This window comes from Magallana gigas, chromosome 1, assembly GCF_963853765.1.
Source record: "Magallana gigas chromosome 1, xbMagGiga1.1, whole genome shotgun sequence".
In the NCBI taxonomy this organism is placed as follows: domain Eukaryota; kingdom Metazoa; phylum Mollusca; class Bivalvia; order Ostreida; family Ostreidae; genus Magallana; species Magallana gigas.
Genome location: NC_088853.1, coordinates 31982091 through 32038937, shown reverse-complemented (window position 1 = coordinate 32038937; position 56847 = coordinate 31982091). Strand labels below are relative to the sequence as shown.

Genomic DNA, 56847 nt, shown 5'->3' with positions numbered 1-56847 from the left:
GCTATCGTAGATACAGACTAAACGGAAAACAAGAAATATACATGCAACAGAAATATCACGCGGCTGCTTACATCCCTTGTACTGTGTACATTTTAAATCCTTGTACAGGCTATACTTGCCGCTTGATCTCAGGAATTTCTTCTGAATTGTTCAATCCGCTGCGTATTTGGCAGATAATAAGAATGGGGTCCGAGGTATATTTACACAAAATTTCATTAGGATTGTGTGAAGGGCTCGGGAGTTAGAATTTTTTTCTACAGTACATGTCAAGCACGCCAATCGAAACTCAAATGTCCAAAAATTCATAACTCTCTTAAAAGTGAACGAATTGGTCTGGTAATTAGTACAGTAATCTAGAATGGTACTAGGTTGAAAATAAAGGTCCAAACTGAAAGATTCAGTCAAATCAGTCCAGAAAAACTTAATGATTTTGTGAACGGGGGGGGGGTGGATGCGTGTAGTGTGTAAATTTTATTTCCGTGTATAGGCTATAAGCGCCGTTTGATTCTTCTTAATTGTTCAATCCGCTGCATATTTGACAGACAATAAGAATGGGGTCCGAGGTTTATATTCACGAATTTTCATTAGAATTGAGTGAAGGACTCGGGAGTTAGATTTTTTTTGTACAGTACATGTCAAACACGACGATTGAAACTCAAATGGCAAAAAGTTCATAACTCTGTTAATAATAAACGAATTGGTCTGGTAATTAGTACAGTAATCTAGAATGATACTAAGTTTAACTTAAAGGTCCAAGATCAAAGATCAAGTAAAATCGGGTCAGAAAAACTAAATGATTTTATGAATGGGGGGGGGGGGGGGGTCGGTCAGTGACTTCTATATTAAATGGAGAATATTAAATTCTAAATATCACATATTACACAATTCTTAAACAAAATACATATGTTAGAACAATGTATAAGCGTTGTTTTAAAGATGTAACTTTTGATTTGTTTCAACATGTTAACTTTATTTCAGTATGAATACATAGCTATGGATCTCAATACTCAGATACGGGGAAAAGCGATATTATTGTAACTTCTTTTACTAAATCAAAACAGAAAAGAACAGAATCCATCATTTTAAAGATAAAAAAATCAGATCTAAGCACAAAAAGAGGGGGAAAGAAATTGGGCACTGGGGGCTCGAACCCGGGTCGCCTGGGCAATGTCAACGACTCTATCGACTGAGCTACTCGGACTCTCGCTTCAGGACTTTGATGCCTAATATCTCGAGAACGCGTTGATCGATTTTTAAACAAAATACATATTCTGAATCAGTAAAAGGGTCACTATAAGATGTAAAAATCTCAAAGAACAATATAAAAAAATAAAAAATTCGAAAAATTCTATTTTTCAAATTTCCTTCCGGTGACGACCAGAAGTGACGGCGGACATTCTCTTGACCGAGGTACATTAGAAAAACGGTAGATCTATCATATCTGAAAATTTCAGCCTTTTATCTTCACTCGTTTTTGAGAAACCCGACAGACAAAATTGACTTTTTAAAATCGTAAACGGACGATAACTTCTGACCGGAAGTGTTTTTTCAAAAAATAAAAATTATATATCAGCTTTAGATAAAAACACGTTTATATTGAAAATTTGGGCGTAATCGAGTCACAAATCTCCGAGAAATCGTCTGCACAAAATCGGTAAGAAAAAAAAAGAATAATAAGAATAAGACTAGAGCAAAGCTCGTTGCAAAGCAACGAGTGGGTCTTCCGTTAATGTCAAGAGTAAAGCTTGATGTTCCTGCAAGAAGCAGAGTGTTTAAATCAATAACGAGGAACTTAAAGTAAAAGATAAAAATAAATACGAATGATACTATGTACGAATTAACAAAATCCTTAACGATTCTAAGAACGAATTAACAAAAAAATAATTCCGAAGGTGTCAAAGTTCTTAACAAACTTCGAATTATTTTTGGTACGAGTTTGAACTTCACGCTATTTTTGAAACCAAAAACGCAGAATCAAAATTTCTGAAAAATCAATTTTTAAACCCCGATATCTGTTATAAATCGTCCGATTTAAAAACGGATTTAAGTTTTGTACTCATCATGAAAATTACCGTAGGTTACATATGTTTAATTTTTAATATTGAAAAACAATGAAAAACTAAAACAAGAGGCAAATTGGCCACATCGCTCACCTGAGGAACAATAGGTATGATAAAATCAGCTTAATGGAGTCACAATGCAAACAACCTGGACAATGTACATTAATACATGTAGATCCTGTATAAATAAAACCCATTTCCCCCCTATACAATATTCTTGTTTATAATCATTAGTTCCTTTTCTAAAAGGATGATTTTATATTGATTTTATAGTTATATCGCATGTTGAGTATTGCAGTTCTCAAAAAAAGATCCTTAACAATAGTTTATACATGGGATATAAACCTACATCAAACTCTGAACCTTCTTGTGAGGCCAAAGAACTGTCCTGGGGCCAAAGTCTTAACAATTATAAATAATCATCTGGCTGATTAGTTTCTGAGAAGAAGATTTTTAAATATTTACTCTATATATTCCAATGTTAAACTTTGACCCCCCCCCCCCCCCACCCATTGTGGCCCAAACCTATCCCCGGGGTCATGATTTTCACAACTTTGTATCTACAGTACCTGAGGATGCTTCCACATAAGTTTCAGCTTTCCTGGCTTATTAGTTTCTGAGAAAAAGATTTTTAAAGATTTTCTCTATATATTCCTATGTAAAAATCAATTCCCCCATTGTGACCCAAATACCACCTAGGACTATGATTTTAACAAACTTGAATCTACACTACCTGAGGATGCTTCCATTTTAATTTGTGCTTTTCTGGCCTAATAGTTTTTGAGAAGAAGATTTTCAAAGATTTTCTCTATATATTCCTATGTAAAACTTGATCCCCCTCTTATGGCCCCTCCCTACCCCCGGGAACATGATTTGAACAAACTTGAATCTACACTACCTGAGGATGCCTCCACACAAGTTAAAGCTTTTCAGGCCGAATAGTTTTTGAGAAGAAGATTTTTGAAAAATACCATCAAATTTTCAATAATTCTCAATTATCTCCCCTTTAAAGAGGGCGTGGCCCTTCATTTGAACAAACTTGAATCCCCTTCACCTAGTGGTGCTTAGTGCCAAATTTGGTTGAAATCTGCCCAGTGGTTCTTGAAAAGAAGATGAAAATATGAAAAGTTTACAACAACGACAAATTGTGATCAGAAAAGCTCACTTGAGCCTTTGGCTCAGGTGAGCTAAAAACAAAATAAAAGAAACATAATTGCATACTTTTATTGAAAAACAAATTTTCACAGCTAACAATTGTAAATTACTTTAAACAGCCATAATTTTGTTTGTTATAATTTCTTATCAAACACAAACCACAACAAGGCATGATGCTTTCTTAAAGTTCCATTACAGTAACTGTTCATGAATTATCCGATTTAATTTTTACTGGTAAATAGTCTGTAGAACACATTAAGGAATATGCATGTGGGTAGAGATGACAGGTTAACCTCAAGAGCTGAAAAGAATCAACAGGTAAAAACCATGTGGCCACCAATAGCTGAAATTAAAAAAATCAATAAGCTGTGTTAATACATGTACCGGTACTAATAATAGCTGTGTTTACATTAACATATGCATAGTATTTCTGAAAAAAAATACACTGACCATGAAATGTAATTAGTATGACATATCCCGATACGTGACATTAGATGGCACAGGACAGTTTTTGTGATACGTTGTATTGTATTGTATTTCATTGTAGCCTGGGGACGTGTGTCTTCGGAACCCTGTAACTAGAATTTCCTCAGTTCCCATTCAGCACAAATACCTTTAATTCACTTTTTATAAGGCCAAACACCAATTTCTGAAGAAAATTACTAGTCAAAACCTGTAAAATTTTCTACATACTGGTTTTTATGAGATTTTGACCCTTCCATATTTTGCTAATTTTTCATGATTTTTCAGCTTTTTAGACCTCCCCCAGCCAATTCCCTGCAAAGGGTTGACCTTCCGTACCATGTGCATGTTGCACCATCACATGTCAGAAACTTACCGGTGTATAGTTTATAATGCCCCATCCACCTACTTATTTACCCTCCCATCTGTAACTTGCATGTTCACTGTCTAAAGTCAACACAACAGTCATATTAGCCGCAGGTTTCACATTTTATTTCTGAATCTCATGTACCTAACATATGGGGCCTACATATTGAATATCAATTTCAACAAGAGACATCCGTCTAAGTAATGATAATCATTAAAAACCATTTCATGAATTTTAGCTACACTCATATGCCTTTAAGTACAGCAACTCTCAATTTTACAAAAATATTGACGGGTACTTTATCCGAAACTGTCCCTTGCTACCTTTAACTTACACTAACATTCTCTGAAAAGTCATCTTGTCTTAAACTTACAAAGCTTATGCTATTCTGAGAAAAAGTATACCTCATTTTGCCAATTCCATTAAGGATTAAGAAAAATATGGCAATTTAAGTGAACCCAGCATTTCCACTTTCCTCTATTTAACTCAGAATAGGGCTCTTCATAAATAAAGCATCTTTACATCATCTTATAGAGGTCAACTATTTTTAACCTCCCTAAATAAGAAACCTTATTCAAAACTACATACATATACATGATATTATCATGACAAAAGCATCACATCACTTAGAAATACCCTTACATGTATACCCTCCCCCTATTTTTTGATTTTCCTAAGAAGCATTAGTTTGAACACTTTAACCTTAATATTATGAAACTTGTGGCAATTCCCTTAAGTCATTTCTCACACATATTTAAAAACAACCATCACTGATATTGAAAATTGATATTTTCTTGGTAAATGGATGTAATGTAACATTTTTTTTCACAAAAAGACATGACGCCATACATGTGATTTCTTGTTTTCATGAAACAGTAAGCTTATAATCATATTCAGTGAATATTTTATTTATTCTTGTTTCTAGTCTCCTTTTAACCTTGCTAAAACAGTAAGACCTACCAGTGTGATGTCTGCTCTTCATTAAAATGAAATTCAAACACAACCGGGTACCTGGGGACGGATGAGAATTCCATGATAAATGTTCAAATTTTACATGTTTTCCTACATTTTTGATGCATATATACAATAAAAGGGTAAACATTTGTTGCTTCTTGATCATTTCGAGAGTAATTATCATAGCAGATGTTATTTCAAGGTCAAATGTACATTTACATATCCAACATGTAATGGTAATGGAGACAATTGGAAAGAGGGGGGCCATGGCTTTTTGAATTCTGTAAATATATCTAAAATATCACTTTTGGATAGGAAGGAGGAAAAACTTGAGTTTTTTGACATATTGTATACTTTGATAACTGCATTTGTCTACATGTGAATTTTATTTGAAAGAAAAATATGCTGTTTTAAAAAAATTAAGTTATATAAGTCAGGTTGCTTAATGTTATTTCATGAAATCAGACAGCAAAATTGCTGCAAATTTATTATTTAAATAATTCAATTGATCAAAACTCTTTTACTGTGCAGTATTAATTCTTATCTCGGTAATTAACTTAAGCCTTTTAATTGTCATAAGGATAGGAAATACCTACTTTCTAAGCCAATTTACTCTAGTGGTGGTCATTCTACACATTTAAAAGGCATTTACTTCCCTTGTATATTATAGCTAATAAATCATGTAATGACATATACAATGTATAACCAACAAAATCATCCATTTTCCCAAAATAGACTACTTTTGGTAAAAATCCACTCAAAATTACAGTTAAATGAGAAATCTGAAAATACCATGTAGTCTTGAAACTTACACTAACATTCTCGGAAAAGTCATCTTGTCTTAAACTTACAAAGCTTATGCTATTCTGAGAAAAAGTATACCTCATTTTGCCAAATCCATTAAGGATTAAGAAAAATATGGCAATTTAAGTGAACCCAGCATTTCCACTTTCTTCTATTTAACACAGATTTATAGGGCTCTCCATAAATAAAGCATCTTTACCTAATCTTTTAGAGGTCAACTGTTGTTCAACCTCCCTAAATAAGAAACCTTATTCAAAACTACATACATATACATGATATTATCATGACAAAAGCATCACATCACTTAGAAATACCCTTACATGTATACCATCCCCCTATTTTTTGATTTTCCTAAGAAGCATTAGTTTGAACACTTTAACCAAATATTATGAAATTTAAATGCTTCTATTCTGATCAATTGAATTTTTAAGCAGCGTGAAATTAAACCCATCGCAATTGATACTTTAGTAAAAATCATGAAAATTTAACACGGTGGAATTAAAACGACTTACAGTATTTCATCCAAACAGCCTCAAAGTATAATTTTCTGCTACAGTGTATACCATTTTTTTAAAATGAATTCTACTGGGTTTTTTTTGGCAAATAAATTTAGCGTTTTTATTTTTACTAAATTTTAGTTGCACAATGAAAAAATGAGGGATTGCATGATAATACATGCTCATTTTGAAATTTAAAGCATTGTTGATTTCTTTTCCTAGATAGAGATATGCACAAAATGATGTTGCTCTGTGATGCTTTGCCAAGATTAAAGGCATGAGAGAGAGAGAGAGAGAGAGAGAGAGAGAGAGAGAGAGAGAGAGAGAGAGAGAGAGAGAGCTGAGGCACATGTAGTAAAAATTATTACATACATTTGTCTTACTGTAAAAACTGTTTACCATGTAGATGTGTTCTGCATGTAAAGTTTACCTAAAATGAATCAATAAAATTCAATATATATAAAAGATAAACTAATCTCAAAGAATTTACAATGTTCTGTGAAATTATCAAATCTTGAGAAGAATGTTTTATAGATATCAGGGAACATTAACCTAAAATCTGAACTTAAAGTTCTTTTCATCTTGCACTCTGATTTACATGCTCTCTCACAGGCGATAATCATATATAACGGCGAGCCAGACAAAAGTTCTAATTTTAATTAGACTGAATATTTACCATGTCAAATATATTTATTTAATTAAGCACAAGACTGTCTGAGTTCTTTAATTCATTAATTAAGTGGAGGTGATATGGTAAAGATCTGCTATTTCCAAATATTTAGGGTAAAGTTATCATCATGCAAACATGCACTCTAATTACAACATTCTACTCTTGTGTGCCTTTGGACCCCCACCCCTTTTAATTGCACTGTTTTACAGTGTGTGGTGTGTTGTTCAATACAAAATAAGACATACATATACATAATAATAAATAGAAATTCAAACGAGTAGTGTGCAAAACATACACGTGAAAATACATTGGACAGATAATATCCCGAGATTTCTCTGACTCAAATGCCCGCTTTTATATTGTTACGCACGTCAAAAGCGAAGGTTAGAGTCAGAGGAATGTCGGATTAGATTGAAACGTGCACAAACACTTTGAAAAGAAAAAGTCAATACGACATATCCTGTATTGAAACATACCTTTATAATCTGTCATACGTTAGTTGAGCTGAAATTTCCACTATCGCCGTCTTGCAGGCCATTCTTCTGACACACCGCTATCAGCTGTTGTTCGCAGTCAAAACATGGCGAGTTGACATGGTGAATCGTACGATAATTATTTCGATTAAAACTAATCAGACTAATAAAAACTAACAACGTAATTATCGACCGAATTAACGAAATTGTTTCAATAAACACTCTGATTAACTATATAAAAAAGGAGCTCGGTTTTATGACCCGTACGAAATCTTTTCAGCAGGAGTTACTTTTAGTGTGAATTTTGCACTATTTTTTAAACCAATAACGAGGAATCAACATTTCCGGAAAAATCAATATTTAAACCCCGATATCTCCGCAATGCAGTATCCGATTTTAAAACGAATTGAAGTTTTGTATTTATCTTTGCAAACTATACAATATGCATATAATTTTATGTTTTTTATAAAGTTTTATGATCAGTACGAATTGTTACAGTAGAAGTTACTTTCAGTGTGAATTTTGCACTATTTTTGAAACCAAGAACGCGGCATCAAAATTTCCGAGAAAATCAGTTTTTAAACCCCGATATCTCTGTAATGCATCCTCCGAATTTTAAACAGTTTTCAGCATTAGACTCAACTTAAAAAGCTCTACAAAATACGTATACGTTTTTTGTTTGATCAAAAAATTCATTTTTTCACAAAATTTGATTCGCTTCCAGTTTCGACCGCAAGTGACAGATTTTTATTATATAGCTTCATTACAGAGGTAAATTGACCAAATCATAACAATTGAAAATTTCAAGCCTATATCTTAAAGCGTTTTTGAGAAAAGTCCCGGACAAAATGACTTTTCTTAAATTTTAAAAATGACGTCACGCCAAAACGGAAGTGATGTTGTCTTTAAAACTTTAACATCTTTGAGGGACGATAACTTGCTAAAATCTCTGGAAGTTTCATTGAAATCGGTTGAAAACTTTTTGAGTTATGAAGCAAAAAAGGAGTCAGAAAAAAAAGAAAAAGTATAATAATAACTAGAGCAAAGCTCGTTGCAAAGCAACGAGTGGGTCTTCCGTTAATATTGGAAGTAAAGCTGGAAGTTCCTGTATGAAGCAGAGCCCTTAAACCAATAACAAGAGTAACTAAAATAAAAAGATGAAAAAAATCGAATTATTCCTGGTACGACTTAACAAAATACGAATGATTTTACGTACGACTTAACAAAAACCTTTCTGATTTCAAGAACGACTTAACAAAAAAATCCGAATGTGTTCAAGTACGACTTAGCGATTATTTTTGGTACGAGTTAATTTTACTTTGAACATTACGCTATTTTTTAAACCAAGGACGCGGAATCAAAATTTCCGGAAAAATCAATTTTTAAACCCCGATATCTCTGTAATGCATCGTCCGATTTAAAAACGGATTTCAGATTCGTGTTCAGCACAACAAACTCTACAAACCTCGTAAACATTTTAAATTAAAACGGAAAATTCGAAAATTTTAAAACACTTCCGGTTTAGACCGGAAGTGACGGAAACTAATTTCCAGTCTTATGTCCAAATAAAAACGATCATTGCTTCAACACAGAAAATTCCAAGTCTTTATCTTGAACCGTTTTTGAAAAACGCCCTGGACAAAATTACTTTTCTAAAATTTAAAAATTAACGTAACGTAAAAACGGAAGTGACGTTGTAGTTGAAAATTTTGAAACTTTGAGGCACAATAATGCTTCATAATCCCTTAAAGTTTCATGTAAATCTGTTGAAAACCTTTTGAGATATTAAGCTTTGAAAAAGTCAGAAAAATAAAGAAAAAGAAAAATAATAATAATGAAAAAGAAACAATAGAATAACAAGAGGGTCTTCCGTTGAAAACGGAAGACCCTAATAAGAAAAAAAAGAAACCGTAGAAAAACAAAAGGGTCTTCCGTTGAAAACGGAAGACCCTAATAATAAAAAAAAACAATAGAATAACAAGAGGGTCTTCCGTTGGAAACGGAAGACCCTAATAAAAAGAAACTAGAGCAAAGCTCGTTGCAAAGCAACGAGTGGGTCTTCCGTTAATGTCGGAAGTAAAGCTGGAAGTTCCTGTAAAAAGCAGAGCTCTTAAACCAATAACAAGAGTAATTTAAAAAAAAGATGAAAAAATCGAATTATTCCTGGTACGACTTAACAAAATCCGAATGATTTAAAGTACGAATTAACAAAAACCTTTTTTGATTTTAAGAGCGACTTAACAAAAAAAATCCGAATGTGTTTAAGTACGACTTAACAATTTTTTTTGGTACGAGTTAACTTTACGATAAACATTATGCTATTTTTTAAACCAAGGATGCGGAATCAAAATTTCCGGAAAAATCAATTTTTAAACCCCGATATCTCTGTAATGCATCGTCCGATTTTTAAAAGATTTTCAGTGTTAGATTCAGCTTAATAAGCTCTACAAAACACATATTCATTTTTGATTAAATCAGAAAATTCATTTTTTCGAAAATTTTGTTTCACTTCCGGTTTCGACCGGAAGTGACAGATTTTCATTTCGAGCCTTATTACAGAGGTAAATCGACCAAATCATAACCATTAAAAATTTCAAGCCTCTATCTCAAAGCGTTTTTGAGAAAAGTCCGGGACAAAATGACTTTTTGAAATTTTTAAAAATGACGTCACGTCAAAACGGAGGTGACGTTCTCTTTAAAACTTTAACATTTTTGAGGGACGCCAACTTGCAAAAATCTCTGAAAATTTCATCAAAATCGGTTAAAAACTTTTTGAGTTATGAGGCAAAAAAGGAGTCAGAAGAAAAGAAAAAGAATAATAATAATAATAAAAAGAAACAATAGAATAACAAGAGGGTCTTCCGTTGGAAACGGAAGACCCTAATAAAAAGAAACCGAAGAAAAACAAAAGGGTCTTCCGTTGGAAAACGGAAGACCCTAACTAGAGCAAAGCTCGTTGCAAAGCAACGAGTGGGTTTTCCGCTAATGTCGAAAGCAACGCTAGAAGTACGTCTAAGAAGCAGAGTTCTTAATCTAGTAACAAAGAAACCTAAGTACAAAAAGATAAAAAAAATCGAATGATTCTTGGTACAACTTAACATGATCCGAATGTTTTTAAGTACGACTTAACCAAAAACCCTTAACCATTTCAAGAACGACTTAACAAAAATAACAATGTGTTTAAGTACGACTTAACAAATTTGACTTCATTTTAGGTACAAGTTTACTTTACCTTGAACTAACATCTTTTTTCTTAACCCAGAATGCAAAATTAAAATTTATGTAAAAAATCAATTTTGTTTAAAACATAATTCTGAGCAACTTTTCCTCTTCACTGCTTTTTAAAAGGTTGACCTTTCGTACTGTGTGCTCGTTGCGTCATTAATTGTCAGAAACTTATCGATGTAAAGTTTACTTTACTGTACTTCTGTGAATATTTTCTATGTAAAATTACTATGAACCAGACAACATTGAAATGGTGAACATTTCAAAGGGCCCCGCTTATGTTATTTCAGAGAATTCTGCTTTGACCTTGACCTATAACTTGAAATTTTTCCAGCTGGCATAGAACTTTTAATTCAATTTCATTCCCCCTAACATACATGCATTTTTGTTCAATCTGACCAAGATTAAGCATATTTGGAAAATAATCTACTATTTAAAACTAATTTTAAAAAGATCTGCTATGACCTTCACATTGACAGACTTGGTTCAAGGTCACTGCACGCCATTAACCAATAAACTCTGTAAAGGTAAAATATTAGCCAAATAGGGGCTAAAAGGAGAGTATATCTATGCTCTTAAAATATGGATTTTTGTGTGATCTGATATGACCTTGACTCTTCATCTACAAATATCATTCGAGGTCATTGCATATATTTTGAACAAAGGCATCATGTGGGTAAAGTATGAGGCTGAATGGAGCAAAGGGAGAGAAGATATACTCCGGACAAGGATTTTTAAAAATATAATTCTGATATGACCTTCACAGTTTCTTTTCACTGAAAATAGGTTCAAGGTCACTACACACCCTTTCACCCTTTACTCAAAAGCTCTGCTTATGTGAAGTCTGAGCCAAATAGGGGTTAGTAGAAATTATATATGCTCTCAAAAAAGGATTTTTGCATGATCCGATATGATCTTCACCCGTTACCTAGAAATTTCATGCAAGGTCACTGCACATCGTTTAACCATAGAGACACTCTGTGAGTATTAGCCAGATTGGACCAAAGGGAAAAAAGATATGCCCCAGACAAGGATTTCACTAGAAGGTGCCCGCATAAACATGCCTTTTTATCTAAAATAGTATCCATGCTATCTGCCCATGGTGAATAGTCATCAAAACCATTCATCAGCAGAATTTGATTTCCCTCCTTTTTAAGGTGGTATGGGACATCTGTCGATATTAATGTGGATTAAAGTACTATATAATTGAAAACTTTTCACCGGTTTAGAATTTTCAAATTTTACAATATTTAACCAAAAAATAGCTTTTAAAAATATTTGAAAAGGTAAAAATTGTAAAAACCCTAACGGGATTCGAACTCATGACTTACAGGTTCCTAGTAAACCCTCTAACCCACTGTGCTAAGGAGTTAGGTGACCATTTTTGAAAAGAAACTACATGTACTTATATAATTACACTTTATTTTATTGTTTATTTCGATAAACAATACATCACAACATGGAAGTGTCCCATATCACCTTAAACTCGGAACACCTCTGACCTAATTTCCCTAATAAGATCGCCGCATTAAATACAAAGTTTGATTTAACTCTAATTTGTTTATCATCAAGAAATTCTGCATCGCTGACAAATAAAGTTTTCTTCTGTATAATGAAATACCAATTAACTGACTATTCGGACAATAGCAAGTTTATTGTCCCATTCCACAGCAACTATTTCCCTTGGCTTTGCCTCATTAAATATTTGCTGTCTTGGGGGACAATAAACTTGCTATTGTCCTCATACCCAGTAAATACTAAATAGGCATATAATATCCCATAAACCTACATTTCATGTTATATAACCTCCCGTTTGTAACCTTCAATTTCACTGTAAAGTCAACATATCTGTCATAGCCGCAAGTTTCACAATTTATTTCTGCTTCTCATGTACTTAAAATTAGGGGCCTTAATATTGCTTACCAATTCCAACAAGAGACTTCCCTCTAACTATTGATAATCATTAAAATTCATTTCATGAATCTACGCAACAATGATAAACCTTCAAGTACAGTCACTCTCAATTTTACAAAAATATTGACGGTACTTTATCCGAAACTTTTCCTTGTATCTTTAACTTAGTACACTAACATTTTTATGAAAAGACAGTTTGTCTTAGAATAAGAAAGCTAATGCAATTCTGAGAAAAAGAATACCACATATTGCCAATTCCATTGAGGTTTAATAAAAATATGGCCATTTAAGTGAACCCACCATTTCCAATTTCCTTTAGTAAACACAGATTTACAGGGTTCTCCATAGTAAAACATCTTTATCTGACCTTCTAGAGGTCAACTTTTGTTCAACCACCTTTAAAAAGAAACCTTATTCAATACAACATATGCCTACATGATATAATCATGATAAAAGCTTCACATCACTTTGAAATACCCTTACATGTATACCCCCCACCCCCCAGTCTTTTGATTTTCATAAAAAGTCATGGTTTGAAATGTTTTACCTAATTTTATGAAACGTGTGGCAATTTCCTTGAGTCATTTCTCACACATATTTGAAAACAATCATCAATGATTCTAAAATGTGATCTTTATTTGTTTATTGTATGATTTGTACCATTTTAATTAACAAATAGACAGCTGCCCTGCTTGTGATTTCTTGTTATCATGAAAAAAGTAAGCTAACAATCATATTTAGTGAATATCTAATCTATTCTGATTTCTAGTCTTCTTCTAACCATGCTAAAACAGTAAGTTACAACCTACAAGTTAGACATCTGCCTTAAATTAGAATTAAATTCAAACACACCCAGGTAGCTGGAGACAGAGTTGATTTCAATGAAAAATGTTCAAATTTGACATATGTTTTTCTACTTTTTTATGCATATATACCTTAGAAAGGTAGAAATAGGTTGTTTCTTGTTCATTTCAAAAGTAATTATCATAGCAGATGTTATTTCAAAGTCAAATGTACATTTACATATCCTACATGTAATCTTAATGCAGACAATTAAATAGAGGGGGGGGGGGGGTTCAATTATGTAAACACATCTAAATATCTTTATGAAATAAAAAATAAAGGAAACATAATTGTATACTTTTATTGAAAAACAAATTTTCACAGCAATTATGAATTTCTTTAAACAGCCTTAATTTTGTTTTCATAATTTCTTATCAAACACAAACCACAACATGGCATGATGCTTTCTTCAAGTTCCATTATTGTTCATGCATTATCGGATTTAATTTGAATTACCAGTAAATAGTCTGTAGAACACAAGGAATATGCATGTGGATAGAGGTGACAGGTTAATCTCAGGAGCTGACCCACAAGAATCAACAGGTACCGGTAAAAGCCATGTGGTAACTAGAGTCTGTTTTGAGCTGAAATAAATAAAAAAAATAATTAGCTGTGTTTACATACATGTACTAGTAATAGCTATGTTTACATTAACATATGCATAGTATTTCTGTAAAAAATACACTGGCCATGCAGTGTAATAAGTATGACATATCCCAATACATGACATAACATTTAGGCAGTACAAGATCAAAAATTTGCATATCAAGTCATAATATTAAAAAATGTTCATAGGTATAAACACTTATCAAATTGAGAATCTTGAGAGAGAGAAGAGAGTTTATTACCGTACTTGTAGTGCAACAGTCAATATTTCAATTCGTAAATTACAAACGAATATTACCCACCGAACAGCGTCAAAGTACATGTACTGGTATTAGCTTCTGGTATACCATTTTTTATCAATTCTACTGTGTATTTTTTTTTTGCAAATAAATTTAGCGAGGGTTTTTGTTTATTTTCTTATAAATTACATGTTTTAAAAACAATACTACGTGTAATAAGCATAAAACATGTATGAGTAAACTTAATGAAGAATTTTTAATAGATTATTTTTCAAAGAATGTGGTACATTACATGTACCGGTATGTCAATCTTTATAAAACTAGCGTATATTTCGTGCGCCATAAATTGCAAGTTTTTTGTAAATATCATTTACTTGCATGACAGGTATATATGGTCTAACCAAAATTTTCTTCATAAAGCTACAGCTGTATGTACCACATATATGTTTTGTCACAAGTATACATTTTTAAAAAAAATACCCAAATTCCAACAGTTTAAATAAACTCAACTCATTCTCTGATAAGTTCATTGTGTTTTGTGCGTGCATATCTTATTTGTCTGCTGCAACAGCAGCCAATCAGCGGTAAGCTGAATCCACAAAAAAAAAGTTTGTGTTTTAGGAGCGGGTAAATTGTTTATGCGACACTGTCAAGAAAACCACACCAAATAATAACAAGAAACATGAATATTCACTTAAATGTATTCTGTTGTAAAGTAAAGGTTTTTAACACTTATTGCATCTTGCAAAACATGTGATGACCTTAATCATCTGTCATATATCTGATATACATGTATATGTAAAAGATGGGAGAAATAACGACGGAACAAAGTGGAATTCGAACCTGGCCCTCTGAATCTCTAGTCAAGTGCTCTACCAACTGAGCTACATGTATCTGGCACCAGTATTCAAACCAGTCTGACCGTCACATTCCTCCCCCTTAAATGATCTTCACCCTCGAAGATCATCCCTGGCAGGATCGAGTTAACCTGTTAGTTCCAGGGGTTGGTCACAACACCAATATTGTAACAGGATGGGAGAAATAATGAAGGACCAAACCGGGATTTGAACCTGGGCCCCCTGAATCTCTAGTCAGGTGCTCTACCAACTGAGCTATCTGGCACTGGTATTCAAACCGGTCTGATCGTCACATATATAAAGAATTATTTTAAACAATGTTGTTCAATAAAAAATAACACTCGCAACCTTCAGTTTTTGTCTGTAATTAATCAATATTGGCATGCGATCAGTTCTCGCCGAGTACCATTTCTCACCAGTGCATTGTTACGTCATTTTATCAACACATAAAATTATATACGAAAATATGATGTAACAGTGCACCAGCGAGAAATGGTCCTCAGCGAGAACTGCTCGCACGCCAGTACTGCCAGTAGTCAGATTAAAAAAAGAGAATAAAAAATTACATTTAAAACATTAACAAGGACAATTTAAGTACACATCATAACTGCTAAACAAGAAAAATTATGTGAACTGGTAGAATGGTAGGCATAGTTCTAACTTGTAACCTACATGTACAAGTACATGTACCGGGTACCCGTTGGTCTGCTAAACCTCTTTAATGATACAATGATCGGCATCATAAAAATATTAAAGTCATGTTTTAACTCTGAAGTCTGAAGTATACAATTTTATATACTTGAAGTTATGTCTACAGGGTATTCATGACTACATTTGGAGTCTCCTGCACAAGAATATATGATATGTTTCTAATTAGACCCTGCTTTGAATTTTGAGTTGAAAATTCACAATCTGTTATTTTTTTAAATAGATAAATTCAGTTTCCCTTTCCAGTCCCCCATGAACCTCGAGCGAGTCTAAACACGGTCCATGAAACATGTAAAAATTACACGTTAGTAAACAAACACCCACACCATAACAAAAACATCTAACAGTGTGCACGTACTTACATGTACATCTATACTATATACTAAATTTTAACCAGTTAACAAGAAACTTTAAAAGGAGTAAAAGCCTCACCTTCTTCAGTAACATCCACATAAATCACACACTTTAATGTCCATCTTTTCTCCTTTATTACTCGTAGCTTATCAACGGCTGATCGTCGACAGAAGTGTGGCTGTCAGAATTTCCTCGTAAACGATTCACACGAGAAAAATATCCTCCTTAAACAAATATGTAGTATTGTTCCCTGTGCATGTTCATATGTTTCACAGCAAATTGAAAATGCATGTGTACACTGAAAGAATACACAACTTCTCTTCTGCATTACGGCTCTCTCTTTTCTACAATGCCGTTCGTTACTGTAAATACACCGATCCATTTTATTTGTGGGTGTGTCGGGTTTGACCAATCAGATCACGTCATCTGATGCGGCGTATAAGGTCGGACATTGGTCGGACATCGCTACATGAAAATGGCGATTGTTTACGCATTGAAACTATAAATCTGGGTGTTATTTTTCGATTGAGTTAAATATAATGGTGAAGCACTGTTCGTATGGGACATGTAAATCGGATAGCAGGTATCCAGAGAAACTTATGGGAGCAAAATTCATCCCATTTCCGAAGCCAAAGTCTGATTTGGAGAAATGTTTACGATGGATATCATGCTGTCGAAGACCACATGCCCAGCTTAACGTTGACAAAATTACGAAGCATACATATGTGTGTTCTAAGGTAAGTACACGTTCATTTTATTTTCAAATTATAGAATAACCTCTCATCCAGTAATTCGATATCCTTTGAACATATTGAACACTGACTATACCCAGTAACGTTACATCACGTATGTACAACTTGAAAATGGCGTCGTTTTTGTTCCGACTTCTAAAATACCAAAATGCCCATACTGGCATAAACAAATTAGATTTTAACACTTGTTTATATGTCGGAATGCTTATAAAACAAATGCAATAAAATTTTAAACCTGTAGCTTTGTGCTGTGACAGAGAGTCAGACAGAGCGCATTACATATCATAGAATATACGGATTGTATTACTATTTTATTTTACACTGTTTCAGCATTTCATTTCATTGGATGGCCCTTCAGATGAATACCCAGATCCTTGTGATGCCCAGACTGGTGAACTGCACAGAGCAAGGCGAAAGATCATATACTTGTCTCAACAGTCAAAATCAGATGATTTAAACAGCAAGACCAGGTTTGCATCAAATAAAACATTTCAATAATCAGCTGATAAGTGTTGGGTTAAAGATGAACATATTTGTCTCTGGTCAGATAATATATTGCATAACTTTCTCTACATCTGTATTCTGTATTCTACATGTTCTATACCGGTCTTATAAAGAAGTTTTTTATCAATTTTTTTTTTCAGTAGTACCAGTACTGATGATTCACCAGACTCTCATGCAATGGAATGCTGTTTAACAACACAGACAACTTCAAATCCTGTCATAGATTCCTCATGCCAAACAGAAGAAGAATGTATGTATATTTGTCAATATCAGATTCTGCTTCTGTGATTTAGCTGGTTCCTTTTTATTAATTGAACACAGTAACACACTTTCATTTGTGAAATAATTCATTTCATAGCTGTAAAGTAACATTTGATGACTTAAACTATGCAGCAGGAATATTGTTCAATATTCTTGGTCTGTATTGAAGATAAAAATTAGCAAGCTTATCAAACATTTCTGTAATGAAGTCAACATTTTTGGTTATTTTTTCCACAAATAAATCTTTTCTTGTGTACACAACAAATATGCAGAAAGAAACACCTGTCACCATTAATTGTCCCTGAATTTGGAAATAATAATCATGATTCTTTTTCAATGTATATGAGTCTCCTAATATCTCAAGACAAAACTTTGGTAAGTTCACTGCCTCTGCGATGAGTAAATCTCTAGCTGAAAAGGGACATTTTATTTCCAATACCCCAGTCTGTCCTTCTATACACACTTTACCATCAGGCGAGGCAGCAAGAAATGAAAATCTTGGATTTACTACTAATCCACAGTCATGAATATGTACATTGTGGAATTTTTCCATATATTTCTGTTTAGCTATGTTTTCATTACATTTGCCGTAGGAAGTTGCTTCAGTAGTAAAATTTTTACTTTCAAATATGCTAGAAACAAAAGTGTCGGTGATTTCTTTTTTCCTTTTGAAGAAGTTTCAAAGTCAAAGATCAAAAACTTGTTTGAATTTTACACTGGATTAAGTTATAGTAGATTTCTCATGCTTCTTGTGTTTCTCTTTCCAAGTTGTGAAAATCCAATCATTTATGAAGACAAAAGAAAAGAAACACATATTGACAAGTTTCCTTTGTCACAGCAGTTGTTTATGTACCTTTGCAGACTAAGAAATGCTTTAAATGTGAAAGATTTAGCATTCAGATTCAATATTAAGGTTCAAACTGTGTCAACAGTAATTAATGGGGTAGCGAAGTACATGTATTTGAGATTAGGTTCCTTAAGTTATTGGCCCCATCGAAATACAATCATAGGAATCATGCCAGAATCTTACAAACATGATTTTCCAAACTGTTTAGCTATTCTTGACTGTACCGAGCTAAAAACTGAAAAACCTTCATCATTGAAACAACAAAGTCAGTGCTATTCAGACTACAAATCATCCAATACATTAAAAGCTCTTGTTGTTTGTGACCCAAGAGGGTCAATTTTATTTGTTTCGGATTTATTTTCTGGAAGTATTTCTGACAATGATATCATTGAACAATGTGGTTTTTATGATTATTTAAAACATTTGAAAGAAATGGAGTTTATTGCTAATAATGATGCCTTAATGGCTGACAAAGGGTTTCTAATTGAAAAAGAGTTGGCACTTTTAGATTTGCAGTTGAATATTCCACCCCTTGCATCTAGTGCTAGGCCATTTAGTGAAAGCGATGTAAACCTCACCAGAAAAATAGCTACTCATAGAATACACATTGAACGTGCCATCAATCAAATAAAGTGTTTTAAATTATTGAAAAGAAAAATTCCTGTGAGCATGTTTAATTGTATTAATGCACATTGGTTTGTAGCTGCGATGTTGACAAATTTCCAAGATACTTTAGTAAAGTTTTGAAAATGAATGTTCTTGTTTTTATTTAATTTAGTACATGCATGCAAACATTTCTGTGTCTTATACCTGATATGGAAGCATTGACCCCATCTGTACACCACCTAGTGTTGTCTCAATCAGCTGAACCTCCTCCTGAAGGAGGTAGGATAGTGGTGTTCCCACAGCTGCGGAATCTGTCTTTAGCTTTTTCACCTCCATAGCACCAATATCTGGTATTCTTAATTAATTTATATGCGGTGAGTTCATATATTCTAGTTTAGATTTATATTATTCAAACGTAACATGTCTCATGAAGACTTTATTATAAAAACCTTACAATAATTTGTCAGTACCTCATCTTTGGCATAATGCTTTGGATAGGCCTCTTTTTTCTTGGGGTCTGTTTAGGTTTAGAAAACACCATTGCAGAAAGTGGTTCTGGGCTGATTTTGGACCCCCGTGGTTTATGCCACTGCTGTGGCATACTAGTGCAGGCAAGTGCTGAAGGAACTTCAGTCATGCCAAGATTTTTGTAGTGAATTAAAGTGTATAGCATACCAATTGAATGGGAACAAGTACCGCTTACTCTGAAAAGAATATTTTTAAACACGTATGTGGAATATGTTACGATGGGTTTTTTTTAAAATAAACATCATAATCTTTCGATATAAGTACATACCCAGCTTTGCATGAGCAATGACTCTCTGTGATACTTGAAGTTGCGATCGTAATTGTCATGTTTATTTTGTGGGGAGCTTCACTTTTACGCATAGATCGAAAACATTTGGCGGCGATATCTATTGATTCATCACTGGACTTGTACAATTTTAACGCATGTACATAACTATTCATGAAATAATTATAACCTCTTTCTTTCGCTCTCTTGGAAATTGATGTATTCTTGAAATAATCGAGAGAAATGTCCGAAGGGATTGATGTTAAGTTTATTTCGCCCGCCATGTTTACTTTAGAATGTCCGACCCGGAAGCGTCGCTATGACGTAACTAAGGGGGGCGGAGCTTATCGATGCAAAATGGATCGGTGTATTCGGCGCGCGCGCGCGGGGGTTACAAACAGGGGCGCCCCGACAAATAGTTGCACATAGAACGTTTAAATAATGTGTGTTCATTGAATTCATAAATGATATAGATGAAAAAAATGAAATTGAATCACAACAATTTATCTAAGACGCAACACAACGTAATGCGGGCCTTAATGTGGCATTTGTTCGCTTGTGTGTCTATGTAGACATATTAACTCGTTCATGTACGATTCTCACATATTTGTTTTATGAAATTTGAAAAAAAATATAGCACAGAACTTGTTTAATTTGATACCAAATGACATTATTTAATATATTAACAATAACTAAATTAATTTTTTTTCATAAAATGATAACGATTTTTGCTATCAGAAAAATACGTGTATGAGCTGCTGACCCTTAATTATAGGGGCCAGCCCTTTTTTCTTAATTTTAAATGAAAGCTCTCGTTATTCTAAACAACTTTTGTTCTATATGTATTAACAAAATATTTTTAGTTTAAAGGTTATAATACAAAAAGCAACAAAATTTCAGCCCCGAAAAAATCTTAAACTTTGGCGACAAATAGCTCAAAAACTAACAAAGAAATTACCAAAATTTTCATGCCAGCAAAACTATAAAATGTTACCGACAATTTCGCCAAATTTCATGCATCTATCATCTGTAGTTCCCGAGATCAACTCTGGACAAAAGACCCCCCAATTTTCAATTAAAAGGCAATAACTCATCACCGGAAGTGAATTTTAAAAATTTGAAAAAAACGTCTAGAGATATTAATATCATCTACATACCCTGAAAGTTTCATAGCAATCAGACAAAAAATGTTCGAGAAATCTCGTGCACAAAATTTGCGGGAAAAAAAAAAAATAATAATAAGAAACAGTAGAATAACAGAAGGGTTTTCCGTTGAAAAACGGAAAACCCTAAAAAGTGAAAAAGAAACAATAGAATAATAGAAGGGTCTTCCGCTGAAGACGGAAGACCCTAATAATTGAAGAATGTTTTTGTGTAAATCTTAATGTACGAGTGTTTTCAAGTTGTTCTACAGTCCAACAACCCCTTTATGTTGAATATTTTAGGTAGAAAATTAAAAAAAAAAAAAAAAAAATGGAGAGAAAGAAATAGAGAGAAAGAAGAAATCTTGGCTCCGGCATAACAGTCATTTCAGCAAAGGTTCACGTCAAAACATGGCTGACGCGAAATAATTCCCGAATTTCTCTTTGAATTTGGGGCGTTTCCGCCCGGGAGAGGAGCTGAATTTTTGTATGAGATGAGGAACGATGTGTGAGATGTCTGACTACACAGGTTTGGTAACAGTGCGATGTCATTTGAAATATTGATGCGTGTTTTTGTCTGGAGGGGGGGGGGGGGGGGGGGTGAAAAGACCCGAGCTTGATTTTCGTCGTAAATAAATCGAAAGTAGAATTTTGAGGTGTGGATCTCGGATTCGGTTAACGACAATTAGGGGAAGTCAAGTCCTAAAACAATGACTGATGCATTTTACACATGTATTTCAGTGTTGAGATTTTTTTTCGTGTCGTTTATTATTGTGTTTGACTGTTTTATTTCAACAGGATTGATAAAATCATTATAAATGTAGAAATAACGAAATCAGAAACACGTAATTTTATTCGGTAAAAATTTGATGACAGTAATTTCCACAGTTCTAACATTCATAAGTAGTTCACACGCTATCGTAGATACAGACTAAACGGAAAACAAGAAATATACATGCAACAGAAATATCACGCGGCTGCTTACATCCCTTGTACTGTGTACATTTTAAATCCTTGTACAGGCTATACTTGCCGCTTGATCTCAGGAATTTCTTCTGAATTGTTCAATCCGCTGCGTATTTGGCAGATAATAAGAATGGGGTCCGAGGTATATTTACACAAAATTTCATTAGGATTGTGTGAAGGGCTCGGGAGTTAGAATTTTTTTCTACAGTACATGTCAAGCACGCCAATCGAAACTCAAATGTCCAAAAATTCATAACTCTCTTAAAAGTGAACGAATTGGTCTGGTAATTAGTACAGTAATCTAGAATGGTACTAGGTTGAAAATAAAGGTCCAAACTGAAAGATTCAGTCAAATCAGTCCAGAAAAACTTAATGATTTTGTGAACGGGGGGGGGGGGTGGATGCGTGTAGTGTGTAAATTTTATTTCCGTGTATAGGCTATAAGCGCCGTTTGATTCTTCTTAATTGTTCAATCCGCTGCATATTTGACAGACAATAAGAATGGGGTCCGAGGTTTATATTCACGAATTTTCATTAGAATTGAGTGAAGGACTCGGGAGTTAGATTTTTTTTGTACAGTACATGTCAAACACGACGATTGAAACTCAAATGGCAAAAAGTTCATAACTCTGTTAATAATAAACGAATTGGTCTGGTAATTAGTACAGTAATCTAGAATGATACTAAGTTGAACTTAAAGGTCCAAGATCAAAGATCAAGTAAAATCGGGTCAGAAAAACTAAATGATTTTATGAATGGGGGGGGGGGGGTCGGTCAGTGACTTCTATATTAAATGGAGAATATTAAATTCTAAATATCACATATTACACAATTCTTAAACAAAATACATATGTTAGAACAATGTATAAGCGTTGTTTTAAAGATGTAACTTTTGATTTGTTTCAACATGTTAACTTTATTTCAGTATGAATACATAGCTATGGATCTCAATACTCAGATACGGGGAAAAGCGATATTATTGTAACTTCTTTTACTAAATCAAAACAGAAAAGAACAGAATCCATCATTTTAAAGATAAAAAAATCAGATCTAAGCACAAAAAGAGGGGGAAAGAAATTGGGCACTGGGGGCTCGAACCCGGGTCGCCTGGGCAATGTCAACGACTCTATCGACTGAGCTACTCGGACTCTCGCTTCAGGACTTTGATGCCTAATATCTCGAGAACGCGTTGATCGATTTTTAAACAAAATACATATTCTGAATCAGTAAAAGGGTCACTATAAGATGTAAAAATCTCAAAGAACAATATAAAAAAATAAAAAATTCGAAAAATTCTATTTTTCAAATTTCCTTCCGGTGACGACCAGAAGTGACGGCGGACATTCTCTTGACCGAGGTACATTAGAAAAACGGTAGATCTATCATATCTGAAAATTTCAGCCTTTTATCTTCACTCGTTTTTGAGAAACCCGACAGACAAAATTGACTTTTTAAAATCGTAAACGGACGATAACTTCTGACCGGAAGTGTTTTTTCAAAAAATAAAAATTATATATCAGCTTTAGATAAAAACACGTTTATATTGAAAATTTGGGCGTAATCGAGTCACAAATCTCCGAGAAATCGTCTGCACAAAATCGGTAAGAAAAAAAAAGAATAATAAGAATAAGACTAGACACGATCTCGTTGCGAGCAACAAGGAGGTCTTCTGTTCGATTTTTAGAATGAAATATGACATCATCGACTTTGATTTTCGACAACAAAACATGTTATGGAAAAGGAGAGTGAAGTACTAATGCTTTATTGTATCGCTTTTTTTAAGTTCTCTTGCTTTTTTAAATACTTGCATTTTTTTCAATTAAGATAGAAAAGATCAAACTTGTTTACCTCTGGTCCCCCAAAAATCCTAATTGGGTAACGCAAGAGAAAATCATTATATTGTTGGGATATATAAACGTATTATACCTAATCTAGCTTTAATAACCTTTCACAAAATATCCCTCAATAAAGGGCTATAGATTAAAATTTTTAGAGCTCTTTGATCCCCTAATTTAAGAGGCAATCCCCTTTTCTTGGATTCAAATGAAAGGACATTTAATTCTGAACACATTTTGTCAGCAAGTGTTTAGAAAATGTGTGGCCCCTAAAAACCCTAAATTACGTAACACATGATTAAATCATTACATTGCTTGAATATATAACTATAAGATAAACACATTTGCACCTATAACATTTCACAAAATATTTCTCAGTAAAGGGCTACAGATTAAAGATTTTAGAGCCCTTTGGTTCCCTTTTATTAGGGGCCAGCGCCTTTTTCTTGATATGGAATGAAAGGTCATTAAATTCTAAACAAATGTTGTTTAACACATGTTTAGTAATTCGTTACCGTTTTAAAGATAGATGAGAAAAAAGGTTTTAGGGGCCGGTCCCTTATCTCCTTTTAGGGGCCGTTCAACGAAATTTTGACGGTTGCAATTTGTTGAGAATATCATTTTGAACAACTTTTCTTTTATACTGCATTACAAAATATTTTTCCTTTCTCAGATAAGGGTGATCAAATTTTTTGACTTTTGGCCCCTAAAAACCCTAATTACGTAACACATGATAAAATCATTACATTGCTTGAATACAGAACTGTGAGATTAACATATTTGCTTCTATAATCTATTACAAAATATCCCTCGGTAAAGAGTTATGGGTAAACGACTTTAGAGCCCATTAGGTCCCTAATACTAGGGGTCAGCCCCTTTTTTTTGATATCAGCTAAAAGGTCTTGTAAAAATAAACTTTTTTTACATTACATGTTTTAACAAAATATTTTCCAGAAAAGAGATAAAGAGAGAAAAGCACAAAAATTCACGACGCTTTTTTAATGTCAATTTTCGAGCCATAGCGAGCTTTGGCGCCAGTAGTGCTTAACATACAAAACAACAATCATGCAAAACTTCAATCTTTCCTTTACCTACCGTAAAAAATTGAGCTTAATATCTCTTATAGTTTAGGAGAACAACAGAAGACAAAATACCCATATAAAAATTAGAAAAATCTCAATATCTCAAAAACGGATGTGACGTCATCAACACAAAAAAAAATTAATCAGGTTCAGACCAATATCTATCATATCTGAAAATTTGATTGAGATCGGACGAGTCGTTTTTGAGAAATCGCGTGCACAAAAATAGGAAGAAAAAAAATAATAATAACTAGAGCAAAGCTCGTTGCAAAGCAACGAGTGGGTCTTCCGTTAATGTCGAAAGTAAAGCTTGAAGTTCCTGTAAGAAGCGGAGCTCTTAAACCAATAACAAGAGTAACAAAAATAAAAAGATGAAAAAAATCGAATTATTCCTGGTACGACTTGCCAAAATACGAATGATTTTAAGTTCGACTTAACAAAAACCTTTCCGATTTTAAGAACGACTGAACAAATAAAATCCGAATGTGTTCAGGTACGACTTAGCAATTATTTTTGGTACGAGTTAATTTTACTTTGAACATTACACTATTTTTTAAACCCAGGACGCGGAATCAAAATTTCCGGACATGCCTGCTTTTCCGTTATTAGAATATTTTTTTTAAAAATCAGAATACAACGTATATTCGGACGAAAGATTTTACAGAGAATATGACAAAATGTTTGAAAAACATGAACTGTTTTCATTAAAATTTGTGATATACAAAATGTACAGAATTTGCTAAACATTATGCATACCTTGTTTCTTCGATTGCGAAAAACCTTGGTTATAATCTTTTCAATAATAATCGTTGTTCAGTTTTTTTTAGCTAAATCTTATTGTACAGTCTCAGCTTTGAAATATTAAAAAATACTACGTTTTTAATTTCGTATTTAGCTAGATATGTTGTACAAATATTTCTTATTTATTTGGAAAATCTACATTGACTTTTTCTTTAATATTGGTTATAAAACCGCTGTTTTACAGAGTCCATAAAATATATTACATTAATCAAAACCGCATTTTTAGGACATATTGATTTATAGACTGTGTTTTTTCAAAGCGTCTTGTTTGAATTGGTTGTACCTTATTTGAATAATAACAAATGGTAATTACTAGTATATAAACATTCACGAAACTTGAGCTTAATATTGCTGTACTGGCTACCATCAATGAAGAGGCAACTTGTTGCCAATGCACATCTTTATTCAGTCATTGAAAAACTAGTATGATGATTTGTGACAATGGCATGATGATGTGACTTGATGGGACAACACGTGATGTGACTAGATGTGATTAACTGGAAAAACAAAGAAAAGTTTTGATGCTCTGAATAAACAAACAAAACACACTCAACATATGACAAATATCACTCTAGTAAATATATATGCCCCGTGTTCTTGAAATGAATACTTTCACTTATGCTCTAGCAAATTAGCAAATATAACGAAACTCGTACTACTAGCAAATTACACAATTCAAAATGAATGACTATATATGTACGCCTATGGTAGAGTGCACAAAACATTGCATGCAAACAATGAAACCTTAAATTCCGATATATCATATAATAAAAACATGCTATGATACTTTAGCTTTAAATTTATATACACATTCTAGATATATCCCTTTTGCCAACATTCGAACATGTTATTTAAAATGCATCTTAACAGTTGAACACTTTTGTTTACACATTTATACCTATCGTTTATACATAACTTTTTGCACAACACTATACACAAGCAGATTCATGTAAAACTTACCAACTTAGAAGTTTTATCTCGTAGAAACAAACATAGTAAACATTGTAAATCTAAATGGTATTGAGCACAGGAAATAGGGAGAATCTAAACTGCTCGTGTCCCGCGAAAAATCCTAATAACAAAACAGAATCCATAAATCCGGAATATTCTAAAATTCAAACTCAATCCGGAAAAATGTGTATAATGTTAATGCTATAACAATTGCCTTGACAAAAATTGAAAATTGTCCAAATTTGACATGAATCTTAAGAATATGGTAAAAGTTTGTAAAATCGTGTTTTTAATAAAGTATTCTACTGTAATCATGCCAACTCATGCCAGTATGGATTTTCAAAGAAATAGAAATACACCCTCATGATAACTGTAAAAGGTAGAAAATCTTTTTGTGTGCGCTTCAATTGAATCAGAGATATAAACATGGTCTAAAGTTGTTCCACCCTCTGTTGTGAAAAAATTCACTATCTGCTTAAACCCGTTGTGCTCCATAAAAGTTTGTATAGGGCCAGATAACTTTGTATCTTCGTTGAAATCTCCTACGAAAATGCACATTTCGCATTGTAATCTTACGGTGTCTATTAAAGATTTCAGAGATTGCAAAAATATGGTAACGTTCAATGTAGGTGGCCGATAAACATTCACTATGGCTATGTTTTTTTTCAACAACTTGACAGCAATGCCTTCAATGTTTTCGATTGAATGATGAATTATCTGACTCTCATTGTTTTCTTTGATATAGAAAGCGACCCCACCTCCTTTTGAATTACGTAATGACCTCGTGTGTTGATCGTTGTTGCTATAAGCTTCTATTCTTGCAAGATGGCGAAATTGAAACCCATTCAAATGTAGATGAGCAGTTTCTTGATCAGATCTTAACCATGTTTCAGTTAAACAAACAATGTCCGCATTTGTGAATCTCCTGTCACATTTCATGTGGCAAAAGTTTTTATTCAGGCTTTGAATGTTATGAAGTACAACTATGGTGCTGTTGGAGTGAACTTCAAATGGTGTGTCAAGTTCCAGTTTTTTCATGTCTTTCATGGCTGATTTCACATCTGGATCAGCGTACAACTTTTTGGCTAACTTTGCTCTGTCGTTTGTTTCTATGAATAATCCATCTTTTGAAGTTACTCTCGTTAATGCAACATAGGCTTGGCCAGGAGCAAATGTTTTGTCAAGGTTGACAACAACTTTTTCAACAGTCATCCCTTGAACCTTGTGAGCTGTACAGGCCCATGATAGCTTTAATGGAAACTGCTGTCTAACAATAGCATTTGATTTCCTTACAAGAATTTCTTCTTGAATTCTTTCAATCAATACCATGTTTCCATTTTTAGTTCGCTTTCCCGTTTTTATACCGACGTTTTGACTGTCAAATATAACAGCTATAGCTGTAACGTTTGTTTTTACTGCATCTCCGTATTGAAAGTGGGAAATGTATCCCATAACTCCATTGACTAAACCATCTTTGACATCGCAATTTCTCGTCAACATGACACGAGCATTAACTGCGAAGAGTAACGAGCTTGATAAACTGTCAGTTTTGGTTATGCACGGTTTATCTCTAAGGCAGAGTTTTCCTGAGGTTTTATCTTTTTGATAATCTTTTGCATCAATCTGTTTGAAATCTTTGCATTTCTTTTCTAGCATATTCAAATTGTAATTGTTTACCTCATCGTTAGTGGAGTATACGTGAAGAACATCTTCCGGACCATCTCTGATACAATCATTCACTGTGTCAAGTGTTTCATTTGCTAAAGGATCTTCTAAGGTTCTTGTGCGCAGCAAATTCAAAGCTCTTGCAAATGGAACATCATTGCGTTGACGCATAATTTCAGTCAATTCAACTTCTTGAAATAAATCTTGCCAATGGTCAATTGGATATGATGCATTGTCTTTATATAGTCTCTCATCTTTTCTTTGTTTTACTGGTGGTAGTTGGAAGAAATCACCGACTGCAAGCACACTAACGCCTCCAAATGGGTCTTTGCATTTTTTGATTTGCACTAGTCTTTCATGGATGTAGTATAAAAGTCTTTTGTACACCATCGATACTTCATCTATTACAAGAATTTGCAAGTCTGAGAGCTTCATTCTGATTTCACTTAAAGTTTGTTCTTTTAATGGTTCATATGGCAGTGGCAAGAACTTTGTCAAAGAAAAAACACTGTGAATTGTACTGCCACCAATGTTAAATGCAGCTGTGCCGGTAAAAGCTGTCAGCAACACTGATAAAGCCTCTGGTGACGACAATCTTTTAGAGAAAAGGCGTGATGCTTCGAAATTGATAGCTTTCACAATTTGGCTTTTTCCTGTTCCTGCACCTCCTGTTAAAAATATATGGAACGGAGCTGGGTTTTCATTTACTATTTTTCTGACACACCAGTCTCGCACAAAGTAGAACACGTTTTGTTGGATTTGATTCAAGTTTTGTACAATATTCAACATTTCTTCATTAGAGACGCAAAGTTGTTGTACTTGATACAACACATCAGCTTTGTTGAAATCGCTGTCAATATCTGGTATATTTTCTACAAGATCTTCGGGGGTTTTCTGTGTTGACTTCATCATGGCACATTCATCTCTATTTTTTTCTGTCTCGGGGCATAGATTTGCCCATGCATCTTCCGGTTCTCCTATGTTTTCATACAGCTCTTGAGCTTCATCTATAACACTTTCATTCTGAGCAAAGCGAGCATGATTTGTTTCCACAATTATTTTTACTGCTGTTACAGATCTCGAGCCATGTAACTTCACAAATCCTTTTTCATAAAATGTTTCGTACAAATCAAAAGTTTCCGGTTTTAATTGTGTTTCATGCCGATAGGGAAGAAACAGCTGTAGTCGAGATTGATAAAATTTCTCAGATGTTTTTTCAGCGCTAAATCTTGGATACCTAACAACTGCCTGTTTTGTTCTCGTTCTCTTTTGAACATATCCCTTAGAATTTTGAAGTTCAAAGACATTTTCATTAACCCCTTTTGGAACTTGGGATTTGGCAAGGACGCGATAATCAGAGCAGAACTCGGCTAGACACATGTTGTTAAATATCTTGTTGTCTGGTCGGTTTTCGTACCTTTCGACAATGTTTGTCATGAAAATTTCGTCATCCTCGTCATTTTCGTCGTGTAAATCATCGTTAGCATCCTTTTGTTTTCGCTTCATTTGTGAAAGGGGTTTTGTCATTCGAGTAGGGTTTTCTCCAACTGGTATGAAGATCACTTTCCTTGAAGCTTCTTTCATTCTTAGATTGCAAACTCTGTAGACGGCTTCTTGCGCAGTAACTTCTCTGTGCGTCAAATATGCAGATCCTATTTTTTTTAATGTTTGTTTGGCATCCAGATTTCCTTCTTGGGCTTCAACGTTTGTTTGTTTTAATAACATTCCCATTTCCCTTTCAGATTTAGAGATGTACGAGACGATGTATACGATGCAACTAAAAGGATCCAAAACATATTGTATATCCATATTTGCATCCCAACATTTAAGAAGACATGGGTTGTACTGATTTGTCCACAATTCATTTGGATGCCTTTTGAGGACAACTGTCAATTTTTCTGACAAAACATTCATTGCATTTTGGTATGTGTCTTGATTCAGAGAAAGATCCTCGAAAATATCTTCTGTTGTCTCATACCCATCACAATCAGTTTGAATCTTATTCCAAACACTCAATAAAATTTCTTTTGCTTGAGACTTGGTAAGATTTGAAGTAGAATTACGTTGGTGCACATCTTGAATTTCTGCAGTTTCATCTTCATCGTCATCATCATGCTTTTCTGTTATGAATGTACGCTGTGAGGGAGGTCTCGGGAAGTTAAATCTACATTCTTTTCCATTTTTCTTGCACGACTTTGAGTGCTTCTTACTGTGTTGTTGAACATCCAGTACAATTTTTCTTAGTTCAGAGTCTTCATTTTCAGTTGGCACAGCACATGTCACGTATCTGTCGATAAATTCTGTCACAGCTTCCTTACCATCAACATCTATTTTTGGTGCGTTTTCCACCCAAAATAAACAATGCATGTGTGGCGAACCTCTTTGTTGAAATTCAACTCTTTGAAAGAAATCGGCTATTTTCCCAATAGGTTCTGACGGTGAATGAATAACATCCCGCTGAAAGATACGAAATCTATGTTCAAACATTCTAGCCACTGTAACGGGATTGCTCCGCAAAATTTCATTTTTTTCTGTCCAGTCTAACAAATCCGGATTTCTTTCATCATTGAGTTGTTTGAGTAAAGAACTTATGGCATCATTCCATCTATATTCTGCTGAAGAAAACGAGCAAAACCATGTTGGAATTCCAAGCTGTCTAAGCATAGCAAATAGATCTTTCTGAGTTGCTGACCAGTATGCTGGTGTACCTCTTATCGGTTGCATAAATCTAATTGCTTCATCGTTCCTCAACAGTTTTGACAGAGTTTCTGGATTTCTAAGCATATCTGAATTGATAACGCTCCCCTTTTCATTTTTGGTGACCGTCTTCCGAACAGAAATCTGCGTTTTTTCAATTACTTGATTTAGTTCTGACATATACTGACTAAAGAAGATGTAGTTTGTATCTTTTGCAAATCTGTTATCTGCATTCATCAGCCTGTTATTGAAATATCGAGCAAGTGTCAATCTTTTATCTCTTTGTTGATCAAATGAGAATTGTCCTGATGGAAAATGGCAAGGGAATGTCTTTGCTTCGTTTCCTTGTTCTTGAAGCATCCGTACTGGATTATTTCCTTCTGCAGGGGCAATATTGAAGACATCATCAAAATAATGGTCCAAAACTTCTTGTGCAATATCTACAGGTTGGAGACAGCTGTCTACAGCTATTTGTATCTGTTCGGAATCTTCATTCGGTGTTTCTCCTTGAACTTGTTCAGTATCTTCATTTGATGTTTGAATTTCATCTCGTTCAGAATTTTCATTTGAAGTTTGAACTTCATCTTGTTCAGAACCTTCTACATTTTCATTACTCTCAATGTCTCTATTGATAGAGATTCCAGCATACCATTTGTTGTTTTGTTTTAAGTAGTCTAGTGCAGTGAGAACATGAGTTGGGTTTATGAATTGATATTCATAATAACTTTTGTAGCTCAGTTTCCTCTTTAATTTTACTCGAAGCAAAAGGTTTTCATCCTCTTTTAGAGGTAAAAATGTTGCTTTCTTCAAATTAGATGGTACACAAACAACAGGACCATGAATATTCTTCTGCCCACCCTTTGGAAGAGCCATGACTTTCATGAAAGGTATATGTAAGGAAATCAAATGCTGTTCCAAATTGTTTAAGCGAGAAAGTTCCTCAGGGACTGGCTCAAGGAACATGTTATTGGCTGATGCTTCTGGAGGGATTTCACCACTCATTATCTTTCGGTGACATGTATAACATATCCACATTGATGAGTTCGCACAATTTTCTGAGCACGACGTTTTACATTGATGCAAAAACGTATCTTTGATACAAGCACCAGCCACTTCTCTCGATTTTTCACTCTTGGAATACACGTCTCTATTGCACATTTGTACTTGATTTTGGAACAACAATCGATGACAACAACAGCATGCAAAATCTGGACCCCGAGCAGTATTTTTTTTGAACAGATTTATAACTTCTTCAAAGTTTTCAAGTTTGATTTTTTTGTTCAACCTACTTTGCTTGGACTTTTGTATCTTCTTTTTCTGAATACCTGGACTAGAGTGGTAATAACGCTTGCTGTTTTCTAGGGACTTCGATCTGAAAGTTTCATCCGTTTCGTATTTCAATGAACTACTGCGAAGGAGTTTTTCTCTGAATTTTTCATCGCATCTATATTTCTGAATACTCGCTTTTTTAACCCTCTCTTTGTGAGCATCATCCAAACGATACTTATTGATACTTCTTTGTTTCACATTTTCTTTGTGTTTTTCATTCAATTCATACTTTTTTGAGCTTCTCATTTTCATTTGTTGTCTATGTTTATCATCGGTATTGTATTTCTGAGTACTTCTAGTTTTGACGTTTTGTCTATGTTCGTCATCAGTTTTGTACTTCAGCCTACTTTTTGTTTTGACTTTCAGTCGATGTACGTCATTGGTTTTGTATTTTAATGTACTTTTTCTTTTGACATTCTGCCTATGAACACTGTCAATTTTGTACTTTTGCTTGCTCTTCTCCACACAGGTCGATCTATATACACTATCTTTCTTGTACTTTAAAACCGCCTTTTGCTTAATTTTCTCTCTGTATGTCGGATCAGTTCGATAGTTAGAGTTTGCTTTGTTCAATACCTTTTTTCTGTGATCAGGGTCATTGTATTGTGCTCGACTATTGTTCTTACTCATGAGCCTAGCTTTGTCCCGAAATGTCTGATCATTCTGATATTTTGTTTTATTGCTTTCTTTTAATGAGATTCTGAATTTTTCATTCTCTTTGTACTTCAGTGAGGCTTTCCAAAGCTTTTGATTTTTGAAGTCTAAATTTTCGTTGTACTTTTTTCGATACATTTCCCTTTTGTATTGATTTTTTTTATTTCCTTTTTCAATTCTTGATTTTCGACAACTTTTATCTACGTACATGGAGTCAAGTTTGCTTTCGCTTATAACATCAACCATTAACTCACCAACATCAAGGACAACTTCATAATGGTTTTGATTTTGGTGGTTTAAATATAAACCATTTCGTTTTGTTCTGAGAGATGCACAGACATTTTGTCCTGAGAACTTGAGCCAATTGCCATTTGAAAATGTGAAAATATCGACCGATAGCATATGAGCTAATGCAAAAATTTCGATTTCCGTTGCCCAATTCCCTTCTTTCTCCATTGAAGACACGTGGTTTTTGACTGACGCTTCATTAGATCTCAAAAATGATTGAAATTTGTTTTCATTCTTTAGAATGTGATTGCATATTGCGCTGCGAACAACATGATGGTGATTTTCTGTACTCGTTAGACAATATGAGACTGCTCTGAAAAAACAGTTTCCATCTCCAGTGATAGGTATGGTTAAATTAGGGATTCCTAATTCTTTATTTGGTGTTTCAACTGAGGTAACTTCTATCTGAGCATATTGTATTCCTAGCTCAATGCAGAACTCTTCCTTTAAAGCATTTGATAGGGGACAAAATCGAAATCGGTTTTCTTCATTACGAATAAATACAATTGCATCATCATCACTATCACCATCGCAATCTGTTGTATTCTCACATTCATTTTCACCACTTTGCTCTGTAGAAGTACAACAAACTTTCTTTTCTTCTTCCAACTTTTTTGCACGGCATATTGCCCCTGTTATATTGCATTCAACAATGCTCGAAAACCCCATGGAAATGGCAAGCTTCTGAATATGTTCTAATAATTGCTCTACATTTTGGAACAAAAGTCTTGTACTTTTCCCACTACAACTAAATAAGCCTTGTGGTGATCTTGAATGGGAGTCAAATGTAAAATAAAATCCATTTGTTTTTCCAATAAGAAATGTATTTCCCCCAAAGCACACAAAACACCCATTTGATTCTAGCAAAGCAATTTGTAACGCCTCATATAGATGGTATGCATTGAAGTCAGCATAGCATGGTTCATGACCCGACAAATTTATAATACTTGCTAACGTTGAATTCGTTGTGAATTCAAATGCCCTGTTGAAACACTCAAAGTACTGGGGTAATTCATCTACCAATAAATATCTACTATGCATCGAAGAACTTCTCTGCAAAAATGTGTACAACTCATCACCTGTTGCTAGTATCTTGTTCATGTCCTGTGTAGTCCAAAGTTTGCTGCTTTTAAATTGTTCAAAAGCTAGACCAGCTAAACTGTTTGCAACACATTGAGTACCTGCATTGTCACCAAACATGGGATGTGCCTGATGGAATGAACCTTGAACAGATGTCTGAAAATTTGTGTCATTTACATTACAGTCAATTTCATGCATTTGAGTACATTCACTATTTTGAACAAAATATCTCTGATGATTGTCAACATTCTCATATACAGTTTCATGTGCATGTCTCATAACGTTTTCATTCATGTAACTATTTTCAGCTATGTCAATCTCATTCTCATTCAAAATTTCATCTGCATGTTTTACTTCCTTTTTTTCCATGTCACAAGACAAGTTTACATTGACCAAGTCAGTACTATTTTTACGTTCAGAAGCCGTTTTTAACACTGTCTTTATTTCCTCATCTTTTGATATACTGCTAGACCCTCTTAGCACAGAAGAGTCCAGCTGCGCCTGACCTGCTGGGCAAGGCTTCAAGCCTTCATCATGCCCAGGTACCCTCGTTGGAGTACAAACCCACGCTGGGGAGTCAGTGGACGGTGCCTTTGTCACGTTTTTGACAAACAGACGACTTCCCCGAGGAGATGGCAACCTCGGGGCAGGTGGATGCATTTTCACTCGAGGCGAGGCCTGCATCCTGGCCAGGGGTTTTTCCTCTTTAGGTGGAAACCCCATCAAACCAAACCCTGGAAGATTACCAGGGGGAGCTGACACAGCTCCGTCCATTGACCCGCAAGGGACAACAGACTCTGTGGTCTCATTTGGTGGTGTGACGGCAGAGGAGCAAGCATTCTGTTGTCTTTTCAGTCTCTTTCTCAGCTTGTCTTTCTGGCGACTACGCTTATCATCAATCCTTGCTCTCTTTGGCATCTAAAATTATATTTAAAAAAAATCAAAATTTCTATTGTTGTCTCCCCTTATGAGATGATTGGAAAATGGAATAAATTTACTTAAAGCTAGAGCAATTACCATAAGAAAATATCTCAACATTTGGGATTGCCATTTGTTTCATATTGAAATACAGTTAAACCTCATTATCTTGACCTAGATAGGATTGGTTAATATCTTCGAGATATCTGAGTATTCGAGATATTAAGGGTAAAATACTTAAAGTTTAAGTGTTTGGGACTAAAACATCACTTCGAAATATCCATTGTATTGGAGATATTGGTGTTCGAGATACCGAAGTTCGACTTAATGCGTTGTACATAATGTCCACAGGTTTTTGCTTTTTTCTTCTTTCTCATGTACTTAACATATAGGGCCTACAAATGAATATCAATTTCAACAAGAGACATCACTTGATAATCATTAAAAACAAGATATGTGTGAGCAAATGCTCACTAGTGATAACCCCACTCTGATGTGAATATGCAAAATAAGCAAAGTTGACATTTAACAGTGGTTGTCATCCGATTTGTACTTAAATACCGATATATCCTATGATATAAACAAATGGTGTGCTAAAATTTATCTTAAACATCAACAATAAATAGTTGCTGAGAAATCTTTGATGAAAAAATACATCTCACAATATGGCATGCCTAAACAAATAGTGTGTTAAAATTTCAAACACCTGCAATAAATAATAGCCGAGATATCTTTGATAAAAATTTACCCGGTAGACTAAAATTAACAGTGGTTATTTAACAGGATGTTGACGTCCAATTGCAACAAATATATATCCCACCGTATGGCATGCCTAAACAAATAGTGTATTCAAATTTCAAGCATCTGCGATAATTGCTGAGAAAAATGCGACAAATTTTTGTTACGGATGGACAGACAGACAGAAACAGAAGGGTATAACAGTATACCCTCTTCTCTGTTGGAGAGAGGGTATAATTATTTCATGAATTTTAACAATAACAACCTTCAAGTACAGCAACTCTCAATTTTACAAAAATATTGACAGGTACTTTATCTCAAACTGCCCCTTGCTACCTTTATATTACAGTAACATTCTCTGAAAAGTCATCTTGTCTTAAATTTAAAAAGCTTATGCTATTCTGAGAAAAAGTGTACCCCATTTTGCCTATTCCATTGATATTTAAGAAAAATATGGTTATTTATGTGAACCCACTATTTCCACTTCCCTCAATTTAACACAGATAAGATTCATAGGACTCTCCATAAATAAAGCATCTTTATCCAATCTTTTAGCAGTCAATTGTTGTTCAACCTCCTTAAATAGGAAATCTTATTTCAATACTACATACATGTACATGATATTATCATGATAAAAGCATCACATCACTTTGAAATAACCTTACAATTTTACCCACCTCCATCTTTTGATTTTCATAAGCATTAGTTTGAACACTTAAATCTAATTAAGGTAGCTCCATACTAGTAAAATTCTCTGAGGAAAGTTGAAAAACTGAACTGATTTCGACTTAATAGACTTAAATGTCATCAATTGTTAGAAAAAATTTACATGTCATCACACTTTTTGAGATGCCACATAAACATAAACTAATAAAAGCATATTTTAGCATCAGAAAACTGTAAAAAAATTTTGTTAAAAGTAAAATCTTGTAGGCAGAAATTTGTTTTTCTTGTTTAATTTTAATGTCAACGTTATCAGAAAACAAAAATTACAAAAATATTTTAAAATTAATCATTGGAATAAGAAAAACTATAGCATTTAGACATACAACTGAGAGAAAAGTCAGAAAAAGAGTTATTTCCCCTTTGCATAGATAAAATATATAAAAATTTGGAAATTTAGTATAGAATTAAGTGCGAAAATATCTTGAACCTACCAATACTTCTAATTACATCCATGTGATTATATTCACATAAAATAAATAAAACTATCTTGCACAATATTTAAAGAATTCAAAGTTTTACAAAAAAGTGTGACATCACAGAACACTGGATCTACTTTAATATAATGAAACTAGCGTTGCAATTTCCTTGAGTCATGTCTCATATATATTTGAAAACAACCATCACTGATATTGAAAATTGATCTTTTTTTGTAAATGGCTAATTTGTTGCATTTTTATTTACAAAAAAACATGCTGCCCTACATGCGATTTCTTGTTTTCATGAAAAAGTAAGCTTATGATCATATTTAGTGGATATCTTATCTATTTTGGTTTCTAGTTTGCTTTTAACTTTGCTAAAATAGTAAGACCTACAAGTGTGACACCAAAACTCCTGTCCCAGTGGCCATGAAATTCATAATTTTGGAGAGGGCTTTAGTGAAAAGATAATTTTAGATAATAAGTGTGCATGACCAGATACATTGAAAAACTAGAAGACTCTTATGATACAAAACAAAATATTTGTGAGCCAATGCTCACTAGTAATACCTGTGCTTTGATGTAATTATACAAATAAGCAAAGAAGACATTTTTAAAACAGGATGTTAATCAATTTGTTGAATCCCACCATATGGCATGCCTAAACAAACTAGATGTGTCGAAACTCCACAAATGCCACCGTAAACAACCAAAATTTCAACTGCCAAATTTAGTATAACGTTTGATTACAGAAAAACTAAAAAAATCCCTTAAAATTACTCATTCTGTTTTAAGTTCACTAAGCATAAATCTTTCATAAATCATTGGACTGAAAGTAAATTAGAACTAGACCTGTAATTTCTATAAAAAAAAAAAATTAACCTTTAACATATAAATATCAACTTTAAAAGTTGCATCACTTCAAAAGTTAGAGAGCACACACTAAGAATATTCTATATACCGGTAGTTCAAGAGGCATAAATCTATCAAAAATCAACGGACCAAAACAAAATCTACTCAAGCTGTTTTTTTGCCAATCATAAATCTACATATATATATATATATTAACTTTACATGTGCATTCCTTCAAAAGTTGGAGAGCGGAAACTGGGAATTTCTCTTTTTCAAAGAGGCACAACTCTGTTTAAAAATCATCCAAGCACCCAAATTTGAACTGAACCTGTAAATTCAATCACATATTAAAAATTTCAATTATTCACGATGTGTAATAGAACAGGTGGCATGAGCTGGCTCCAACCTAGGACCTTTCAATTTTAAAACCGACATTCCAGCAACTGAGCTAAAGGGTTAACCCACTAGCTAATAATAGTAGTGAGCCTATTATATATACCTAATTTAATTTTAAACACTTTAACATTCTTCCCCCTTTTCTTAATAAAAATCTATCATTTAGAAATGTCACACAAGAAACTCTCAACAACTCTACATCAGTTTTTTTGTTGAGTGCTACAAATGTAATAGAAAAAAAGGCTCGAAACCAGAACCCTTCAGTTTAAAAACCAATGTAGCAGAAGGCTAAACCTCTAGCTCAAGTGCTAATAGGAGTGTAGAAGTTCTGAGCCAATTATATGAAAATATACAGACTAATACAGATGAATTAATGCTAAGAAATTTATCTAAGAATTATTTTTTGGGGGGTAAATTTAGGTGTATAATAATATAAAACAAAAGAAAAGGTGTCAATGTGACAGGAAACCTTTCTTTTGTGTGATCAATATCCATAATAATCAATTAGTCAACCCTTAATTAATTAACACCACAGAACCCACAATTTTATTTATTACAATTCAATCCTTTCCCTTTGTGTATTATTCCTTTTGTATTGTGCGAGTACGCTGTTCTATCTCTGCCTCAGAGCTATCCAATTGAGTGTTAATCCTATCAGGTTTATCATTCTATTTATCAGATTTTTCCATTTATCCTATCGTGTTTATTGTATCATGCCTTTTCATTGAATATAATTTTATTTTGAAGTTACAAGAGACTCATTGTGCTGTATAGTATAATTTATAGAACACATAATGTACATTTCGATCACAGTTTTATTCAAATCTATACACCATAATCTAAAAAAAAAATTACATGTAAATCATATCTATAAGCAATGTAAATGACAATGAATGTAAACTATTGTATTCTTAGGGACAAGTATTTACCTGAATGTTGAATGTATTAAATCGTACAAGAAAATTACTTAAGCCAAATAAAAAAATATCACTCGACCGTACCTATTTTTCTGTTAGAAAGTGAAGTCTCCTTAAAACAGACAAAATGGTCATTGAAAACGGGCATGTTGAGTGCACAGGACCTAAAAACACTGGTTGCTGGCCACCTTAGAAAGGTGGCCTCTTAATTGAATTAAAAATATTCATAATAGTGAAAAACGAAACGAACAACATTGAAACTTCCCAATTATGGGCAGTGGCTGCTGATTAAAGGTGGCTGTAACAGCAAGTGCCACTGATGTAGAACATTAGAACAAATGCATTGAAAAAAATGAATTTCTTTAATTTCTCTACCCAGTAAGGGTGCAACAATAAACCGTGAGAGGGTATATCACTGTAAAAGTATGTCATGATACAGTAGGCTATACCGCGGTTCTGTAATTCGATCCGGAATATATTTATCCGTCCGATTCGGTTTGAAAATTATATTTTAAAAATGATTTCGGTGTTGAAAAACGTGCTTCGCATTATTTAATTTTGCCCCCAGCTACAGTGCATCCCATAAATCTTTGATATAGTTACATTTAGGGTTTTGTAGAATAAACGAAATTGGTTAACGAAGTTCCCAAATTGAGTGTTTCTACATGCAAGTACTATTTTGCAGACCTTTTCCTAAAAACAAACGACATGTGTATTGCACCTCGTATAAAACGGCAATTATCCATGCATTTGTCTGTTGTCACAAGAAATTAATGCCACATTCCTAGATGTGCAAAAATGTAATCAAAATTAAAGGTTACCATAGTCATTAAATATTTTGCCTTCAGAAAATTCATTACAACTATAATAAGAGCATAAGTAATTTAATTATTGTCAGTGTTAAAATAACGATATTGATGCCAACATTACATTTTTACCTTATGCAAATCATGTTTACATTCTAATATTTACATAGCTGATTAAGAAAAATATGTAAAAAAAATTATGTAACAAAGAGTTGGAGATTAAACAATATGCGTAATTGTTCAAATGTTGATTTGTTATTCTTAAAAGCACATCAAAAGTATCAGAATATGTATCATGTCACATTGTCTGTATCGTGATATGTATCGTAACGTGAGGCAAGTGTATCATTGCACCTGTACTACCCAGTCATAAATTTATTTAATTAACAAACAATAATTTAAAATAACAACTAAAACCTCAAGTAATGATAAAGGTTTGGCTATTCCAGTGTATTCATATCAAATAGTATTAGGGTTGGTCGGGAAATACCAGTGCTGGGTAAATACCGGTATTTCCCGTTCTGGTAAATACTACTGATTTTCACTAAACTGGGGAATACTGAGAAATACAAATTTGTATTCCTTATTTCTTTAATTTGCTCAATGTCAATTGTATGTTTGAGATATAAGATATTAACTATCAATAAGCATCAAAACACAATTTAGCATACTTTGCCATTTCACTGTCAGTTTATGAATCTTAAATTCACCAGATCACCTATTCCCAAAGACTTCAATAGTTGCTAGAGTACAAATTTTAGTCCAGCTTTTTGAACCCCTAGTTTAGTGATTTACATATTAATAATTCAAAGCACAAAATAAACTGTTATAATTACTGCAGGTGTTAAAAGAAACAATTTTATAATCACACATGTTGTTTTAATAAATAATTGACTCTTGACAGTTTTGAGCTCCTGTTTTGGGGAGATATATACTATGAGTGGGGTTAATTGGCTTCTCAAATGTGTTGCATACTAAGGTAGATTTGCAAATGTTTCCTTATATGAACCTATAGAATATACAGTGAAAACATTTAATTCTGAGTAAAAATGATTACCCACAGGCTCATCATTAAAAGTTGCATCAATATTGTAAACATAAAAGCATGGTTATATTTATAATTTTGAACAATTTAACCATTCTTAGCTGTAAATATAAGTAACAAACAGCAATGTTAAAAAGTTCACCAAGACATGAAATTGGTTGGTAAATGAAAAAATGTTCTGACAGGATGTAGTCAGGTGACCAATGAAGTTCAGACAAGTGATATTTGTAATGTGTTGTTTATCTTTTAAATTGTTTTCAAAGAATCTTTGTTTTAAGAAAAACCAGGTCATTACAACCAGATCCGATCACCCGGGACAAAATCCAAATTTCCGTAATAGTTGCGTGTCTGTGTTGAATGGCTGTTCGATCGCCCTAAAACGCGTTCGCCCTTGACGCCGTTCGCCCTAGTTTTCGTTCGCCCTACGTCCGTTCGCCCTTGACGCCGTTCGCACTGGGTCCGTTCGCCCTAAATTTTATATAGGATTAATTTTTTTATATATTTCTGTGTATTCTGGAATTTAAACATTTTGAAAGATAGATATATAATTAATGAAAACAATACCACCCTTTCAACTTCTACATAATAATCATCATTTAACTGACGGTGACATTATATTGTTACGAAAACTTGTTAATTGAATTATTTTATTTTTTTAATGTTACTATATTTTATGTTCCTCTGTTTGTATTTTCTGTTTATTTTGTAATTATTTTCAATTTTACCTCATAATATAACCATATCATAATTATGAAGTTTGAATGAATAATAAATCCACTAAGTATTATTTCCCATTATAGAATAGATATAAACAAAATGCATATGGATTTATAATTTATTCAATAGTTTGAATGAATACAACAAGCACAACAGAATAGAGATATAACTAGCACACAAAAACAACAATTATAATCACTACATGAAACACATGACACACATAATTAAATACCATGGTTGACAGTAGTTTGATACAGTTTCATGTTCCATATCCGTATATATCTCATTTAGAGATCAAAGGATTGTGTTATGTAAATTCTTCAAAGATAGAATAGGTGATAATCATCTGCTGAGCTTCTGAATGACCCAATTAAAGTCTCAAATTCTTTAATTGTTTAAAAAAACACCAAGCGAATCATTATAAAAACAAGAAGACGGTTATCGACAATTTACGGCAATAAAATCTAACAATTATACCATTTACGTCTATTTTTGATGAAAGAAAAACATAGAATATACGAATAATTAATAAAAGTTAACAAGTTTTAAGTTAAAAGTTAATAAAATAACTTATAATATGCTTTATTTATAAACAAGGAGCGAACGAGGTTTAAGGCGAACGAGAATTTGGGCGAACGGTAATTAGAGCGAACGGACGTAGAGCGAACGGACTAAGGCGAACATGTAGATAGGGCGAACGCACCCGATACCGTCTGTGTTATCCCACATGGATATTTATTTTCTGTTTTATGAAATGGTATCATCAGAAATGTGCATGTGTAACAAATTCAGGTGACATTTTCCTATTCAACTTTCATTATATATATAATATATCAGCCTCTTAATAACTCCTATGGATAATTAATATGTTTAATATAATTTCACAATTATTTTATTTCTATCAGTTGATCTGTTGATTGTAAGATACTGGATTTTTTAATGGGCAAACTGAAAATCAACAATCGTCGATAAATTCCAAAATACGCATTGTTGTGAAACAATATTTGCAGCGAATACAAATATACCGCTCCGTAACATATCCTGAAAATTTAATTCACATCAGTTAATTATAATCGACGGAAATTGAAAAATCTCGATCCGCCGCGGCTTTTATTTTGCCCTGGCCCGCGTTTGCCTACCCATTTTACCATGAACAGGAACGATAACTCTTGTTTTTAAAACTAAAAAATTATTAAAGCTAAATTGCGACCGATTCTATAGATTTCGTAGGCTTAAAAATTCCTGTTTTACAAACAAAGCACGACAATCTTAGGGAAACAATAATTTTGGTCTTACAAAACAATGGCCGTTGTACGACGAACACGTGACCTGTTACAAAACAAAAACAAAACTTACGACTTTCAAGTAAACTGCGCTGGTAAACAACAAAGCGGCATCCAAATGTTATGGTGCAAAATTTTACTTTCTGTTTTTTAACTTCTCTCCCCGTCACATTACATTCTTTCGTAAATGGTGGATCAGCTACATAAGAACATTCGATCTAACAAGTAAACAACAGCAAGAAAACTTCTCTTTTGACCTTCACCTTTGCATCATTTGTTAACTCGTACGATAAACATGTCGATTTAATGTTCAGTCTCCCAGATTTTCAAAAGTAACGTTTGTACAGACACGTATATGTAGCATCGTTGTTTTTTTAAAATGTGTAGTTGTGTGTGTGTGTGTGGGGGGGGGGGGGGGGGGGGGGCAGACTAATAAAAAAAAAAAGAGGGGGAGGGGGGGTACAACTACAACTTTTCATAAAACGTGAAAATTCTAATTTCCATTTTTTTTTAATTTAGACAATTAAAAAATAACAATAAAATCAATTTTAATTATCGACAACTGTCAATTTGTATGCGAGATAACATAATAGTACACTGTAAAAAACATTTCTTTGTAATGTGGCTAACGTACATGCAGCAATTTTGAAAGTTTCATTGAAATCTGTCTCGTAAATATAAACACATTTTGTTCTACAAGTGTTCAAGACCATTGTTAACTGTTCTAGACATATCTGAACAACTGTGTATTAGGGACTGACTCATAAACTCATTAACGTGGCCACTAACAAAAAAAGGTAGCATTTAGTTTAAAATATTATTTTGAGCAACTTTTCCTCTACACTAGCTGCTTTTTAAAGGGTTGACCTTCTGTACTGTGTGCTTGTTGCACAGGCATCACATGTCTGAGACTTACTGACCCCCTCCCCCCTCGAACCGTTCATGCCACTAACTAATGTTAATCATTAAAATTCATTTCATGAATCTTAGCAACACTCATAAGCCTTCAAGTACAACAACTCTCAATTTTACAAAAATATTCACAGGTAGTTTATCTGAAACTGTTCCTTGCTACCTTTAACTTAGTACATTTTGTACAACAACATTATATAAAAATATGTTTTGGCTTACAATAAGAAAGCTAATGCAATTCTTAGAAAAAGTATACCACATATTGCCAATTCCATTGAGGTTTAAGAAAAATATGGCCATTTAAGTGAACCCGTGCACCATTTTCACTTTCCTCATTTAACACAGACTCATTGGGTTCTCCATAGTAAAAAATCTTTACCCAACATTTTAGAGGTCAATTGTTGTTCAACCTATTTTAATAAGTAATCTATTCAGTACTACATACATCTACAAGATATTATCATGAAAAAAGCATTATATCACTTAGAAATGCCCTTACATGTATACCCTCCCCCATCTTTTGATTTTAATAAAAAATCATGGTTTGAAATCTTTTACCTAATTTTATAAAACTTGTGGCAATTTCTTTGAGTTATTTCTCACACATATTTGAAAACAATCAATTGCAATGATACTAAGAATTGATCTTTTTTTGTTTACTGGATGATTATTGTGCTGCATGTCATTTCTTGTTTCCATGAAAAAAAGTAAGCTAACAGTCATATTTTGAGAATATCTAATCAATTCTGGTTTCTAGTCTCCTTTTAATCATGCTGAACAGTAAGACCTTAGGTATACAAGTTTGACAATTTCTTACATTAAAATTAAATTTAAACAAACCTGGGTAGCTGGAGACGGATGAAAACTCCATGATAAATGTTCAAATTTGACATGTTTTTCTGCATTTGCATAATTATATACATTTAAAATGTAAAAATTTGCTATTTCTTGTTCATTTCAAAAGTAATTATCATAGCAGATGTTATATCCTGGTCAAATGTACATTTACATATCCTACATGTAATCTTAAAGGAGAAAATTAGAAACAGAGATGATATTTCAATTAAACACATCTAAATATCATTATAAAATACAAAATAAAGGAAACATAATTGCATACTTTTATTGAGAAACCAATTTTCACAACTAACAAATAAAAATTGTAAATTTCTTTAAACAGCCTTAATCTTGTTTGTCATAATTTCTTGTCAAACACAACAAGCATGATGCTATCTTAAAGTTCCATTATTGTTCACGCTTTATCGTATTGAATTTGAATTACCGGTAAAAAGTCTGTAAAACACAAGGAATCATGCATGTGGGTAAAGTTGAACGGGTAACCTCATGAGCTGAATCCACAAGAATGAACAAGTAAAAGCCATGTAGTCGCCATGTGGGAACAAGAGTCTGTTTTGGGCTGAAATTTTAAAAAATCAATTAGCTGTGTTAACATACTAATAAAAGCTGTGTTTACATTAACATATGCAGAGACAGAGAGAGAAGTGAGGAGACAGACAGAGACACAAAGAGAGAGATATTTACTCATTTTACGACTGCGACAGTCAATATTTCAATTCGAAAACTACAAATAAATATCACCCATCCAAACAGCATCAGATTATAAGCTTCTGCTCTACCAAGTTTTGTCAATTCTACTGTTTTTTGGGGGGAATGAATTTAGCGAGAAATCAATTATGCATAATGCACATAAAATTTCATGAACTTTTTTACAAAGCTTTGTTATTCCGCTGAACATAGGGGGAAAAAATGAGCAATTGATATTATACGCTTATTTCAAAATTCAATGAACTGTTCATTTTTTTTCTACCTGACAGAGATATTTCTGTTACAAAATTAAATTGCTCTCTGACGCTTTGCCAAGATTCAAAGCACAAGAGAGAGAGAGAGAGAGAGATCTGGGCACAGTATCAATTATATCTGTCTTAATTTAAATTGTTTACATACAATGTAGATGTGATATGCATGAAAAATTACTCAAGAATGAAACAATATGTATAAGAGATAAACTACACTAATTACAGCATTCTTCGTTTGTGTACCTTGGGGCCCCCAACCCTTTCAAAAGCACTGTTTTACAGGTTATGGTATGTAATTCAATACACATAGACATACCGGTATACATATATATAGTGAAATAACAAATAAAAATTCTAATCAGCGATGTGTAAAACAAAAACGTGCAAGTACACTTAACTAGATGAGATTTCACTGACTCTAATCGGAAAATCCTCTAATCCCCGCTTTTATATCGTGACGCACGTCACAACATAAAAGCAGAGGTTACGAGACTGGGAGTCAGAGGAATCTCGGGTTAGACTAAAAAGTGCAATTATTTTGAAAAGAAAAAGTCAACAGGACATAACCAATATTAAAACATACCTTTATAATCTCCCAAAGGAAAGTTGAGATGCATTTTCCACTATCGAAGTTTTGCAAGCCATGTTTCAAATGAAAATGTGGACACTTTACTGTCAGCTGTTCGCAATCAAAACAAGGCGCGTGGACGTGGTGATCGTACGATATTTATTTCGATCAAAACAAACATGTTTGTGTTTGATATGCAGAGAACAAATTAACTTGTATAACTTGCATTTATGCATTTATTTTGTGAGTAAAATTATAATAAATAGGTGAATTGAAATATTTACAAACTCTTCATTCAATTATACATGTGTACGTGTTGTTCTATTATACAACAACTGTCTGACGAGCATGGCTTATATTGCACTTACGCTTATTTCAAGTCTCAGCAAAGTCTTTCTTAACTACCGTAATGACTTTCAATAGCTTTTCGCTGTTTAAATCGGGAACAGTGTGTTACTCCTGCTTCTTTTTTATTATGATTCAGATAAAAAAAAAGTCGCTATTTTCTAAACTGGTATCACATATTCAACGTACTTATCAATCAAATTAACGATATCATTTCAATGCCCACGCTGATTAACTTTAATTTTTTTCAAATCAGATTTCTGTTTTATGACCAGCAGGCAATTTTCGAATTCGTTTGGAACGAGTTATTTTGACGTTGAGCTTAAGACTATTTTCTGAACCAAAAACGCGGAATCAAAATTTCCGGAAAAATCAATTTTTGAACCCTGATATCTCTGCAATGCGTCATCCGAGTTTAAAACGGATTTCAGTTTAGTATTAAGCATGAAAAACACTATAAATAGCATCAACTTTTTAAGTTAACACAAAAAATTGAAAATTTCGAAAATTTTGAAATACTCCCAGTTTGGACCGGAAGTGACGGAAGGTGAATTCCAGCCTTATGTCCCAATAAAAATGATCAATGTATGAACACAGAAAATTTTAAGTCTCTATCTTAAAGCGTTTTTGAAAAACGCCCTGGACAAAATCACTTTTTAAAAGTTTTAAAATTGACGTAACGTAAAAACGGAAGTGAGGCTGTAATGGAAACTTACACATCTTTAAGGGACGATAATGTCACGTAACCTCTGAAAGTTTCATTGAAATCGGTTGAAAACTTTTTAAGATATGAAGCTTCAAAAAAGTCAGAAAAATAAAGAAAAAGAATAATAATAATAATAATAATAAAAAGAAACAATAGAATAACAAGAGGGTCTTCCGTTGGAAACGGAAGACCCTAATAAGAATAGGGAAAAAGAAAACAAAGCAATAACAATAAGGTCTTCCGTTGGAAACGGAAGACCTTAAAAAGTGAAAAAGAAACAATAGAATAATAGAAGGGTCTTCCGCTGAAGACGGAAGACCCTAATAAGAATAAGAAAAGTGAAAAAGAAACAATAGAATAATAGAAGGGTCTTCCGCTGAAGACGGAAGACCCTAATGAAGAATTTCCAACAGAATCAGTACAAGGTCTTCCGTTGAAAACGGAAGACCTTAATAAAGGTACTAAAAGTTCAACAAACTACAAAAAATGTGTTTAAGCTGTCCCCCCGAAAACTTAAAAGAAAAAAAATCTCTTATTTTAAACCAAAGACATTCTAATTTCGATAAAATCTATATTTCAAAGCACTGAGCTCTATTTTAACGATGTCATTCTTCTTACCCTTAAAATACCGGTCAAAGACTCTGTTTTGTTGAGGAATTCAAATGATTTTCATTAGTTAAACATCCTGCATGACAGCTGACTGAATTGATGACTGTCGGTGCCCACCGCGTGTATACATATATTTTTTTAATCAAAACATGACATTTCGAACGAATACATCTCCACAGGCTAGTGCGAACATCATATTTTGAAAGATTGTTCGGGGCAAAGAGGGTGAGAGGGGGGAGGGGGGGGGGAGGGGAATTGGAAAAGCAGACCGACTTAAAATCAAGACGAAAAACAAATAATATAGGGACTGTTCTTTAATTTTTATTTCTATGTTTGATTTCTTTCATTTCTGCGGAACAGGTGGGTTCATTTTATCAGAGAAACCACTATAACACCCATCAATCCTTTAGCTAACAAAAGGAGTTATTATCCCGAAAATCAGAATTCAAATGTTTTCTCCCGCATTGTTTGCCGATTAAGCATAACTGTGTACATCACGATATACATTGGAACCGAACGATTTCTTTGCGTTCATTTTAATTTTTTTATATAACTTTTGATGTTTTCTGTTTGGTAATTAAAATATTATCAAATGTTTTTGCTGTAAGAAAAGTCAATTTTAAGTAAACGTTCGTCGATGTATATGTAAACTCCCGCACTGTTTACTCATCTTCTTATAAACGGAAATACTGCATACCTGCTATGAGGGGAAAAGAACTCGTTCAGTAAATATAACTCTACTTTATGGGAAGACCGAATATGAGGGCAGAAACAACAGATAACTTGATATTAGTACTATGTATAGTTTACTGGTCATAATTTCTAATTTTAATCGTTTATCAAAGATTTCTTAAGATTTTATTTCTCAGAACTTATGCTACAGCTACTATTAGACAACAACACCGTTTTCTATCTGAAACATGCCATTCCTAATTTTAATGATTCAGAAGTTACTTCCCCGTTATATATGCACTGAATCAAACAATTACATGTATATCCAGTGTTTCGATATTCTATTAAATATATGATCGATTAAGTTTGCATAAATAGATTAATTACATTATCTTTGTTGGCATAACAAGAGTGTAATTATTTCCCTTTTTAAGCTATTTATGTTCGAATAAGCTTAGAAAATTGTATTTTTTAATACCTAATCTGTAAACCCATTTGAGTAAAAAATATCACTAAAATCTGCGATATTTTTCTATTTATCAAAAATAAATATACATGTTTTCCTGTCAATTTATTTAAATAAATAATGTTTTCTTTGGTGATTCATTCGGGATATGAGAGTAGCGACATTGCAGAAAAAAACCTCATTAACCATTTCTTTCTCTTCCCTGAATAGGCTGTAAAGTAAGTCTTAAAGTGCTAACTAACTTTTTGCCATAGAAACTAAGTACATGTTTATACTTCAGATTTGTCAAGAGATTCAAGGGGTGGGGTTGGTATCATAACAAAACCAGTCAGTACATGTACGTGACCCTTCCACCCATTCAGTCGAAACTTTCATTTAGCAGCCGGTGCATTTATTTCAGTTTATAGCCGGTGCTAACAATCCAATATTTCAAAAGCATCCGTAACTTTGAAAATCCTTGTATATTCAATATAGTTCGTTTAAATATACTTATATGTTTATTTTGTCTTCCTTTATAGATTTACATATATGTTGTTGTGTCAGAACCAATACAATATATTTTCTAAATGAAAATACTAGTAAAAGACCTTGTTTGATATGGCTTTTGATTCGTACCCAGGTAAGAAATTATTCTGAATTTGGATACTTATTAAGCTATTAAGCAAATTACATTTATAATCAATTACAATAATTCCTAACATGTTCCGTGAACATCGATTGTTTTATAATGTCCTTGATTTTGGGACACTTTTTGTTTATTTTGGGCGTGACCCATAGAATATCCATCGACTAGCAGCAGTACAATTTTCGACTAGAAACATCGAACGCCAATTTTTACGGATAGCAGCCGTTTAGGTACTACATCGTGAAAATGTGTTTGGTGTGCATTTATATATAACTCTTGTTCAACAAACCATTTACGTATTTAAAGTAGATCCAGTGTTCTGTGACGTCACACTTTTTTGTAAAACTTTGAATTCTTTAAAAATTGTGCAAGATAGTTTTATTTATTTTATGTGAATATAATCACATGGATGTAATTAGAATTATTGGTAGGTTAAAGATATTTTCACACTTAATTTTATACTAAATTTCCAAATCTTTTTCTGACTTTTCTCTCAGTTGTATGTCTAAATGCTATAGTTTTTCTTATTCCAACGATTAATTTTAAAATATTTTTGTAATTTTAGTTTTCTGATAAAGTTGACATTAAAATTAAACAAGAAAAACAAATTTCTGCCTACAAGATTTTACTTTTAACAGAAAAAAAATAAATTTTTCTAATGCTAAAATATGCTTTAGTTTATGTTTATCTGCCATCTCAAAAAGTGTGATGACATGTATATTTTTTCTAACAATTGATGACATTTAAGTCTATTAAGTCGAAATCAGTTCTGTTTTTCAAATTTCCTCATAGAATTTTACGAGTATGGAACTACCTTAACAATGCATGTAAACACATATTGAGGTTAATTATAAAAAAAATCTTTCATCACTTCTTTAAAGTTTGGTGTTACCTATTCAATAATAGAATATCGTCTTATTGTACTTCAAAAGCAAACATTTTCAAAGAAATACAACAAATTTAGATAATATTCTTTTTTAATTACAATTCACTTCAGTTAGAAAATTAGTTGTCAAATAGGCTAGAAAGAGTTCTTAGAAAGAGAGGTATTTAATGCCATAAGACGTATGAAGAACAACAAATCTCCTGGAGATAATGGGTACACTGCTGATTATTTCAATTTTTTTTAAAAGATATTAAAGATTGTTGCACGAGCCATTGAATGTATATTTTTGAAGAAGGAACTCAACATCTCACAGAGACTTGGAATTATCTTATGTCTATCAGTTTAATAAAAATACTGGCGACCAATTACTCTTTTAAATGTTCAGATTATTTAAGGGTGAGATCAGATCTAATAAAACCTCTATATTGCCAGTAACAGTCAATATGTGATTATGAAAATCCAATATTATTATCTTTGTCCGTTTTGAAGAAACCATTTACAATAGAGTCTACAATTCTTCATACAAGGTTCAATGTTAGACCCCACACCCTTTTGACCCCCCCCCCCCCCCGAAAAGTGGTTATCTAACCCAAAATGAGTAAAATCAAACCAGGGTGCACAACTAAATATGCAGGCCTATCGCATTCTAGAGTTTTGTACAATTCTGTTCAGTAATCTCTCTGAGAAACAAATTCAGAGCGGGAAAGAAGAAGGAGAAAAAGACGAAGAATAATGATACATGTAATAAGAACCGTGCAAAAACAATAAGTCTCCAAATTTCATTCGGGAGACTTAATAATAAAGATTAAATAGAGATAGGATCATCAAACATCAGAACTTTAAAGATAATTGACAATTTCTGATTCTAAGGGTTCTGGATGACCCCTTAGGGTCATGACTTACATGTCATATTGATCTGATGCGCCATGACATAAGGAATAATAATATTTTTGGATTAAGATGGGGGGGGGCACAATGGTTTTAATGATATTTGATAATTTCAGGAAGAGCACTTGGGATCATGACCTATGCATACCATCTGAAATGCCTTGAACTAAGAAACAATAATATATATACATGATATATGATTCAATTTAAGAACCCAGATATAGATCAATCATCTATGTTTATCAATACTTCCTATGTATATATACATGTATTAGTTTGTGTTTTGTTCTATACTATTCATGTTCATGGCTGTAGTATTGCTTAGTCTTATTTTAAATTACATTAAAAAATTGTCAAATATATAACTTTGAACCCCACCCCCAAACAAACTCAAATATAAACTGTAACCCACCCTCTCCTTAATTGTCAAATGATCTATAAAATCAATGTAAAATTTGGGGTCTAAACAGTTTTATAAACTGTTTAAAATGTTATTCTAAAAAAAAAAGTACATTGCAACTTGCATAATTGACAAATGATCGATTAAGAAATGATAAGAAGTCATTTTCTACCTTGGAATCAATAACTAAAATTCAGAAAAGTTAAAATTAGTAACAATAAATGATTCAAATGATAAATGTTTATACTTTACATCCAACCCCCACCCCCCTCCAATCAAACCTGGTTCTAAATATTCAGTCTTCTTACATTCTTACATGTGTACAGTAGCACATTTTAAATCATTTCTTGATTGCTTTTTCCCTCCTACTGCACATTAACATTTTGGAAATTGCTTAATTCAATTTTAAGATTGATAAACAAAAAGTTATATCCATGTGTATTCACCTGTTTAGGAATTGTAAAGTCTCCTAAACCAAGCTGTGTCATCATTAAGCTAGGTATTACCTACATGGATCGAGTACTACATATGAATAAAGAATAAGATAAAATACTTTATTATTTCTTGTTCTAGAATGTCAGGGTGTCTCCAAGGGGGCATAACGTATATACAATTTGATGCGTATTGACACAACGAGCAAGAATAAATTTTATGGTTTAGGGATGAGGATCTCAGAAGTTAACAAAATAAACAGTGTATCATCATTTCCTATTACATAAAGGGGGGTGGGGGGGGGGGGTAAAGACAACACCTGGGGGTCATGTACTTTACACCATCTGATGCATCATAAGGACAATAGAAGAATTCTTGTATTTTTCCTGTTTCATGGGGTCAAAGAAGTCCCATTAGGTTATGGACTACATTGTTTTCGATGCATTATAAAACATTATGAAAGAAATATTCCTTTCTTCCTATTATAACTCATATAATAATGATAAGACTCTACACTTACTTACATGTAATACACAGATTTGATACGAAATTGTTTATACAGGGTCAATATGGAGTAAACTCAATAGTGTAAGTCTTACAAATAAAAGAAAAATACCCTTTGCAATTAAAATGACAGAAAGGATAGGTATCGATGATAAGCTTATTTAAAGATACAGTATCCTGTCAAAGGGAGATCACTTATTTAGAAAGTGAAAGTAATGCTTTTGTTTGCTGGTGTCTCATTATATTATGCTATACATGTATTATGCTTACCTATATTGGTCAACATCATAATGATAATCCAATTAAAGCAGAATAATGAATTCCTTTAGATGATCATCACAAAAGAAATGTTTATACATGTTAACTTATCCTTTTCTGCATATGAAAAACACATACATGTAAATCGAAGAGCTGGGTAAAACTAGTACCCACTTATGATACCTGCATACCTGTGTTGTGTACGTAACTTCAGACAAAGATCAGTTATTTGTAACATGTATGTGTTTTTATGAACTATTCTTTAAAATCCCTTGCATTATTTTATTAGGTAAATAACAACTTTATGGTGGTGAAGAACACCTGCATATTGTGATGTGTACTTCCTATTGAAATAAACAAATACGAATAAATATAATGTTTACCCCCAAAATAATTTTAACTAACATTGAAGGGTTAGAGCGTTTACATGTATATGTCTGTAAGAGCATTGGGGTCCAAGGTGTATTTTTGGGAATTTTACTATTGATATAAATAAATTGTCATGGAGGGGGGGGGGGGTGCCTGGACCCCTCGTTCCCCCCTTCTCTAAATCTGTGTACACGGTGATGTACATGTAGGCACACAGAAGCAAATATAAAGCCGGCAAGCGACACAGGTAGGGCATAATTTAATTTTTAATTTTGTTTGTTTTAAAGGGATCTCATCTATCAGCTATGAAAATTATAATTTTTAAATGTATTACCAGAACTTGCATGTGGCTTTCATTTTTAATTAAACTGGTAAAAACAGTGTTATTCAGGGACAAATACTTGGTGCAGGCATTACTGTCTAATGACAGCATCTAGTTTTTTAAATGTTATTTGAGATTTGATTGCATGATGTTAAAAGAATTTTTGGTCCCAAAAAGTCATCTTAGAATGCAGACATGTCTTTAACTTATTTGAACCCGACACTATTAATGGAGCATTGAATTAGTTACTTATATGCCATAGCTTATTAGGAGTGTTTCGGCGGTTTAAGTAGCTCATGTCATTTCAAAATTGTAATAAGGCCCGCCTCTTCAGGAGTTCACCTTATGCATAACTCAGTTAATCCCTGAACTCCATTTGTGGTTTTAATTTGGATCTAATGATAAGATCACCTATATTTTTGTGTTTACTGTATGCAACCAAATGAGGTGTTGTGAATATTTTTGGCATACTTCGTCATGTTGTATATTATCCCAGTTTCATTAACCCTTTTATACATGGGTTAAATTTGGTCACCAAATCCTTACAAAAAAGTACATATTTTTATTGTTTGTTTTTTCTTGTTTATTGAGGAGATAAGAGTTTCCTGCATATAACGTTCACTTTCTAATTGTTTGTAACCTCCTTTTTCGAGATGATTTTGGAAATCTTTAAAAATTTAGTAATTCAGATTGATCACTAGTATTTCACAAATGTCGGGTACATTCTCTTTTCATAAAGCCCTTAAATTAAGGAACGTTCATTAACATAATTATTACCTAATTCGGGATAAAGTTAAATGTCGTCAATTTACAAATTTGTCTCCTAGGCCCACCCAAGCGTAGCAATTTGTTTAACAATTTCAGTGAAGTGATTTATTAACATCGTAACTGCATATTTTGTTTATATCCAATACCGGCGGAAGAAGAAAGCCATATTTAAAGATTTAATACATTTTCGCTACAAAACCGTAAAATGCAACAGTGGAGGAAAAGGATTTTAAGGACATCATAAACAGATATTTAGTTTGTTCTCAAATCTCTATAGTAAAAGAAATGTACAAAAGAAGATTAACTTAGATAAAACAATCCAACCTTATGACCTAATTGGCCACATTTTAGAAATGAATCCTTGACAAGGGGCCAATAATTTCACCATAACCTAACCGGAATAATAATCATGCTAAGACTGTCCCGATAGCCTTTTAAAGATGTTTTCAAACGGAGGACCTCTTGTTACTCACAACGAGCGTCTAGTTATTATTTTTTTTTCTGTCACGTTTTCTCAAAAATGCTTTCTAATCTATACACGTATTAATTTTAAATAGTAAAAAAGAAAGTTTTCTACATTAACTTTGTGGCGATAATGGCCCAAATATAGTGCCTCAACCACTGTCTCATGTACCATATCTTCGCAATTTTCGTAAAGGGCTTCATTAATATCATAGCAATGTAAAGGTTTAGCACATGTGTAGACATAGAGACAGGTTTTTATTTTTTTTAAGTAGTTATTACATATTAAAAAGTACAGTAAATTCCTTTAAAATCATAAAATTTCAATCAAAATTGGTAGAGTTAATTGCAATTTAAATAAATGAAAACGAATTTTTAAGTATAAAAAATCATTTAACAATATGTCATTTTCAGTTTAAAAAAGATATCAAAGATCAAATTTTAATAAATTTCAAATACTTCAGGAGATTGTTACTGCAATGAAATGGTTGTTTGGATTTCAAGTAGCTGCAATAATGTGGCCCTCTCAGATTTTTTTTTATATCTGCTGTTTAATGGAGAGGGCTACAATTCCACAGGATCTCCGAAATGGCGCAAAATTATTTTCTTAATGCGGCTGACTTCGGTCTGAAAAGATCTATTTTATATATGACTTCCTTTAGATAAAATGATTTTTTAATTCAGGTTGAACAAACTAACCGTACATAAATCAAAACCAGATAAAACACATCAGCATGTTTTCCAGTCGTCTTTTCAGCAGCCATGACAATTCTCGTGTGATTTAATGGGATTAACGCTTGGAGGTTTGATGGGCTTGATAACGTGAATGTCAGTCTAAATAATCGATCTTATCTCGTTCTATCAATAAAGCTTCATTTTAGGAAATGATGTATAATGGGAAATTCATATTTACCGCGTTAATTATGTTTAAAATAGGGGGATTTTTATAGTCAGTTCAAGACCTGAATTCTTATTGGCTGTCCAAAAAATTAAACCGGTCAAGGTCAGTAAAAATTGCGGACTAATTTAACATGCGTTGTTCACATACACGAAAAATAACCGATATGAACTATACTTGATATTTTTTGGATTAATTTATGCCATAGACATTTACAACGCTTGAGTTCAGGTAAGAAATGCAAATGTTATTGTTATTTATATACGACTTGAGAGGAAATCGTTGCGGGAGTGAATCATGTGCACCATTACGTAGATTCTATGGAGTTGTAGCCCTTTCCCCACCCCCCCCCCCCCAAAAAAAAAACCCCAAAAAACAAAAAAAACAAAAACGAGAGAGGGCTACATTATTGCAGCTACTAGTATATTTCAAGTTGTTATTTGTATTAAGAGTGGGGTTTGCTTTAGAGTGTATCATTCTTAGTATGATATAGATCTAAAGGAAATCAATCTCTATGAAAATCAAAATGTTCTTCAGACTGTCAACATAGAAATGGCTGATATTTTTTTTTTTTTTATAAACAACGTTTTTGTTTGTTTGTTGTTTTTTCGGTTTTTTTTTTTTTTTGGGGGGGGGGGGGGGTTAGTTTTTTTTTGTGCAGAAACTTTTAATTTAAAAATATGTC

General features: G+C 33.2%; 1 protein-coding gene and 3 long non-coding RNA genes across 4 annotated transcripts; 1 reads left to right on the top strand and 3 right to left on the bottom strand.

Moving 5' to 3' along the window:
• Positions 1-3269: 3269 nt before the first annotated feature.
• LOC136269987 (uncharacterized) lies at positions 3270-7719 on the bottom strand. The gene is made up of 2 exons (XR_010707620.1): positions 7446-7719; positions 3270-3558 (listed from the first exon to the last, which is right to left on the bottom strand). It is a non-coding gene; the product is annotated as an uncharacterized lncRNA (long non-coding RNA).
• Positions 7720-16553: 8834 nt separating this feature from the next.
• LOC117680307 (uncharacterized) lies at positions 16554-18356 on the top strand. The gene is made up of 3 exons (XR_010707619.1): positions 16554-16925; positions 17271-17410; positions 17585-18356. It is a non-coding gene; the product is annotated as an uncharacterized lncRNA (long non-coding RNA).
• An 8803-nt stretch (positions 18357-27159) lies between these two features.
• LOC136275835 (uncharacterized) lies at positions 27160-32092 on the bottom strand. Its single transcript, XM_066085893.1, has 2 exons — positions 27710-32092; positions 27160-27177 (listed from the first exon to the last, which is right to left on the bottom strand). The coding sequence occupies exons 1-2, from the start codon at positions 32090-32092 to the stop codon at positions 27160-27162; spliced, it is 4401 nt and encodes a 1466-aa protein (XP_065941965.1).
• A 13182-nt stretch (positions 32093-45274) lies between these two features.
• Positions 45275-47765, bottom strand: LOC109618088 (uncharacterized). The gene is made up of 2 exons (XR_002199089.3): positions 46568-47765; positions 45275-45584 (listed from the first exon to the last, which is right to left on the bottom strand). It is a non-coding gene; the product is annotated as an uncharacterized lncRNA (long non-coding RNA).
• Positions 47766-56847: the final 9082 nt, after the last annotated feature.

Coding starts and splice junctions, on each gene's coding strand:
- LOC136275835 (XM_066085893.1), bottom strand. CDS start 32,092: ATGAGTGGTGAAATCCCTCCAGAAGCATCAGCCAATAACATGTTCCTT.